Source organism: Aquarana catesbeiana, linkage group LG03, assembly GCF_042186555.1.
Source record: "Aquarana catesbeiana isolate 2022-GZ linkage group LG03, ASM4218655v1, whole genome shotgun sequence".
Taxonomy (NCBI): Eukaryota; Metazoa; Chordata; class Amphibia; order Anura; family Ranidae; genus Aquarana; species Aquarana catesbeiana.
In genome coordinates, this window is record NC_133326.1 from 325,287,597 (window position 1) to 325,359,685 (window position 72,089).

The window sequence follows — 72,089 nt, forward strand, 5'->3', positions numbered from 1 at the left end:
CAAAAAAAGTTTTAAAAATGGCCGTTTTTTCGGGAGCAGTGATTTTAATAATGCTTGTCTGGTATGGATATTAAGAGGAACCCCGGCCAAAATAAAGAAAATGGCGTGGGGTCCTCCTCAAAATCTATACCAGACCCTTCAGGTCTGGTATGGATTTTAAGGGGAACCCTGTGCCAAAATTAAAAAAAAATGGTGTGGGGTCTCCCCAAAAATCCACACCAGACCCTTATCCGAGCACGCAACCTGGCAGGCCACAGGAAAAGAGGGGGGGATGAGAGAGCGCCCCCCCCCTCCTGAACCGTACCAGGCCACATGCCCTCAACATTGGGAGGGTGCTTTGGGGTAGCCCCCCAAAACACCTTGTCCCCATGTTAATGGGGACAAGGGCCTCATCCCCACAACCCTTGCCGGTGGTTGTGGGGGTCTGCGGGCGGGGGCCTTATCGGAATCTGGAAGCCCCCTTTAACAAGGGGACCCCCAGATCCCGGCCCCCCCTGTGTGAAATGGTACCCCTACCATTTCACAAAAAAAGTGTCAAAAATGTTAAAAATGACAAGAGACCGTTTTTGACAATTCCTTTATTTAAATGCTTCTTCTTTCTTCTGTCTTCTTTCTTCTATCTTCTATCTTCCTTCAGTTTCTTCCTCCATCTTCTTCTTCTTCTGTTTTTTTTGGTTCTTCTGGTTCTTCCTCCGGTGTTCTCGTTCAGCATCTTCCTCCATGGCGCCAGCGTCTTCTTCCCTTCTTCTTCTCGGGCCGCTCCGCATCCACCATGATGGGAGGCTCCCGCTGTGTGACGCTTCTCCTCTTCTAACGATTCTTAAATAATGGAGGGCGGGGTCACCCCCTGGCGTACGGGGACTTCCCTGTGGCATTCCCCATGACGTCAGAGGGGGCAGACAGGGAAGTCACCGTGCGTCAGAGGGGGGCGGGGTCACCGGGTGGCCCGCGCCCTCCATTATTTAAGAACCGTCAGAAGAGGAGAAGCGTCACACAGCGGGAGCCTCCCATCATGGTGGATGCGGAGCGGCCCGAGAAGAAGAAGAAGGGAAGAAGACGCCAGCGCCGAGGAGGAAGATGCCGGATGAGAACACCGGAGGAAGAACCAGAAGAACCAAAAGAACCAGAAGAAGAAGATGGAGGAAGAAACCGAAGGAAGATAGAAGATAGAAGAAAGAAGATAGAAGAAAGAAGAAGCATTTAAATAAAGGAATTGTCAAAAACTGTCTCTTGTCATTTTTAACATTTTTGACAGTTTTTTTGTGAAATAGTAGGGGTACTTTTGTACCCCCTTATCATTTCACACAGGGGGGAGGGCCGGGATCTGGGGGTTCCCTTGTTAAAGGGGGCTTCCAGACTCCGATAAGCCCCCCACCCGCAGACCCCCACAACCACCGGGCAAGGGTCGTGGGGATGAGGCCCTTGTCCCCATCAACATGGGGACAAGGTGTTTTGGGGGCTACCCCAAAGCACCCTCCCAATGTTGAGGGCATGTGGCCTGGTACGGTTCAGGAGGGGGGGCGCTCTCTCATCCCCCCCTCTTTTCCTGCGGCCTGCCAGGTTGCATGCTCAGATAAGGGTCTGGTATGGATTTTTGGGGAGACCCCACGCCATTTTTTAAAAAAATTTTGGCGCGGGGTTCCCCTTAAAATCCATACCAGACCTGGAGGGTCTGGTATAGATTTTGAGGGGGACCCCACGCCATTTTTAAAAAAAAAATTTGGCCGGGGTTCCCCTTAATATTCATACCAGACCTGAAGGTCCTGGCATGGAATTTAGGGGGACCCCCACGTCATTTTTTTTTTAAATTTTGGTTCGGGGTTCCCCTGTGAGGAATTCCCATGCTGTTTTTATCAATGAACTTTTATGTGTATTGTCGGACCAGCAATTCAGTAATAGTCACGAGTAGTTTTAAATGACTTTTTTTCCTTTGAAATGTCATTTTGCTGTCAGACTGTTTTAAACACGGGAAACATGCGCCCCTTTACAGGCATACTATAGACACCCCCCAGGTATGAAATTTAAAGGAATATTACACTTTTATTGTTTCACTTTAAGCATTATTAAAATCACTGCTCCTGAAAAAACGGCTGTTTTTAAAACTTTTTTTGCATTGATCCATGTCCCCTGGGGCAGGACCCAGGTCCCCAAACACTTTTTATGACAATAACTTGCATATAAGCCTTTAAAATTAGCACTTTTGATTTCTCACATAGATTTTTAAAGGGTGTTCCGCGGCTTTCAAGTTTGACTCGAACTCGAAGCTCATCCCTAGTCACCAGTGCAGCCTGTGTCACCAGTGCAGCCTGTGTCACCAGTGCAACCTGTGTCACCAGTGCAGCCTGTGTCCCCAGTGCAGCCTGTGTCCCCAGTGCAGCCTGTGTCCCCAGTGCAGCCTGTGTCCCCAGTGCTACCTGTGTCACTAATTTAGCCTACCTGTGCTGGGGAAAGAGAGGAGAGCCGCCGCCCGGTTGATCAGAGTACCGGGGAACATAACAGCATTCATTCCAATAGCTGTGTGTTCCCCGCCACGCGCCGTAATATACAGCCCCTCCCCCTTGTCCGGGGAACTTTGATAGACAGGATCACCTGTCCCAGGATTGGGGATTACTTGAGAGGGGGTGGCTGCGGTGGTACTTGAGGGGGGTGGCCTCGGTGGTACTTGAGGGGGGTTGTAGCGGTGGTACTTGAGGGCGGTGGCTGCAGTGGTATTTGAGGGGGGGTTGTAGTGGTGGTACTTGGGGGGGTGGCTGCGGTGGTATTTAAGGGGAGTTGTAATGGTGGTACTGGAATGGGGGGGTGGCAGCAGTGGCAGTGCCATCCTCTGCCACCACCACCTCTGCCGCTTACTGATCCCATCCCCCCACCACTGATCTCATCCCTATCCCCCCATCATCACCTCTGTTGTAGTGGTGATGGGGGGGTTAGATAGGGATGAGATCTACGGTGGTGGTGGGGGGGTGGGATCAGTAAGAGGCTCCGCAGAGGTGGTGGAGGTTGGGAATCGGATCGATTGCAGTGCAAAATGGTGATTTACTGCTAATCAATCGATCGATTCCCCCTAAGAATTGATCCTTCACCAAGTTCACCGTGCCTCCTCCAGGAATGCCTTGCCTCATGTGGGTAGACCATAGGTACTTCACGTAGTCGCAGAGGGGAGAGCTCCTCCCCCGCCTTCACTGAATTGGTCTGTTGACTTTTTTTCAGTGACTGCCCCGCCTCCCTACGTTCTCTCTGTCTCTGGATAGGCCGGGGTGGGGTGGTCCACACAAACAGTCTCTCGGCGCTGCGCGCGAAAGCCTCCCTCCCCGCGGCATGGACCCAACAGTCCGACACATACTAGACAGTCAGATGGGCCCCTCACGCAGCGGGCGGGCAGGCGGTGGGCCCCCTGCAGTGGCGGAGAACTACAGGGTCCAGTCGCACTTGCGACTGTTGCAACCCTGATGATTTCGCCACTGATTCCACATTTTAAAATACATAACTTCATCATCAGATCTTTATTTGTACCACAAGGCACAGTATTAAGCATTTTTAATATTATTATGCCGTTGAAGCAGAAAAAACAGTGGAAAGAAAAATTGTATTCTTTGTTATGGTTGCATGTATTATTCCTGGCCATTATAAGTGTTACAAAACATGCTGGTAATAATTATTTTTCTGCCATTAAGCAGTGGTCATTTTTGAAGCGATTATAATGTAAGTAGATTGTATCTTCATATTTTGAGAAGTACTATACATAGTAGTAGTTACTTTAAAGTGGTTGTAAAGGCTGAAGGTTCTTTACCCTTATGCATTCTATGCATGAATGTAAAAAATCTTCTGTGTGCTGCTCCTCCTACAGCCCCCTATAATATTCACCTCGGCCCCCTCTAGATCCAGTGATGTGCAGCCTTGGATTCCCCAAGTCTCTCTCTCCTCATTGCCTAAGACAGCAGTGGGAGCCATTGGTTCCCACTGCTGTTAATCACAGACAGTGAGCCAATGAGGAGAGAGCAAATAGGGGTGGGGGCAAAACATGGCTCTATGTGTCTTATGGATGCATAGAGTGGGGCTCAGGAGGGAGCACGCACTAGTGCCCCTAGAGCAAGTGGCTTACTATTGATCAAGGGTGAGGGGCCTTTTTTTTTTTTTAAACAAACCTTAAATATCACTTCATGGTAACTTTTTGCAAACCCTGTTAAATTTCTGTTATTGTATTAAATATTTTGGTTTTGCAGTCTCCAAAGGGAGCTTAACAACTTTTGTAAGAAATCAGTAACACTGGGAGTGTATTGTTCGCAATGAACTGGACAATGCATGAATTCAGAGCGGAGGACAGCCAAGAAAAAAAGATGAGAGGAGAACAGAAAAACATCTCAGGAAGAGTATGTAGAGGTATGTAGAGAAATTAAAGCATATTTTTTCACACATTTTAATGCACATTTATGAGCATTTTTTACAGTGTTTGAGTTTCCGGCTTTTTGGTACAGAGAACAGTATCATTTGTGATACCACTTGTTGCTGTGTGGACATATCATCTTAAAAATGTACATAAACGTGCGACAAAACGTGCGTATTGTGTGTTTTTGCATCAATGCAATTCTATGGGGCTCAAAACACCCCTGAACGCACCAATCTGCCTGAATCAAGCTACAAATGTAGCTACAAATCTTTTTTGAGCTCCAGGCATTTGGCTTCAGGTATTTTTTCCTTAAGTGTTTTGCAGCTTCAAGCTTTACTCTACAAAACATTCAGGTATTACAGGAGAGAAAAACAGCTGAAATTGGCTACAACTGAAGGAGGACTGCTGAGGATGTAAATCAAGCCTGACACTGAGAAAGAAGAAATAGGGCTTACATTGTGGGAGGAGAAGAATGGCCAAAATTGTAGATGAAAAAGGATAGCTGACAATGAGTCAGGAGAAGGATGGATAAAGTATGAAGAAAGATGACTTTTACTGAGGTCAGGGAAGCATAGGGCAGGCAGGGAAAGGAGAGCTTACACTGATACAAGAGAAGGATGACTGATGCTGACACTAATGCCCTGTACACACGACCGGTTTTGCCGTCGGCATAAACTCTGAAGGTTTTTCTGACGGAGTTCCGACGGACTTCCGCTCAAGTTGTCTTGCATACACACGGTCACACCAAATTCCAACCGTCCAGAACGCGGTGACATAAAACACGTACGACAGGACTAGAAAACGGAAGTTCAATAGCCAGTATCCAATAGCTTCCGTCTCGTACTTGCTTCAGAGCATGCGTCGTTTTTGGTGCATCGGAACAGCATACAGACGAGCAATTTTTCCAATAGTAATTTGTTCTGTCAGAAAAATATATGTCTGAATTTTCAACAGAAAAAGTCAGATGGGGCATACACCCAGTCGGAATATACGATGAAAAGCTCCCATCGGACTCTTTCTGTCGGAAATTCCGCTCGTGTGTATGCGGCTTAACCAGTTGCCGACCGCCGCACGACGATGTACGTCGACAGAGCGGCACGGGCAGGCAAAAGGACTTACAGGTACGTCCTTGCCTGCCCGCGGGTGGGGGGTCCGATCGGACCCCCCCCCGGTGCCTGCGGCGGTCGGCAAATCTCCCCCGGCGATCGGTGGTGAGGGGGAGGCCATCCATTTCTTGGCCCCCCTCGCGATCGCTCCCAGCCAATGGGATAATTTCCCTGCCTCTGTAGTGTACACAGAGGCAGAGGAAATGATGTCATCTCTCCTCGGCTCGGTAATTTCCGTTCCGGCCCGAGGAGAGAAGACAGGTATGTGAGTGCACCAACACTACACACACAGTAGAACATGCCAGGCACACAAAACACCCCGATCCCCCCCCCCGATCGCCCCCTGATCCCCCCCCAATCACCCCCCCCCGTCACAAACTGACACCAAGCAGGTTTTTTTTTTTTTTTTTTCTGATTACTGTATTGGTGTCAGTTTGTGACAGTTACAGTGTTAGGGCAGTGAGTGTTAGGCCCCCTTTAGGTCTAGGATACCCCCCTAACCCCCCCTAATAAAGTTTTCACCCCTTGATCACCCCCCGTCACCAGTGTCGCTAAGCGATCATTTTTCTGATCGCTGTATTAGTGTCGCTGGTGACGCTAGTTAGGGACGTAAATATTTAGGTTCGCCGTCAGCGTTTTATAGCGACATGGACCCCCATATACTATCTAATAAATGTTTTAACCCCTTGATTGCCCCCTAGTTAACCCTTTCACCACTGATCACCGTATAACCGTTACGGGTGACGCTGGTTAGTTTGTTTATTTTTTATAGTGTCAGGGCACCCGCCGTTTATTACCGAATAAAGGTTTAGCCCCCTGATCGCCCGGCGGTGATATGCGTCGCCCCAGGCAGCGTCAGATTAGCGCCAGTACCGCTAACACCCACGCACGCAGCATACGCCTCCCTTAGTGGTATAGTATCTGATCGCATCAATATCTGATCCGTTCAGATCTATACTAGCGTCCCCAGCAGTTTAGGGTTCCCAAAAACGCAGTGTTAGCGGGATCAGCCCAGATACCTGCTAGCACCAGCGTTTTGCCCCTCCGCCCGGCCCAGCCCAGCCCACCCAAGTGCAGTATCGATCGATCACTGTCACTTACAAAACACTAAACGCATAACTGCAGCGTTCGCAGAGTCAGGCCTGATCCCTGCGATCGCTAACAGTTTTTTTGGTAGCGTTTTGGTGAACTGGCAAGCACCAGCCCCAGGCAGCGTCAGGTTAGCGCCGGTCGCGCTAACACCCACGCACGCACCGTATCCTCCCTTAGTGGTATAGTATCTGATCGGATCAATATCTGATCCATTCAGATCTATACTAGCGTCCCCAGCAGTTTAGGGTTCCCAAAAACGCAGTGTTAGCGGGATCAGCCCAGATACCTGCTAGCACCAGCGTTTTGCCCCTCCGCCCGGCCCAGCCCAGCCCACCCAAGTGCAGTATCGATCGATCACTGTCACTTACAAAACACTAAACGCATAACTGCAGCGTTTGCAGAGTCAGGCCTGATCCCTGCGATCGCTAACAGTTTTTTTGGTAGCGTTTTGGTGAACTGGCAAGCGCCAGCGGCCTAGTACACCCCGGTCGTAGTCAAACCAGCACTGCAGTAACACTTGGTGACGTGGCGAGTCCCATAAGTGCAGTTCAAGCTGGTGAGGTGGCAAGCACAAATAGTGTCCCGCTGCCACCAAAAAGACAAACACAGGCCCGTCGTGCCCATAATGCCCTTCCTGCTGCATTCGCCAATCCTAATTGGGAACCCACCACTTCTGCAGCGCCCGTACTTCCCCCATTCACATCCCCAACCAAATGCAGTCGGCTGCATGAGAGGCATTTTTATGTCCTCCCGAGTACCCCTACCCAACGAACCCCCCCAAAAAAGATGTTGTGTCTGCAGCAAACGCGGATATAGGCGTGACACCCGCTATTATTGTCCCTCCTGTCAATCCTGGTCTTTGCATTGGTGAATGTTTTGAACGCTACCATTCACTAGTTGAGTATTAGCGTAGGGTACAGCATTGCACAGACTAGGACACACTTTCACAGGGTCTCCCAAGATGCCGTCGCATTTTGAGAGACCCGAACCTGGAACCGGTTACAGTTATAAAAGTTACAGTTACAAAAAAAGTGTAAAAAAAAAAAAAAAACACAAACAAAAATATAAAATAAAAAATAATAGTTGTCGTTTTATTGTTCTCTCTCTATTCTCTCCCTCTCTATTCTCTCTATTGTTCTGCTCTTTTTTACTGTATTCTATTCTGCAATGTTTTATTGTTATTATGTTTTATCATGTTTGCTTTTCAGGTATGCAATTTTTTATACTTTACCGTTTACTGTGCTTTATTGTTAACCATTTTTTTGTCTTCAGGTACACCATTCACGACTTTGAGTGGTTATACCAGAATGATGCTTGCAGGTTTAGGTATCATCTTGGTATCATTCTTTTCAACCAGCGGTCGGCTTTCATGTAAAAGCAATCCTAGTGGCTAATTAGCCTCTAGACTGCTTTTACAAGCAGTGGGAGAGAATGCCCCCCCCCCCACCGTCTTCCGTGTTTTTCTCTGGCTCTCCTGTCTCAACAGGGAACCTGAGAATGCAGCCGGTGATTCAGCCAGCTGACCATAGAGCTGATCAGAGACCAGAGTGGCTCCAAACATCTCTATGGCCTAAGAAACCGGAAGCTACGAGCATTTTATGACTTAGATTTCGCCGGATGTAAATAGCGCCATTGGGAAATTGGGGAAGCATTTTATCACACCGATCTTGGTGTGGTCAGATGCTTTGAGGGCAGAGGAGAAATCTAGGGTCTCATAGACCCCAATTTTTTCAAAAAAGAGTACCTGTCACTACCTATTGCTATCATAGGGGATATTTACATTCCCTGAGATAACAATAAAAATGATTAAAAAAAAGAAAAAATGAAAGGAACAGTTTTAAAATAAGATAAAAAAAGCAAAAAAATAATAAAGAAAAAAAAAAAAAAAAAAAAAAAAAAAAAAAAAAAAGCACCCCTGTCCCCCCTGCTCTCGCGCTAAGGCGAACGCAAGCGTCGGTCTGGCGTCAAATGTAAACAGCAATTGCACCATGCATGTGAGGTATCACCGTGACGGTCAGATCGAGGGCAGTAATTTTAGCAGTAGACCTCCTCTGTAAATCTAAAGTGGTAACCTGTAAAGGCTTTTAAAGGCTTTTAAAAATGTATTTATTTTGTTGCCACTGCACGTTTGTGCGCAATTGTAAAGCATGTCATGTTTGGTATCCATGTACTCGGCCTAAGATCATCTTTTTTATTTCATCAAACATTTGGGCAATATAGTGTGTTTTAGTGCATTAAAATGTAAAAAAGTGTGTTTTTTCCCCAAAAAATGCGTTTGAAAAATCGCTGCGCAAATACTGTGTGAAAAAAAAAAATGAAATACCCACCATTTTAATCTGTATGGCATTTGCTTTAAAAAAATATATAATGTGTGGGGGTTCAAAGTAATTTTCTTGCAAAAAAAAATAATTTTTTCATGTAATCAAAAAGTGTCAGAAAGGGCTTTGTCTTCAAGTGGTTAGAAGAGTGGGTGATGTGTGACATAAGCTTCTAAATGTTGTGCATAAAATGCCAGGACAGTTCAAACCCCCCCAAATGACCCCATTTTGGAAAGTAGACACCCCAAGCTATTTGCTGAGAGGCATGTTGAGTCCATGGAATATTTTATATTGTGACACAAGTTGCGGGAAAGAGACAAATTTTTTTTTTTTTTTTTTGCACAAAGTTGTCACTAAATGATATATTGCTCAAACATGCCATGGGAATATGTGAAATTACACCCCAAAATACATTCTGTTGCTTCTCCTGAGTACGGGGATACCACATGTGTGAGACTTTTTGGGAGCCTAGCCACGTATGGGACCCCGAAAACCAAGCACCGCCTTCAGGCTTTCTAAGGGCGTAAATTTTTGATTTCACTCTTCACTGCCTATCACAGTCTCGGAGGCCATGGAATGCCCAGGTGGCACAAACCCCCCCCAAATGACCCCATTTTGGAAAGTAGACACCCAAAGCTATTTGCTGAGTGGTATAGTGAGTATTTTGCAGACCTCACTTTGTCACAAAGTTTTGAAAATTAAAAAAAGAAAAAAAAATTTTTTTTTTGTCTTTCTTCATTTTCAAAAACAAATGAGAGCTGCAAAATACTCACCATGCCTCTCAGCAAATAGCTTGGGGTGTCTACTTTCCAAAATGGGGTCATTTGGGGGGGGTTGTGCCACCTGGGCATTCCATGACCTCCGAAACTGTGATAGGCAGTGAAGAGTGAAATCAAAAATGTACACCCTTAGAAATCCTGAAGGCGGTGATTGGTTTTCGGGGGCCCGTACGCGGCTAGGCTCCTAAAAAGTCCCACACATGTGGTATCCCCGTACTCAAGAGAAGCAGCAGAATGTATTTTGGGGTGCAATTCCACATATGCCCATGACCTGTGTGAGCAATATATCATTTAGTGACAACTTTGTGCAAAAAAAAAAAAAAAATTGTCACTTTCCCGCAACTTGTGTCAAAATATAAAATATTCCATGGACTCAACATGCCTCTCAGCAAATAGCTTGGGGTGTCTACTTTCCAAAATGGGGTCATTTGGGGGGGGGGGTTTGTGCCATCTGGGCATTTTATGGCCTTCAAAACTGTGATAGGTAGTGAGGAGTAAAATCAAAAATGTACGCCCTTAGAAATCCTGAAGGCAGTGATTGGTTTTCGGGGCCCCGTATGCGGCTAGGCTCCCAAAAAGTCCCACACATGTGGTATCCCCATACTCAGGAGAAGCAGCTAAATGTATTTTGGGGTGCAATTCCACATATGCCCATGGCCTGTGTGAGCAATATATCATTTAGTGACAACTTTTTGTAATTTTTTTTTTTTTTTTGTCATTATTCAATCACTTGGGACAAAAAAAATGAATATTCAATGGGCTCAACATGCCTCTCAGCAATTTCCTTGGGGTGTCTACTTTCCAAAATGGGGTCATTTGGGGGGGTTTTGTACTGCCCTGCCATTTTAGCACCTCAAGAAACGACATAGGCAGTCATAAATTAAAGGCTGTGTAAATTCCAGAAAATGTACCCTAGTTTGTAGGCACTATAACTTTTGCGCAAACCAATAAATATACACTTATTGACATTTTTTTTACCAAAGACATGTGGCCAAATACATTTTGGCCTAAATGTATGACTAAAATTGAGTTTATTGGATTTTTTTTAGAACAAAAAGTAGAAAATATCATTTTTTTTCAAAATTTTCGGTCTTTTTCCGTGTATAGCGCAAAAAATAAAAACGGCAGAGGTGATCAAATACCATCAAAAGAAAGCTCTATTTGTGGGAAGAAGAGGACGCAAATTTCATTTGGGTACAGCATTGCATGACCGCGCAATTAGCAGTTAAAGCGACGCAGTGCCAAATTGGAAAAAGTGCTCTGGTCAGGAAGGGGGTAAATCCTTCCGGGGCTGAAGTGGTTAAGGTAGTATAGGGAGAAGTATGGCTGGACAAAGGGAGGAGAAGGATGGTTAAAACCTAGGATGGAAAAGAACAGCTGACACTGAGGGGGGAGAAGGAAACTGACACTGAAGAGAAGTGGGAAGTCTGAGACTGAGGGAGGAGAAGATTAACTGATAATAAGGCCAGTTGTCAGTGTGGGAGAAACGGACGGCTGATACTAATAAAGCAAAATTGTGGTTGATTCTAAAAAGAAAGGAAGGATGGTTGACACTAATGCCCCATACACACGGTCAGATTTTCCGATGGAAAATGTTCGTTGCAAGCTTGTTGTTGGAAATTCCGTGTGTAGGCTCCATCAGACATTTTCCATCGGAATTTCCATCACACAAAATTTGAGATCTGGAAGGCAACCCTGGAGGAGCTGCAGAGTTCCATAGCATAGACTGGAGTATCTGTACATAGGACGACAATAAGCCATACGCTCCATAGAGTTGGGCTTTATGGCAGAGTGGCCAGGAAGAAAGTCATTACTTTAAGCAAAAAACAAAATGGCATGTTTTGAGTTTGCAAAAAGGCATGTGGGAGACTCCCAAAAGGAAGGTGCTCTGGTCTGATGAGACTAAAATTTAACTTTTTGGCTATCAAAGAAAATGCTATGTCTAGCGCAATCCCAACATGTCACATCACCCAAAGAACACCATCCCCACAGTGAAACATGGTGGTGGCAGCATCATGCTGTGGGGATGTTTTTCAACAGTCGGGACTGGGAAACTGGTCAGAGTTGAGGGAAAGATGGATGGTGCTAAATACAGGGATATTCTTGAGCAAAACCTGTACCACTCTGTGTGTGATTTGAGGCTAGGACGGAGGTTCACCTTCCAGCAGGACAATGACCCCAAACACACTGCTAAAGCAACACTTGAGTGGTTTAAGGGGAAACATGTAAATTTGTTGGAATGGCCTAGTCAAAGCCCAGACCTCAATCCAATAAAAAATCTGTGGTCAGACTTAAAGATTGCTGTTTACAAGCGCAAACCATCCAACCTGAAGGAGCTGGAGCAATTTTACAAGGAGGAATGGGCAAAAGTCCCAGTGGTAAGATGTGGCAAGCTCATAGAGACTTATACAAAGCGACTTGGAGCTGTGATAGCCACAAAAGGTGGCTCTACAAAGTATTGACTTTAGGGGGATGAATAGTTATGCACATTGACTTTTTCTGTTATTTTGTCCTATTTGTTGTTTGCTTCACAATAAAAAAAACAAAAACAAAAAAAAAAAAACACATCTTTAAAGTTGTGGGCATGTTCTGTAAATTAAATGATGCAAATCCTCAAACAATCCATGTTAATTCCAGGTTGTGAGGCAACAAAACACACAAAATGCCAAGGGGGTGAATACTTTTGCAAGGCACTGTATATATTTACAGTGTATTCAGTGTAGACTACACAGTGTGTACAGTGCAGGCAGTCTAGTATATATATAACATAAACGAAGGGACATGTACTCCGATGCAAATATACTTTACTGAATCTTCAGGTCATCAAAATCGTCGGATCACATACATCAATGGCAGCTACTGTATACAGTTGCGAGCATCCCTGCTCTTCCTCAGGCTGTATGGCTTTGTGTGAACATTCTGCAAACAATTCTCTCTTTTATTCAAAATCTCTAACACAGGTGGATGTTGCCCCACAGGTGTGTCCCATGGTTCCAAATGAAAAGCACTAGGAAAAAAAATTAACCCATATCCGTTCACATTTGTTTCCTACCTGGGCAGGTAAATGCCTACACAAGCCAGATAGATTGAGAAAGAGATAAATACAATCTTTCAACTCATAATGTCATAATTAAAGCATCAATGAATACGTAGAACAAATTTTCATTAGTCATCCAGAAAAAAGTATCTTATGTAAAGAAATCGCATAGAAATGCAATAAACATGTACAGATTCCAATCAAAACTTCATGAGACTTTCATCCTTCTGATCAGCTCCCACTTTTCCCATGTGTCAAGATGCAACTCTATCTGAAAATAGAAAATGCAAAAAAGTCGCTAACCGGATCATCATAAAAATACTTACAAATCATAGTCCCTATTGATTCCATCTGGATAAAGGGATCGTAACCTATTGATCCACCAAACCTCTCGCTGCTTAAGTCTCAGTATTCTATCACCCCCTCTTTTATCTCGGGGAACCTCCTCAAGCACCATAAATCTTAGGTCTGAGTCCTGGTGTCCTTTCTCCAAGAAATGTCTTGATACTGGCAACCCTGGTTGTTTCAATCTAATGGTGCTGCGATGCTGTGCGATTCGATCTTTTATCTTTTGAGTGGTTTCACCAACATATAACAATTTACACGGGCAGGTCAGAATATAGATCATGTAGGAAGATTGGCATGTACAAAATCCTTTAATCTCAACCTTATCTCCATTTTCAGGATGGACAGAATGGTCACCTTTTAGTATAAGTTTACATTGAATGCAATTCAAGCAGGGAAAACACCCTTTCCTTTTCTTACCAAGAAATGTAATTTTAGATATATGTTCCCTTGGTCTATATTCTGATCTCACCAATGTGTCTCTCAACATTTTGTTCCTTCTAAAGGCTTTAAATGGTGTTTGTTGAAAGACCTCAATCTGTGGATAGGAACATTTTAAAAGGGGCCAATGCCTCTTGATGACTTTAAAAACCTGCTCACTGTAGCTGTGAAATTGCATCAGAAATGGTAATTGTCTCGTCTGTGGTCTATATCTCACTGGAGCTATACCCATCTCCTCCTGTTCTATCTTTTTTACTTTTTGTGAGATAATATAGTTGGGATATCCTCGTTCCTGAAACTTAGAGCACATTTCCTTCATTCTTTTATTCCTCACAGTTTCATTACTAACTATTCTCCTGACCCGTAACAGTTGGCTTCTTACAATGGAGCGAAAGACATGAGGGGGATGAAAGCTGTCAAACACTAATAGTTGGTGCCTATCAGTCGGCTTGATATACAGATCGGATGCCATCCGATCGTTATCAATGTAAATCCTGGTATCCAAAAATGGAAACGATTTCCCCCCAATGTTGATTTTAAATTAAATCTCATTAGAAAATACCGTTCAGCATTACATCAAAGGCAAGTAGCGATTCCATGTTGCCCCGCCATATGGCAAAAACATAATCAATATAGCGCCACCAGGTGGCGCAATGACTTTTGAATAATTCATTCTGAAAGATATGCCTGTGTTCAAAGTCATTCATAAATGTACAGGCATATGGCAGGGCAACATTCGAACCCATTGCAACTCCTTTCAGTTACACAAAGAACTGATCCTTAAACAAGAAATAGTTGTTTGATATTATTTGAAATCATTTCTCAAAAAGAGAAATTTGCATGTCTGACAAATTGTTACAACCGCTAATCAAATCCATCGCCGCATCAATGCCAAGTTGGTGCGGGATGGAAGTATACAAACTAGTGACATCGCAAGTGACTAAAATCTCATTCCCAAGACATTGGGGAATTTCCTTGATTTTACACAAAAAGTCATTAGTGTCCTTGATGTATGCTTTGGTGTTCTTCACAAGGGGTGCCAAAATTTTGTCTAAAAACTGTGCAGTTGGAACAAAAATAGAAATAGAATCACGTCCTGACACTATGGGACGACCAGGTGGAGAACAACTGTCTTTGTGTATTTTTGGTAAGGTATACAAAACGTGAATCTGGGTATGGGCAGGTCATTATATATATATATATATATATATATATACACAGTGCAGTCAGTGCAGAGTATATAATACAGTGCATTGAAGTGGATAAGAGGAACCCTATGACAGAATTAAGAAAACAAATGGCATGGGGTCCCCCCAAAATCCTTACCAGGCCCTTTGGGTCTGGTATAGATTTTAAGGGAAAATACACGCCAAAATGTAAAAAAAATTGGCGTGGGGTTCCCCCAAAATCCATACCAGATTGCCCCCCTGGCCTGCCAGGCTGCTTGCTCTAATAAGGGTCTGGCATGGAATTTGTGTTTTAAAAATTCGGGTGTGGAGTTCCCTTTAAAATCCATACCAGACCCGAAGGTATGTATAATGCTTAGCATAAATACACTAGCTTTCCTAAGGCTAAGAGATGTATGTGAAGAAACTTAACATGGAGTCATGGTGTCAAATTGCTTTCTAACAAATTTAAATAATCTGCAGTTGGTGAACCTAATGTTCTGAATGTTTGTTATCTACAACACTATCTCTTTTCAATTTTTTTTTTTTTTACAAAACACCCCCAAGATGTGCAAATTGCCAAAATAACAAATCATAGATAAACTTCTTTTTGATGGGTTATAGCACATCAAAATAGAGATGCAGAGAGAGCATGAGTGCAATGCAAACATACTGTATTATTAGGACTAAATACACAAAATATCTTATAGTGAGTAGGAGCAAAGTTCAGCTATATGCAAAGTGTATTATTTAAACAATCAGATTGTTGACTAGTTATCCTCCGGAACTGTGTTCATAAATCAAAATGAGCTCAATCTTCACCGATAGAAATTTACTGACAGATCTATGTATATAAAAAGAGCCATTTTATAGTGATATATGTATTTATTGGGATTCTGGTGTATAGATCCATGTTGGTAAATTAAAGTGGTGTTCCGGCCGAAATTATATTTTTAAATAAAAATACCCCTATAATACACAAGCTTAATGTATTCTAGTAAAGTTAGTCTGTAAACTAAGGTCTGTTTTGTTAGTTTATAGCAGTAGTTTGTTATTTTATAAACTTACAGCAGGCCGTGGCCATCTTAAGTGTGGGCATCTGAAGCCAGACTGTATTTCTTCCTGGATCTCATCCTTGCAGATCTCGCACATGCTCGGTGCAGCACAAGCAGTGTAATAGGTTTCAGGTCAGGTTTCCATAGCAACAGCAGTTTCAGAGGAAGTTGCCGCCCCTTCCCAGAAGGCATTGCAAACAGGAAATGATGCAATGGGCCGCGGCCAGGGAGGAGGAAGTGAAAAATGAATACAGCAGATATACAGTAGGAGCTGTGAAAAAAAATATATATCCAATTTGTTTACAGTGCACAGTTTAGTGAGGGATGCTGAAGAGTTGTAAAAGTGGGTGGAACTCCACTTTAAGGTGGACACATATTAGAATAACACACTAGCAGCCAATGATAAATCATCTATATTCCTTTCCTGTTGTAGAGATGGAAGGAGGCCGAAAGAACATTTATGGTTGCATTTCTGATGTCTAAACTGCAGGTTAAGGAATGACTTAATGGCAGGGAAAATATTACGCAGGTCTGTAGAGAAATTTAGGCTGAAGTTAATGCATTTGGTTTCCAAATATAGATTAAAAAAAACACATATCTTTCTTGGGAACCATTCCATCGTGTGCCTGTCATTAAGTAAGTTCATTTTTCAAAAGTGCACTTTTTAAAAGTAACTTTAGGCATCTACGATCAATTTGTGAACTGCTTAAGTTATTTAGAATATAGTGGCAATATGCTAATGGCAGAAAGTATTCTCGTACATCTTATCTTTAAAGAGAATCTCCGGACAAGCAGCTTAATACACAGTTGAAATATATAATAAGGGTTTTTATTCTACACAGGTAGTCTTGTCATCCAGAAAATCCTACCAGCCAGAAAAGCCAGGTCCTGTACCTACACTACAGTAGCAGTAAATCTTAAATCAGATCCTGCCAAAGTCTGGTGGCTGAACAATTTAAGCTAATGTTCCCTTGTTTAGACTGAAAGCACTGTGCCCTGCACCACAGCCTTATTGAATTCTTATGTTGTTTTCCCTCTCCTGATCTGAGTCCAGCTGAGTCCAGCTGAGTCCAGCTGCGAAGGCGATTACAGGAAACTGATATATAGAAAAATTCAGGTACTTACAATACTTTTATGAAAATGATAGCTTTGTACTAGGTTTTGATTAAAAACCCAAATTAGATTGCTTCTGCGTAGAATGTAGCTTCTTGTCACTTGGCTGGACAACTTCCTGGTCCTTCTTCAAAGTGAATGAATAAGGATGAAGTTGGTAGAAAAAGAGGGAGATTTTGTAACCAAGTAACACTAACACACTAACCAGTAATTACATACAAGGCCATAGAAAAGGTGATTAAATGGGAAGCTACTGGGTTTAGGTAGCATCATAGCCATGTTCAAATGAAAGTCCTTCAGAAGGTAAAATGTGTTTCCAGAATTATTTTAAATGTAAAAATGTCATACTTGCCTGGAGAATACCTTATTACACAGTGCTTTCTTTAGATTTTATGCACACTGTATTCTATTGACTCTTTTTTTCTCCTACAGGAGTTTAGCAGCAGCAACAATGTAGTAAAAAGCCACGTTTTTGCATGCCTGTTCATGCGTGTTTATGCATGGTCCGGCACCTGGCATTAATACATTCTATTGGCTGGAATTCTGGCCATTAGAATGCATTAACATGGGAATGCAGGAAAGTGTCGAAACATGCCTAGCGTTAATGCATTTTTTATGCTCAAAAGCTCCTCTCCTGAATGCACAAGTGATTTTTTTATCTGCCTCTAAACGCCCCTGCCTCTAAACTCCTCTTAACCCCTATGTGTGCATGTACACATAGGGGTGTTTATAAGTAGAAGAAAAAGCTCAAATGACCGTAAAATCAGCATTTTGGGCTCAAGTATGCATGAGGCATTATAGTTTTTCAAATAGCAGATTCACTGTGTAGCAGTCTAAGCAACCATGCTCTGCTTACACTTACATGTCTATTATTGCAGGCCCAGAGCATACCTGATATTCCAGGGAATAGGAAATCAGTGTTATTATCACTATCAACAAATCCACCACTGGCATAACAGCTAGATACGACAATAACTCCATTGCTAGGTTGTAGTGTTTGTGACCTTTATTCACATCCATTAGACTTTGTTAACCCCTGTCCTCTTCCACTTCTTCCACTGGTGTGTCTCCACCCAGTAGCAAGAGTGCAGTGAATTAGACCCTAAATTTGATCTTTTCTGTTGCTTTGTTGAATTTATAACTGTGCTCTTTTTTATCATGAAGAGTGTGGCAAAATGAATGCAACAGTTTTAATGCCATTCCAAAATGGAGAAATTGTTGGGAGTACCTTAGTCTATATATCCAAACAGCTAAGACTTTAAAGCAAGTTTATTCAAAAGTCATGTTATTATTGGATATAGTTTTATGGAGATTGAGTTAAAAGTAATCCCTTCTTCAGGTCTCCCATCTTCATGTCTCATAAACACTGATACTGACACATTGTGTAGACTCTACTATATTACCTTAGTTGACACCAGGTTATTTAGTGAGTAGCTTTTTGCTACTGTCTAAGAGATGGAACTCTGTGGTGTACCATTGTTAGTGATTGAGTTCTTTACAACAGACAGTGTCCCTCCTATTGTAATTCAAGCATGCAAACCTGGGGGGGCGGGTCAGCCTTGAGATCTAGAGGAAAAAAATAGGTGAAGGGCATAATGACAAATGGGTGGGATTTCAATTTGAGTGCATATTGCACAGAGTGCAGGAGTGTCAGAAGTACATAATGGACAGAGTACAGACGTCAGAAGTGCATATCACACAGAGTATAGGCGTCAGTAGTGCAAAATGCAAAGAGTGCAGAGGTCAGGAGTGCATATAGCACAGAGCATAGGGTCAGGAGTGAGTAACGTACAGAGCGCAAGGGATAGAAGTAAGTAACACATTGAGTGCAGGGACCAGAAGTGCCTAAGGCACAAAGAGGGGGGGGGGCAAGAGTGCATAATGCATAGAGAGCAGGGGTCATGATTGCATGATGTGTACAAGGATCAGGATTGAGTAATGTACAGAGCTCAAGGGACAGGAGTAAGTAACACACAGAGTGCAGGGGACAAGCGCGCACAACTCACAGAGTGCGGGGGTTAGATGTGCATACAGAGTGCAGGGGTCAAGAGTAAGTAATGCACAGAGCACCGGGGAAAGAATGCCTAAGACACAAAGAGCAGTTGTCAGGAGTGTGGAATGTACAAAGTGCAGGGATTAGGAGTCTGTAACAGAGAGTGCAGCTGTCAAGAGAGCATGATGCACAAGTCAGTACAGAACTTCCTCCCTCCCACAGCACAGCTGTCCCCCCAGTACAGCCCCCCTCCCCCAATACAGCTTCCACCTCCAGTGCAGTATCTTCCCCCTCCATCACAGCTCCTCCTAGTACAGTTCTCCTTGCACCGTACACCTCCCCCCTTCTGAAAAGGGAAATGTCTTCTCAAAACAGCTGCCCTGCCCACCCCTCCCCACTGCTGATCATTTACAAAAGCTTTTTTTTCCGTGAAAGGGTTCACATAACACAAAGCACTGTGATTGGACAGGAGGAAGGGAGGGGCAGGCACAGCAGCTGCATGCAACTCTGTATTTACAGGAGCTGAGGCCAGAAGGTGCAGCATCGGGTTATTTCCAGAAGTATACAAAAACTCTCTTCTGGTAGCTACAAAAAACCTGTCTATTGTACATAAATAAAAGAAATAAGTCCACAAGGTGGCATGCACCTCTTTGAATTTCACTCACAGTAAGCCAACACATTTTACAATGTTGCTGAATTCTTGGAGCTCAGCTCTAAATATATCTAAAAAAAACTGGGAGCCTTTTCTAGATATGTGTATAAAAAGATACAAGCATACATAGATCTAAAAATGCACAATTTTTGTATTCAATACAAAAATATGGCTAAAAAAAACACCCCATAAAAGTAATAGGAAAAGCAAGGCTTGTGTAGTCATACATTCCCGAGGGTGCTGGCACTTCTGCCATTATAATTTCAACTAGAGTGTAATTTCCACAGTAGTGGACAACTTACAGTATGTGAAACTACTGTTAAATATACCAGTACAATACACCTCAAAAACCCTTGCCTTATCTGGGAGACTTTTTCTAATTCTGTGTATGCAAAGATACAAGTATATATGGGTACAAGAATTCACACATTTCTGTTCAATACTAAAATGAATTAAAAAAAAAAAAAAAAGCACCTTATAAAAGTAATAAGTAAAAGCAAGGCTTGTATATTCATACATGCCAGGGAACACTGGAACTTCTGCCTTTATAATTTCCACCCATGTATAATTTCCACATCAGTACAGTATACCAATGGCACTTTAACAAAGATTATCTCTTCTCGGCTTTTTCACAGGTAACCATTTACTCCCTAGTCCTGGTCTGTGTGCAGCACATTTCAAAGAAGACATGTTTTGGTTTCATCAATGTCTATGGTAGATAACCAGTACTTCCTAAAACTGTAAAATATATGTCCATATTATGGATTCATCTTCCTGTTTGTCTTGCTTTGTCAGAGAGTTGATGTTGACTTTATGGATCAGGCCTGTCTTTAGTGTGAGAGTGTCTTCTTTCATCCATGTGTAATTTTATTTGATCTTAATTGATTCATTGTCAAAAGCTCCCCCATCCCATATCCTTATATATTAAGATTATCTCATGTGGGGCAGAACTTGGACCAAACAATGGGTGTTCAAGCATTTGGATGAATGCCTGAACTTTTGCAGAGGGAGTTGAAAATCATATATAGAAGTGTTATTTCTACCACTTCTATTAAGGAGAGCTTCCTTATGTCACTGGTTGCTAAGGAAGCAAAGGATACTTGCATCCATTGTGTTTTTAGGAAACGCTGACGTCACTGGGAATCCCCAGCTATGCAACCAAAGGGGCACTGGCTATTTTTGGTCAATGATGTTGCCACTGTCCCTGCATTTTCATTTATATAGCTGATGACTCCTACAGTATTAGGATCAGTGGTGTGTGGTGAGTTGGCAGGCATCTTAATTAACGATCGATTTACAATGAGGGACATTTTTGGGGAATTTTAGTTTTTAATACTGACTTCCCATATTTTTGGTTGTTTCTATTTTTAGGTGACTTATTTATTTATATAATTACTTCATGTATTTATTTTTTGTGAATAAGTAGGGGTACTAAGTACCCCATCCATATTAATAATATAGTTATGACTACTATTAAAGAGGGCTTCCAGATTCCAATAAGCTCCCTGCCTGCAGATCCCCACAATCATCTACCCTTGTACTCATATTCAGGCTGCATGCTTAGATTAAAGAGGTTGTAAACCCTAAAAAAAAAAAAAAAAAAAAAAAACTGTAAGACAAAGGCATAATGAGCTAGTACTAGAACAAAGCTGTTGTGGTGGCACACCGTTGAGATGGCTGACATATTACCCCGGAGATTCTTCCGGGTTCGCGGGCTCCGGCGCTGTGATTGTCCGGAGCCACAATGACGTCACTCCCATGCATGTACGCGGGTGCCGCCGGTCACAGGGCCCTGAAGAAACGGAACAATTGACTGTTCCTTCAGTGCGCATGCATCGATGACGTCGGCGGCAGCGTATATAGTAAATCCCCAATACGGTGCAAGTTTAGGCGATATTTACAGTACCTACAGTAAGTCTTATTGTAGGCTTACCTGTAGGTACATATAAACAGGAAGACTTTACTTCCTCTTTAAGGGTCTGTTATTGATTTCCTCATTAACCTCAGGCATTTTATTTTTGTTCTTTCGAATGAGGTACCTCGTTAATCATCCACACCGGACTCAAAGGGTCTAGTTTGCACTTTGGTGGGGACTCTATGCTGTCCTACAGCACAAGTGACATTTACAAAGAAAAAAAAAAAGAACAGTTTGAATTTCCAGCAAATAAAACTTTATTGACAAAATGAAGAAAACAAACAAAGAAAAAAAAAACAGCACGAAGACCTCTCCAAAGATCCTTTGGGGTCTGTGTGCCAATTTTTTCTTTTAACCTTTTTAAGATCCCCCACAGTACTTTTAATGTGTGGAGATGGCACAGGCAGGCTCAGCAATGCATATATACATTGCTTGTGTCCCACCAAACACAGCAGATTGCGGTTCCCGGTAAATGTAGCAGAATACATTTTGGAATAAATGTATGAAAATTTTTGATTGTATTGCATATGTTTTATAACAGAAAGTAGAAAATATTGGGGGTTATTTACTAAAGGTAAATTTAATTTGCACTACAAGTGCACTTGGAAGTGCAGTTGCTGTAGAGCTGAGGGGGACATGCAAGGAAAATAAAAAAGCATTTTTGCTTGCACATGATTGGATGATAAAATCTGCAGAGCTTCCCCTCATTTCAGAGCTTCCCCTCAGATCTACAGTGATCTACATCGATTGCACTTTCAAGTGCACTTGTAGTGAAGTGGATTTGCCTTTAGTAAATAGCCCCCATTGCTTTTTTGCAAAATGTTTGGTCTTTTTTTATTCATATCACAAAAGATAAACCCAGTGGTGATCAAATACCTTCAAAAGAAAGCTCTATTTATGTGAAAAAAGTATATAAATTTAATTTGTGTACAATGTTGCATGACCATGCAATTACCAGTTAAAGTAGCATAGTGTTGAATAACAAAAAATGCTCTGGTCATGAAGGTCATAAAGTGGATAAAACCTTCTGGAGGTCAAGTGGTTAAAAAAAGAAGCCAGGATGGACATGCCATTTGCTGCAATTGCAGCATTTCTTTTGTAAATGTTAGCGCTTTAAAAAATCATTCCTCCCAGGTGAGTGAAATTTAAAAAAATGAGAAAAGTTTGAATGTGTTCCCCAGGGCAGTGCCCCAGCAACTCCTATGCTTTGAAACCCTATTGCATGTTAACCCAGAAAATGGGCATTTTTAATTTGACAGATTCAACTCCTAATAATTTCAATATGGTTTGGGTTCAGTATCTGAACCTCTTTGAAATTTTCCAAACTCTGCACTATCTATGAACAACATTGCTCAACTCTTGACAGGCTGAAATTAAACCTGCATTTTCCTAATCCAGCCTTTTTCTTTCTGTGTCTGATCTATCTACCCTGTAATATGCTCTCTCTACATTTCCTTTTCACAATAGTGTTCATTCTCCTTAAAATATCACTTTTTTACATCTCTTCACCACAGCAAAGCTTATTTCTAAGCTTATTTCCTGCCTATATCTAAATTTATCAACTCCTGCTTGTTCTGAACCCACATGCTGACATAACCTCCAGGACACTGGGGCATGTGTGGGCATACAAATCTTGCCCCATCTTTTTCCTTCACTCTCCTTCTTCTGGGTATATTTACCCTAATCCTGGCCCTCCACTACCTAAATGTTATCCCCAGATCTGACACCTTCTTTTACTGGCAGTAGCCGGAATCAATACACTATAATTTATACCCCCTACTTCCAAGAACAAGTCCCCTAATCTCAGGGGAGTCCAACCAGGCAGGCCCTTGCACTACATCAGTTTATTTCTGCAACAGATGTACATTAAAGGTGTATTTGTAAATTTCATCACTTTCAACCCCCTCTCATCCAGTTCTTGTCTCTCTCTACTTTGTCCCACACTGCTCCCATTGACTAACTCATTTGCTGCCTGGGACATTGACAACAATTTCACAAACAAGATAGATAATTTGTAATGATATCTCCACTGACCAGACATATCTCCCACTTAAAACACCATGTCTACCACCAAATTTAGTTCTCTCCTCTTTCCACCTCATTACTACAGAAGAGGTTGCTAAGCTTTACTTTGACACTCTAACCACCTGCCTACCAAAACCTCATCCCCTCCTAACTGCTCTGGTCACCCTTTTTCTCTCTCTGTGCTCTCTAACCCACATCTTCAACCTCTTTGTCTCTACTGGCATCTTTGTTTCCCCTCTAAAACATGCACTGGTCACCCCCATACTTGAAAAGATTTGTTTTGCTACTACTTACCTCCAAGCCTCTAGAACACCTGGTTTACAACTGTCTATACTACTAACTCGCCAATAGCAATCTTCTTAAAGCCTTACAGTCTAGCTGCCACCTACAACACCCAAAAGAAATTGCCCTTCTCAAACTCATTAACAACTTACTTCACATACTGTCCTTTTTTGTTGTTGTTTTTTTTTGATGGTGTCAGCAGCAGCAACAGCAGTAGGAATCTGTTATGCCCTGTACACACGGTCAGACTTTCCGGCGGAATGTGTGCGATCGGAGCTTGTTGTCGGAAATTCCAACCGTGTGTGGGCTCCATCGGACTTTTTCCAACAGAATTTCCGACACACAAAGTTTGAGAGCAGGCAAAAAAATTCACAGACAACAAAATCCATTTGCGTAAATTCCGACCACGTGTGGACAATTCCGATGCACAAAGTGCCAAGCATGCTCAGAATAAATTAAGAGACGAAAGCTATTGGCTACTGCCCCGTTTATAGTTCCGACGTACGTGTTTTAAGTCACCACGTTCAGAACGATCAGATTTTCCAACAACTTTGTGCGACCGTGTGTATGCAAAACAAGTTTGAGCCAACATCCGTCGGAAAAAATCAATGGATTTTGTTGTCAGAATGTCCGATCATGTGTACAGGGCATTAGTGTTACCACAACAGCTGCCCTTTGTTTTTCAGCAGAGCACCCCAGATCATTAAGGTTCTGTTTAATCCACCAGTGCACCCAAGTATCACTTTTCCCATATACAGCTCTTTCAATAACGGCAAATAAAACATGAGAATAAGCCCCACCTTGCCAGCATCATGCCTAGCAGGCCTATGAGGGGAGGCAGAAGTTTTTTATGTAGCTATAAGGGGACAAGCAGCCTCTATTCCACAGACCAAAGCGGTGGCCATGGATGTGCTGCATCATCTACAGGCAGGGCATGTTTGCACCATGGGGGTGCTATATAATCTGAGCATGTAGAGAAGGTGGTGGATTGGCTAACCAAACCCTTGTTGTCTTCCTCCTCAGTCACCTAGGTGCAGACTAGCTCACAGTCCACCACAGCTGCCAAAGCACCCTATTCTGCCTTCTCATCCACAGCTACTCCTGCTGTTGCCCTGCTAACTGTTATGAGGAGTCTGTTAAATTATTTGAGCACAGGGTGAGCCATTTGCTGCAGGAAGATACATAGAAATGAATGGGCTCTGAGGTTGAGGTGGAGAGTAACGGGAGCCTAGAGGGAGGAGACCAATTTGCAGTGGTGTTCCCACAGCTGCAGCATACTGCCAAGTTGGATGGGCTGCAACCTTGCTCTGATTCTGAAAACCCCACCAGCTGTAGCAATGAGCAGGCAATTTCACTGATCCAGCTACTAGTGTGAAAAAACAACCCCATACCCAGCACCTAAATGCTAGCTTTGTGAATTCATTTTTGAAACTTGCTTACTGCAGTGCAGGTTGCGGGCCTCTATTTCTTCAACCATAAGGCTATACATGCCCCTCACCTTTTTATGAAAGGCAATCGTTCCATGTTGCTTGACCACCTGATCAGCAGTAACTTCCAGGGGTCTATGCAACAGCTCAGGCAAAAAGATGCCACACAGTACTTTATATGGTATGTCTAGGGGACAGGAGCCACAGTAGGGGCAGAGATTCTTTCAGCTCTGCAGAGGCAGGCCCAGAGGTGGTTAATCCTGTGGCAACTTGTGCCAAAAATGGTGGTGTGCAACAGAAGTGCCAACCTGCTGTCCACCCTCCTGCAAGGAAAGTTGACACACGTACCTTGCCCTGCACACATCCTCAGTCTGGTAGTGCAACATTTCCCGGATAAGTACCCTGGGTTACAAGATCTTCTGAGGCAGACCAGAAGAGTTTTTAACCATTTCAGACAGTCCTATCCTACCATTGATTGACTGGGTGAAATTCAGCAGGAATTCTATCTGACCGCAAACTGCCTGTTCTGTGACATGACCACCAGGTGGAGCTTGACTTTAGCCATGTTGCAGCAGCTGCACATGTAGCAGGGGAAATAGAAAAATTGGTTGGAGATCAATACTCACTATTAGTAAACACAACACTGGGTGTTCAATATACCTGTGTGATGTCCCAAAATTTGCAGACTCACCAATAATAATAAGTGCAGTTTCTGTGCCTAAAATACTATAGAGAGAAAAAAAAATTTCAGGGGAAGACTCCCACTGAGAAGAGACACAGGCGGACCATGCTGGTTAATAAGGGATCCATTTTATTAGAAAAATATATTTAATACAAAAAGTGTCAAGACCAGGTACCCACCACCAACACCAAGATCATATTAAAATTAGACAACATTGGCTGTTTAAGAGCAGCTACATCACGCTTCAATCATGCATGCACACACCTGTAACAAGGCTATTGTTAATGGGATTAAATAATATTTGTGGATCAGACTAATGGTTTCAGTGACATGCACCGTACATGACACAGTCCGTCCGGTCACTGTATTTAGATTGAAACCCTTTTAACAAAAGACCCCTGTTTGAAGGGTAGTTGATTGAGTCAAGTTGCTAATCCCACAGAGACAGCCTTAATTAGAGTTGTAACAAGACATAACTGTCAGTGTGGAGAGATGATTATAGTCCACAGTTAGTATCCAGTCCAAAGACACAGAAATACAGTTTTCCAGAATGGGATTGCATGTATTCACAGGCTCTAACTGTTGGAAAAACAATAGCTCAATGACGTTGTTTATGAAGTTGGCTAATACTGGCTGAGAAGCAACAAAAAGCAAAATGCAAAGTAAAAGGAGGTAGTTAAAGGACCTATGGTCCGCTCACCCGACTATTCATGGAGCAATATAATCACAGTCCTGTACTATCTTTCTCCGGTCCGTGGGGCTGTATGTGCCGTCCTGTATGCTTGTTGAGCGGGGTCCGTGGGGCTCCAGTGAGCAGTTTGCTGTCAGCACTATATAAGTGTCAAGTCCTCTGGGCTACCATCCGCTTGTATCAGCCAAAGTAGTCACCGCTGGCTTCAGGCAATCAACTGCACATGCACAGGCGTGATGAAATAAGTCATCCATAACGCATAGAGCGTCTCTGTCGTGATGCCAAATCCGACATGTTTCACCAGGGACACCAGGGTTTTTTCAAGGATAGGAGAGGCATGAGTTGTGTTTCTGTTTATACTGCATTTAATACCTCCCACTTTCAATTTGAGGTTGCTATACAAGGAATCGCCACGAGATGTCATCTCCCATAAAAAACTTTACACTCTCTTTCTCTTACACCAGGGATGTCCAAACTTGGACACCACTGTCTTACACTATTCAGAGGCACTCAGTTATGGCCATACATTTGCAGACACGGATCGATACGTTTTTTGCAAAGTTAGAATTAAAAATAAAACAGGTTGACTTAATAAATATCTCAAATAGTAAAGATATAGAATCAGACCTACATAACGACAGACAAGGCAGAGAGGACAGAAAAGGCGGATGAATAAAGATTATGCGACTAATTGATTACTATGCAACTTTTTCAGCAAACAGTCGCATATTTTTACTATGGATTGATTAGGGCTGAAAGACTGTGTATGTCTCTCTATATCTTTTATTACTATACTTTACTTTATACACAGCGGCAAAAGATATTCACATTGTGTGACATGCGTCCAATGCGGCTCAAAACAATGCAGATAGACTACTCATTCCGGATACGGCCTAGACTTGCATCAGGTAGATTTACTTTAACCACTTGCCGACCGCCTCACGTCTATATACGTGAGCAGAGCGGCACGGGCAGGCAAAATCACGTACCAGGTACGTGATTGCCTTCCCGCGGGCGGGGGGTCCGATCGGACCCCCCCGGTGCCATCGGCGGTCGGCATTTGGTTGGGAGCGATGAGAGACGAGGGGGAGACCATCCGATCGTGGCCCCCCCCTCGCGATCGCTCCCAGCCAATGAGAAACATCCCCTGCCTCTGTATAGTACACAGAGGCAGAGGATGTGATGTCATCTCTCCTCGGCTCGGCAGTTTCCGTTCCAGCGCCGAGGAGAGACGACATGTAAGTGCACCAACACTCACACACAACACAGTAGAACATGCCAGGCACACTAAACACCCCCGATCCCCCCCGATCGCCCCCCGATCCCCCCCCAATCACCCCTCCCCCCCAGTCACAAACTGACACCAAGCAGGTTTTTTTTTTTTTTTTTTTTTTTTTTCCTGATTACTGCATAGTGTCAGTTTGTGACAGTTACTGTGGTAGGACAGTGAGTGTTAGTCCCCTGTAGGTCTAGGGTACCCCCCTAACCCCCCCTAATAAATTTTTAACCCCTTGATCACCCCCTATCGCCAGTGTCGCTAAGCGATCATTTTTCTGATCGCTGTATTAGTGTCACTGGTGACGCTAGTTAGGAACGTAAATATTTAGGTTCGCTGTCAGCGTTTTATAGCGACAGGGACCCCATATACTATCTAATAAATGTTTTAACCCCTTGATTGCCCCCTAGTTAACCCTTTCACCACTGATCACCGTATAACTGTTACGGGTGACGCTGGTTAGTTCCTTAATTTTTTATAGTGTCAGGGCACCCGCCGTTTATTACCGAATAAAGGTTTAGCCCCCTGATCGCCCGGCGGTGATATGCGTCGCCCCAGGCAGCGTCAGATTAGCGCCAGTACCGCGAACACCCACGCACGCACCGTACACGCACCGTACACCTCCCTTAGTGGTATAGTATCTGAACGCATCAATATTTGATCCGATCAGATCTATACTAGCGTCCCCAGCAGTTTAGGGTTCCCAAAAACGCAGTGTTAGCGGGATCAGTACAGATACCTGCTAGCACCTGCGTTTTTCCCCTCCACCCGGCCCAGCCCAGCCCACCCAAGTGCAGTATCGATCGATCACTGTCACTTACAAAACACTAAACGCATAACTGCAGCATTCGCAGAGTCAGGCCTGATCCCTGCGATCGCTAACAGTTTTCTTGGTAGCATTTTGGTGAACTGGCAAGCACCAGTCCCAGGCAGCGTCAGATTAGCGCCAGTACCGCTAACACCCACGCACGCAGCATACGCCTCCCTTAGTGGTATAGTATCTGATCGGATCAATATCTGATCCGATCAGATCTATACTAGCGTCCCCAGCAGTTTAGGGTTCCCAAAAACGCAGTGTTAGCGGGATCAGCCCAGATACCTGCTAGCACCTGCGTTTTGCCCCTCCGCCCGGCCCAGCCCAGCCCACCCAAGTGCAGTATCGATCGATCACTGTCACTTTTTTTTGTAGCGTTTTGGTGAACTGGCAAGCACCAGCGGCCTAGTACACCCCGGTCGTAGTCAAACCAGCACTGCAGTAACACTTGGTGACGTGGCGAGTCCCATAAGTGCAGTTCAAGCTGGTGAGGTGGCAAGCACAAGTAGTGTCCCGCTGCCACCAAAAAGACAAACATAGGCCTGTCGTGCCCATAATGCCCTTCCTGCTGCATTCGCCAATCCTAATTGGGAACCCACCGCTTCTGCAGCGCCCGTACTTCCCCCATTCACATCCCCAACCAAATGCAGTCGGCTGCATGAGAGGCATTTATATGTCCTCCCGAGTACCCCTACCCAACGAACCCCCCCAAAAAAGATGTTGTGTCTGCAGCAAGCGCGGATATAGACGTGACACCCGCTATTATTGTCCCTCCTGTCCTGACAATCCTGGTCTTTGCATTGGTGAATGTTTTGAATGCTACCATTCACTAGTTGAGTATTAGCGTAGGGTACAGCATTGCACAGACTAGGCACACTATCACAGGGTCTCCCAAGATGCCATCGCATTTTGAGAGACCCGAACCTGGAACCGGTTACAGTTATAAAAGTTACAGTTACAAAAAAAAGTGTAAAAAAAAAAAAAAAAAAACACAAACAAAAATAAAAAAAAATAGTTGTCGTTTCATTGTTCTCTCTCTCTCTATTCTCTCTCTATTGTTCTGCTCTTTTTTACTGTATTATATTCTGCAATGTTTTATTGTTATTATGTTTTATCATGTTTGCTTTTCAGGTATGCAATTTTTTATACTTTACCGTTTACTGTGCTTTATTGTTAACCATTTTTTTGTCTTCAGGTACGCCATTCACGACTTTGAGTGGTTATACCAGAATGATGCCTGCAGGTTTAGGTATCATCTTGGTATCATTCTTTTTAGCCAGCGGTCGGCTTTCATGTAAAAGCAATCCTAGCGGCTAATTAGCCTCTAGACTGCTTTTACAAGCAGTGGGAGGGAATGCCCCCCCCCACACCGTCTTCCGTGTTTTTCTCTGGCTCTCCTGTCTCAACAGGGAACCTGAGAATGCAGCCGGTGATTCAGCCAGCTGACCATAGAGCTGATCAGAGACCAGAGTGGCTCCAAACATCTCTATGGCCTAAGAAACCGGAAGCTACGAGCATTTTATAACTTAGATTTTGCCGGATGTAAACAGCGCCATTGGGAAATTGGGGAAGCATTTTATCACACCGATCTTGGTGTGGTCAGATGCTTTGAGGGCAGAGGAGAGATCTAGGGTCTAATAGACCCCAATTTTTTCAAAAAAGAGTACCTGTCACTACCTATTGCTATCATAGGGGATATTTACATTCCCTGAGATAACAATAAAAATGATTTAAAAAAAAAAAATGAAAGGAAAAGTTTAAAAATAAGATAAAAAAGCAAAAAAATAATAAAGGAAAAAAAAAAAAAAAAAAAAAGCACCCCTGTCCCCCCTGCTCTCGCGCTAAGGCGAACACAAGCGTCGGTCTGGCGTCAAATGTAAACAGCAATTGCACTATGCATGTGAGGTATTACCGCGAAGGTCAGATCGAGTGCAGTAATTTTTGCAGTAGACCTCCTCTGTAAATCTAAAGTGGTAACCTGTAAAGGCTTTTAAAGGTTTTTAAAAATGTATTAAGTTTGTTGCCACTGCACGTTTGTGCGCAATTTTAAAGCATGTCATGTTTGGTATCCATGTACTCGGCCTAAGATCATCTTTTTTATTTCATCAAACATTTGGGCAATATAGTGTGTTTTAGTGCATTAAAATTTAAAAAAGTGTGTTTTTTCCACAAAAAATGCGTTTGAAAAATCGCTGCGCAATTACTGTGTGAAAAAAAAAAATGAAACACCCACCATTTTAATCTGTAGGGCATTTGCTTTAAAATAATATATAATGTTTGGGGGTTCAAAGTAATTTTCTTGCAAAAAAAAATAATTTTTTCATGTAATCAAAAAGTGTCAGAAAGGGCTTTGTCTTCAAGTGGTTAGAAGAGTGGGTAATGTGTGACATAAGCTTCTAAATGTTGTGCGTAAAATTCCAGGACAGTTCAAACCCCCCCAAATGACCCCATTTTGGAAAGTAGACACCCCAAGCTATTTGCTGAGAGTCATGTCGAGTCCATGGAATATTTTATATTGTGACACAAGTTGCGGGAAAGAGACAAATTTTTTTTTTTTTTTTGCACAAAGTTGTCACTAAATGTTATATTGCTCAAACATGCCATGGGGATTTGTGAAATTACACCCCAAAATAAATTCTGTTGCTTCTCCTGAGTACGGGGATACCACATGTGTGGGACTTTTTGGGAGCCTAGCCGCGCACGGGACCCCGAAAACCAAGCACCGCCTTCAGGCTTTCTAAGGCCGTAAATTTTTGATTTCACTCTTCACTGCCTATCACAGTTTCGGAGGCCATGGAATGCCCAGGTGGCACAAAACCCCCCCAAATGACCCAATTTTGGAAAGTAGACACCCCAAGCTATTTGCTGAGAGGTATAGTGAGTATTTTGCAGACCTCACTTTTTGTCACAAAGTTTTGAAAATTGAAAAAAGAAAAAAAAAAAAAATTTTTCTGGTCTTTCTTCATTTTCAAAAACAAATGAGAGCTGCAAAATACTCACCATGCCTCTCAGCAAATAGCTTGGGGTGTCTACTTTCCAAAATGGGGTCATTTGGGGGGGGGTTTGTGCCATCTTGGCATTTTATGGCCTTCAAAACTGTGATAGGTAGTGAGGAGTGAAATCAAAAATGTATGCCTTTAGAAATCCTGAAGGCGGTGATTGGTTTTCGGGGCCCCGTACGCGGCTAGGCTCCCAAAAAGTGCCACACATGTGGTATCCCCGTACTCAGGAGAAGCAGCTGAATGTATTTTGGGGTGCAATTCCACATATGCCCATGGCCTGTGTGAGCAATATATCATTTAGTGACAACTTTTTGTAATTTTTTTTTTTTTTTGTCATTATTCAATCACTTGGGACAAAAAAAAATAAATATTCAATGGGCTCAACATGCCTCTCAGCAATTTCCTTGGGGTGTCTACTTTCCAAAATGGGGTCATTTGGGGGGGGTTTGTACTGCCCTGCCATTTTAGCACCTCAAGAAATGACATAGGCAGTCATAAACTAAAAGCTGTGTAAATTCCAGAAAATGTACCCTAGTTTGTAGACGCTATAACTTTTGCGCAAACCAATAAATATACGCTTATTGACATTTTTTTTACCAAAGACATGTGGCCGAATACATTTTGGCCTAAATGTATGACTAAAATTTAGTTTATTGGATTTTTTTTATAACAAAAATTAGAAAATATCATTTTTTTTCAAAATTTTCAGTCTTTTTCCGTTTATAGCGCAAAAAATAAAAACGGCAGAGGTGATCAAATACCATCAAAAGAAAGCTCTATTTGTGGGAAGAAAAGGATGAAAATTTCGTTTGGGTGCAGCATTGCATGACCGCGCAATTAGCAGTTAAAGCGACGCAGTGCCAAATTGTAAAAAGTGCTCTGGTCAGGAAGGGGGTAAATCCTTCCGGGGCTGAAGTGGTTAAGATAGTCAAAAATTATTATGAAAGTTATGCGATTATTGCTTTCAGGATAACGCAAATTTAGCTAAACCTGTAAAAACGCATGTTTCATTATAAATTGGTTTGCGCCTAAAGGGGATGCATATATGGATCTTAGTTAGTCGAATAACAGCTGCCTGATGTAAATAACTTTATACACAGCAGCTGCATTCCATAAAACAAAAGATATTCACATAATTCAGCATGCATCCAATGTGGCTGAAAACAACGCAGATAAACTCATTCCAGATAGGGCCTAAACTTGCAGTATATATATATATTTACTTTAAAGTAGTCAACAGACATGGAAATTATGCGATTCTTGATTCCAAGATCACATAAATTTAGCTTATACCTTAAAAAAACGCATGTTTCAATAAAAATTAGATTAGGCCCAGAGAGGATGCATGTATGTATCTTAAGTTGTTGAATAACAGCTGCCTGAAGTATATAAAGAGACCACATACCTCAGATGTATATCATATATTGTTAGGCCCTAATCAATCCAAAAATGGCTGGAGGCTACATTCTGTGTTTAGGCCTTGAGGCATGAGTTTTTAATCTGAAGATCCACATCTTCTCCTTTTGGAACAGGATTGTGTCAAAATCGCCCCTGCCTAGCCTTGTTACGGATGTGTGCATGCATGAATGAAGTGTGATGCAGCTGCTCTTAAACAGACAATGTTGTCTAATTTTAATATGATCTTGGTGTTGGTGGTGGGTACCTGGTCTTGGCTCTTTTTGTATTAAATATACTTTTCTAATAAAATGTATCCCTTATTAAGCAGCATGGTCCACCTGTGTCTCTTCTCAGTGGGAGTCTTCCCCTGAAATTTTTTTTTCTCACATGTAGCAGGGGCCATCAACAGGTACCTGTGTGAGTTTGGCACAAGGACAGGCTCAAGAGAGGTGACAATGTTTGCAACAGTGACACTATGATAAATATTTTCCTACTGGAGCACACACTGCGTGGCATTATGGAGATGGCATTTAAGGCAGAGCAGTGGGAGGAAGAGGATGACTTCCTTGCATCTCAGGGCCTGCTCTTTGCGGATGCTATCCCTGAGAGCCACAGCAGGCCCAGGAAGAGGAGATGAAGGACTATGGTTTCTGCAAGGGCATTAAGGTTGTAAATGATATGTGGGAGTCTATCAGGGGTGGATTTCATGCCCCCCTAACCCTCGGATTAATATGTGGCTGGGAAAAGTAGCTCAGGACAATGTTGTCATCAGCGACCAAAAGTACTTAGATTCCTCTTCCTCCAGTAATTTGTGGTGCATGAGCTCCCACATGCTTCAGAGCCTGCAAAAGGACCCCAAAATGTGTGGCATCAAGGAGAGGGACTAGTACTGGTTGGCACCCCTTCTTGATCCACGTTACAAAACTAAACTCACAGAGTTCATCTTACCCTTGCAGTGGGAGCAGAGGATGAAACATGTGGAGTAACCTGTGCCACTCATTTCCAGACACTGGCAGTATTATGTCTCATGGACAATGTGTCTCTGAGCCTCCTGTTGATGAAACAGGAAGTGACGGTGGAGGTGGCTTCCTGAGCAATGCCTTTTAAAAATGTTTCAGTCATCAGCACCCAGAGCTATCTGCTGCCAGCATCCATTGGCACCTGCTTCATCACATGGTGGCCGATTATCTGGGAGCAGGAGCTGATGTAGCAACTCTACAACTGGGTCACTAGGATGGACCACCAACCAGAGCTTGCCCAGTATGCAATTGAGCTGTTGGGCTGCCCTACAGCCAGTGTGTTCTCTAAACATTTCAGTTCTGCAGGGTGCTTTGTGACAGAAAAAAAGAGTGCATCTGTCCATGGACACTGTTAACTGGCTGACATTTGTGAAAATTAACCTATCAGCAGCAGCAACCAAGCCCCTGCTACAGATACCACTGATTAAATATTGGGAATCTTGCCACCCTCCAATTTTCTTTTTTGCTTTATCCAATGCTGTCACATTTCACTGCCACAGGCCACAAAAAAATATCTCACATATATCTGCAACCATTGCCGTGTCCAGTCTTCTTGAGCACAATTAGCAACCTTTAGCACATCTCTCAGCCTACCACTGTTATGCCACGTACACACGGTCGGGAAATGTTGGATGTGAGCTTGTTATCGAAAATTCCGACCGTGTGTAGGCTCCATCGGACATTTTTTGTCGGAATTTCCGATAACAAAAATTTGAGAGCTGGTTCTCAAATTTTCTGACAACAAAATCCGTTGTTGGAAATTCCGAGCGTGTGTACACAATTCCGACACACAAAATGTCATGCATGCTCTGAATCAAGTACGAGACGGAATCGCTCAGTCTGGTAAAACTAACGTTCGTAATGGAGATAGCACATTCGTCACATTTTTAAATCTTTTAATGCAGCGCATTCTCTTCTTCTTTATAATGTTAGAATAATGAAGTTGTTTTGCTGCTGATCTTCACACAGAGTTCTGACAGACAGATTTCTTTATTATTTCTTTTGATCTCATGAATAATATTTATCTTTTTATGAAGATCTCCATTTATTTTATTTTTTTTTTTTTTTTTATGAAGATCTCCATTTTTAATTCTTATTTATAGTGATCTACTTTTTTTTTTTTTTAACAAGATCTCCTTTTTTTTCTACTGATCTCTATAATATTTGTTGTCGTTTTGTGTGTCAAGTTACCACAACACCATTATTAACTTGTATTTTTTAACCTCAAGGAGGTTGTTTGTTGTTGGTGTCCCTTGTTAATTTGACATTGTATTTTTGAAATGTACCTGCCTACTCACAAACAAACCGTCCTTTTTGAAGTAAAACACATAGGCAAGTATTTGTGAAAAAAAGGCTATTTATTATGGGTCATAACAAAATAAAGAGGAAGGCAACGCTGGATAAACTGGTGAAATTGGTGAAGCCTTTGTACCCCAGGGCACACATAAACTATTTTACAGCCAAAATTGGTAGCATTAGGAGTCCATATAATAGGGAGCACAATCTGGTCCAGGACTCTGAGAGATCATGAACAGCAGCAGGTGACGATGGGGGACGATGGTCGAACTCACAAACCTGGCTTTGGCTTGTGAGTTTGCCCCTCAACCCCTAAATTAGGGCTTGTAAGATAACTTCCTCACAGAAGAGGCATTAGCCCTCATCCATTTCCTGTATTTTGCAGGCTGCCATGCAGGCATAATCCTCTTGAATATTGGGGGGGCCGCAGTAGCCTCCCGAAATAGCCCAAGTGCTGCCTCCTCCAGGTTACTTCTCTTCCTGGGCCTTTTTTTGGAAGACAGAGGAGAGGGACCTGGGATTCGGGCAGGCTACTGGGCCCGGCCACCTCCTGGCTGCCACTTTCTCCCGCTACCTCCTGGCTGCCATTTTCCACGGCCTCCTCCTGGCTGAGACTTTCCTGTTTATGAAAAAGGGAGTTTTAGTTTTTGGTTCATCAATCACACACAATTTTCAGCTCATGACTGTTGCAAATTGAATGTTAACAAATAGAAAAGACTATCATTCTGACCCCAGCATTTTTCATTCTTGTCCCAATCATTTGTGGCCACTACTGTCTATTGATATGTAAAACACTTTGTTAAATCAGAAATTAGTGATCAATAATAACATCTAGTTAACATCATTATTTTTTGGACAAGAAATATGTTGAACAATGCTATACCTGGCTCAAGCTGGGCTCCGCCACATCTTCCCAGCTGGAAGGCCCAGGTTGGATGTCGGAAGCCTCAGCTGGGGTGGAAGGAAGCGTTGAAGGAAGACTGGAGAGTGATGGCCTGGGTTCCCTCTGGTCTGCCAGAAAATGTCTGTCATAGTACCACAGCCTGGGTGCATAAATGTCATCTGCTGCTGCTCCTGATCTCATGGAATCCTGGACCTTGTTGCGCTCCCTATTATAAGTGCTCCTCATGCCACCAATTGTGGCCTTCAAATAGTTGATGTTTGCTGTGGGGATCTGCGGCTTCATGAATTCCAACAATTAATCCAGCGCTGCCTGCCTCTTTTTTTTATTGGTATAAAAGGGGTGGTTTACCTGCCACAAACAGGGCAGCTCCCTGTACATATCAATGAATATGGGGATAAAATCCTGATCATTCAATAGATCCATTTTCTCTGCAAGACACAACACAAGACAAACCCTAATGTCAGGCTAAACTCTCATAATCTTGTCCCAATATAGGCCTCAATCTATAAGCAGTATAGGCCCAAGTTAAAATTGTACCTTCGTTATCACAATCGGCACTTCCGCTATGCCTTCCTTTGCTCACAGATAGTAGGTAAGACACACGCGTGTTACGCTTTGTAGAGATGGTGGACATCTTGAAGAGGGCCAACTATGACGGGAAGCATGGACCTTACCCAAACCCAAATGTGAGAAAGGCCAAGATCATGACTAAAGTTGTAAGAAGTCTGCCGAAGAATTTTCGGGTACAGCGATCGAAGGATCAACTGAGGAAACAATGGTCAGACCTCAGATTGAGGGAGCAGGATCAGTACAGAAGAATCAAGAGAGTGCTGCAAAAAAGTAAGTATTTTGTCGTGTGTTCCTATTATTATGTTCGTGCTGCTCCATGTGCTTTCTTTACTGTTGTACAGTTTAAAATGGCAAGTTTCAGGTTCTTAGGCACAGTAACCATTCGTAGTAAACATCGTTCGTTCGCACACTAATATGATGATTTTTGGCAGATGCAGGTTAACTACATTTGGTCATGCCTATTTATATTAAAAGAAGTTTAGTACATTGTTGTCTAGATGGGTTTGTAACTAGAATGAAATGCAAACTTGATTCAGTGTAAGGAGAGGACACTCAGCAGCTGTTTCCACATCTGGACACAGGAACACTAGTGTGGGACACCAGAACAAACTTTTTAGGGTCTCCCACACAGGTGCTCCAGTGGATACTAGGGGTCTCTACATGTGTGATACTTTAACAAAAAAGGTAATTATTCCAGCTTTATAAAGTGAAAAAATCATGTCTTCAGCTTTGAACTCTGCCAAAACAGACAATTTGTACGACACTTCCAAGCAATGTTTCAAACTTTTCTCCAAAATTTTGAAAGCCAAATTTTGAAGATGCACACAGTGTGACAACAAGTGCTATCTGCCATCACAGGATATCAATGCATGCGTTTTGTGGGTGCAACCCCTTCCTCGCAACTCAAGTAGATGAGAGGAAGGGGTTGCAACCCCGAAACACCTCCATTGATCCACCATGATGGGAGCTTGCACATGTTGACATTAGGCATGGGATCAGGAGGGAAATCTCCATTTTGACTTTCAATCTGTGTGCATCTTCAAAATTTGCCTTTCACGGGGGCGACATCACCCCATCTGATGAAGGCAATATGAACACAGTTTGGACATACTATAATGTCTGATATTGCCTTCAATTTCTCAAAGTTGAACTTTGTAAGTTCCTGAGTTGTGTATTGTTGTATGGTTTAAAAAACGTGCCTGTTTACCACAAAAACAGGATATTTCTACTATGAAAAAAAAAAATATGATTTTATAAAAATATTTTGGTTTGTTCAAAAACCCTTTTCTAAACTCACATGTGAATGTGCGTAGAGTAAAAATGTTTCTACTCAACAATGTGTGGCTTCTTCTTTCAATGCTCAATAGCAGTTTTTTGCTTAAGTTGTTGTTTACAGTGACAATGGGGGTTATTTACTAAAGGGAAATCCACTTTGCACTACAAGTGCACTTTCAGTGCAGTTTCAGTGCACTTTCAAGTGCACTTTTGCAGTGCACTTGTAGTGCAAAGTGGATTTTACTTTAGTAAATAACACCCACTGTGCTTGATAATTTGCATCAATCAGGCCATTTTCGTAACTCCAGAAAATAAATTCATGGTGTGGAAAATGATGAATATCTTAAGCATTAATGCATTACATACATTAACAACAAAAACAAGGTGTGTGTGTAGCAGACCCACAACATAAAAGTTAGCAGAAGAAGAGATTGTCACCTCACGTATCAAAGAAATTAAGTTTGCACTATTGAAGAAAACGGGCAAAAAAACCCCACATTGGATAACCTAGGAGAAACACAAGCAGTAAATCAAAGGAAATATTATTTCATTTTAAAATACAAATTTATTAAAAAAAGGTTTCTCAAACATTTTCTGGCATATCAATGGCCCCCCTACCTGCAAAGTACATACATATATTTTTGACGGACCTCCCGGGCGCTTTGGGGGGCCAAGCCAGGACAGCCAGCTTCAAGTCCCATCAGGGTTTGGTCTTGAAATCCAGCCTCAGGCCAAACTCAGGGCACATAAGTCATAGAATTTCTTCTTAAAAAGTTGTGGAGAATGCAGCATGCAAGCATTATATGGTTAGGTTTATATTTTGTCATGTTGATTGGCGTAAGGAATAGGCAGAATCAGCTGGCCATTATCCCAAGAGCATTCTCCACCACTCTTCTGGCTCTGGCCAGCCGGTAGTTAAAAACCCTCTGGTCCAGGGAGAGAGTCCTCATGGGGAACGGCCGCATCAGGTGATCACCCAGCCCAAACACTTCATCAGTGACAAACAAAATGGAAACAAAAAGACCCAGCTATCCACACAGTGGACACCTTCTTCGCAGCCATGTCTCAGCTCTACGAGGATTCTCAGCTCTCAGCCACCACTGAAGCCGCCCTGCACTGCTTACAGTAGGGACAGCAGCCGGTAGAGGACTACACCATAGACTTCCGTCGATGGTCTGCAGATACAGGCTGGAATGAGGTCGCTTTAAAGTATCAATTCTGTTTAGGACTTTCTGAATCCCTCAAGGATGAATTGGCCAGAAGTGGTATTCCTGCTACTCTAGAGGGTTTCATCCAAAGTACCATCCAGTTGGACAGACGTCTACGGGAGCGCCAAGCCGAACGGTCACAGACTCTCTGTATATCTACTCCAGAGACTGGGGCTATGCCCGCTAGTAGGATGAAAGCTGCTTTGACCCCTGAGGAGAAACAACTTTGGCGACAAGACAACTTATGTCTTTATTGTGGAGAGAATGGACACTTCCTGTGCCACTGTCCTATTAGGCCCTGCAAGCCACTCAAGTACTCCCCAGTATACTTCCAGGTCTCTGGAACTTCCACTTCCCACCTTGTTCTCTCCATTATGTTGCAGTTAGCGGGAGACAGCGTTCAGCTGCAAGCCATAGTTGATTCCGGGGCATGCAGCTGCTTTCTGGACCTGAACCTGGCAAGAAGACTTGGCCTATCTCTGCTCCCCAAGAAACATAGGCTGGAAGTTCTCCTGGCCGATGGTACCCTGCCTAGTTCTGGTCCTGTTACCCAAGAGACTGCTCCTCTTTTTGTCACTACTCCTGATGGCCATCAGGAGTTCAAACGATTTGATGTTCTGAGCTCACCTATGTTTCCGGTCATCTTAGGTACTCCTTGGCTCCAAACACACAACCCTCAGATCTATTGGGCTAAGAGAGAACTTGCGTTCACCTCTCCTTACTGCTTGCAGCATTGCCTGGCTTCTAGCCACAGGGACACTACCAGTTGCTTGTCAGTTCAACCTGTATTGGTCAGTTATCCAAATGTTCCATCAATCTATCACAAATTCTCGGATGTCTTCGATAAGAAGAAGGCTGATGTTCTACCTCCACATAGGCCATATGACTGTCCAATTGAATTACTCCCTGGTGCCGAAATTCCTTTTGGACGTATTTTTCCTCTCTCTGAGATGGAACTAGGAACCCTGCGTCGATATATCTTCCTCTCCTGTTGGTGCCGGGATCTTTTTTGTTGAAAAAAGGACAAGACCCTAAGGCCTTGTGTGCCTTATGGGGCCTCTCACCCCATAATGATATTTACGGACCACTGGAACCTAGAGTACCTCCGCACTGCTAAGCGGTTAAGACCACGACAGGCCCGGTGGGCTCTGTTCTTTGCCAGATTTAACTTTCACATAACCTTCCGCCCTAGATCTAAGAATGGGAAGGCAGATGCTCTGTCCCGAATGTTCTCTGACACTCCCGAAGAGGTGGCTCCCAGCACCATCCTGTCACCACAGAACTTTCTTATGATCCAACCTGACCTAAGCTCCTCACACAGACAGGCTTCCTCTCACTGCTCAGAACCAGAAGCCTCTTCTCTAAGAAACCTGGATGGGTTTCTTCGTTACCAGGATAAAATCTTTGTCCTGCAGCAAACCAGAATCCAGGTCCTAAAGGCTTTGCATGACCATCAACTTGCTGGCCATTTCGGGGTGCGAAAAACTATGGAGCTGGTCCAACGATCTTTCTGGTGGCCGTCTCTAAAGTCGGACTGTAAGAAGTACGTTGATTCCTGTACCATCTGCCAGCAGAATAAGGGGTCCAAAGTCAAATCTTGGGGTCTGTTATGTCCACTACCTGTGCCAGAACAGCCATGGAGAGAAATTTCAATGGACTTTATTGTAGAGTTACCTCCCTCAGAAGAATGCATGACTATTCTGGTAGTCGTGGATCGTCTGTCCAAAATGTCTCACTTTCTGCCCCTGAAGAGTACACCATCTGCCACAGATAAGGCAAGGACTTTCATAAAGGAAATAGTCAGACTACCTGGCTTACCTAACAGTATTGTTTCCGATAGAGGGGTACAATTTACCTCCAGATTCTAGAAAGAGCTCTGCAAAATGCTGTCAATTAAAATACATCTATCTTCTGCTTATCATCCCTAGAGCAACGGTCAAACCGAAATAACAAACCAAACCTTAGAACAATATCTACGCTGCTTCTGCTCTTTTTCCCAGGACGATTGGATCTCCTTACTCCCATGTGCGGAGTTCGCATATAACAATTCAATTCATGCAACCACCAATCAATCCCCCTTTTGGGCCAACTACGGGTTCCATCCCACATTTCTGCCCAATGTCATTCCAGAGGCCTCAGTTCCAGCGGTTCAGGACAGAATTAACGCTATCCAGGCTAACTATCAGACCCTCCAAATGACCATGCAAAGGGCCCAGGAGGACTACAAGAAGCAGTATAACAAAAGGAGGAAGAATCTTGTGTTTAAGGTGGGAGATAGCATATGGCTCTCTTCAGCAAATCTGAAACGTTCTTTTTCCTCTCGGAAGTTGGGTCCTAGGTTTATCGGGCCATTTACAATCAAACGAGAAATCAACCCAGTGGCATTTGAACTAGTATTACCAGGTTCCTATAAAATACATCCAGTATTTCATGTGTCTTTGCTTAAAACTGTTGTCTCTAGTCCCTTTCCAGGAAGAGAAGAAGTTCCTCCTACTCCAGTCTCAGTGGGAGATGAAACTGAATACGAAGTGGAAGCCATTCTGAACTGTCGATGGAGAGGTAGGAGAATTCAATTTCTTATTGAATGGAAAGGTTATGCTATGGAAGAAAATTCTTGGGAACCAGCCAATAATATCCATGTTCCCAGACTGTTGCAGTTGTTCCGAGCCCGGTTGGGCATCCGGAGGCTGCCCCTTGGGGGGGGCACTGTCAGGGAAGTAGTCTTAGGACTGGAGATCCTGCCAGTAACCATCATGCTCGTGCCAGGTGCATCCCTAGGCGCATGCGCGCGCAGATGCGCGACAACGGTTACACACAGATGCAATACGGCAGGTGCCCGCGGGCGCGCACGCGCACACAGTGACAGTGTTTGGTGCCCTCTGGCCTATTTAAACCTGCTGCAGTTGTGTGCAAGTTGCTGGATTATCATCAGCTCCCTGTGTTCCCGGTACCTACTACCTGTATCTGACTACCCGATTCCTGTTTACTACTCGGCTTGCCTGACTCACCCTGATCTCCGCCTGCATCTTTGGGCACCGTATTCCCTGTCTCACTCCCAGGGTTACGCTGCACTTAGTTGCAAGGGGCACCCTCTCAGCAATCCGGCCTCGCACCTAGAACTTGACAATACCTTTGGTTGTCTGTTTTCCAAAAGGGAGCAATTTTGTGGGTGTTTCTATAGGGATAAGTGGCAAAAATTAAAAGGGAAATCCGCGCAAGGGAATTAAGTGAAAGGCAAAATGTTGGACTGCTGCCCTCACACATGCAATCTCCACCGAAGTGGAGTAAGCGAATGGATAAATGTGAAAATGGGGGTGAGAGTGGCGCCGTCCTAAAATGCTATTATTAAAAGCAAACCTACCAAATAATTAACTGTAAACATGAAAAAGGTGTATAAGTGTCATGTGCTATAATTCGTAGAAGAAAAGGAAAAAAAAGTAGTATGTAAATAAATTAAACAGGGTAAAATCTATAACACGTGACATGCAACTTGTGATAATGATATTATAAACCATAAAAATGATATTATGTGATCACACATAAGTAATATAATAGGCGATGATTAAACAGTCTATGCAAATAGTGTTGTTTGTGGTCACTTTATAATAAATATGCTGGATAAACCAGCCGTGATGTGTGCTCAGTGCACCGTAAGTGAAAACCAACAGTCTCTATGAATTTTTCTGGTGTGTCCCTTTAAACCAAGACAGGTGTATTCCACTTGTGGCTGCTACTATGTTGTGGTTACCGAGTGCTTGTGTCTCGCGCTGTGATCGTGCAGACACTCACCAGCTTTATGACCCCTTCAGGGGTAACTTGCGGTCACAGTGTGAGGCAGTACTTGGCAGGATCAGGATCGGGATATCATTTGAACATGAAGGAGAGAGGAGAATTCCATAGTGTAAAACCATTAACAATTTTATTTAGATCAAGTGACAAGTGGTACTCACATTATAGTGGTTTCAAATAAGCAGTAAATAGTCCAAAGAGCGTCAGATACGAGGAGATGGTGCAAGGCGTCGGAATAGGCCACTACTTTTCTTTTTCCTTCTTCTGTAAACCATTAAACAACAATCTTAGGCTAGTTTAACCCGTGCAAAGCAAAACCAACACTGAATCTTGGCAATAAAGGGTTAACCCTTTATATAACCCTTTTATATATATATATATATATATATGTATATATTCTGCATTTAGCGTAGCCTAGATAGTCAGTGTAGAATCTATATTCAGTCAGTGCAGGCAGTGTATTAGATAGATAGATAGATAGATAGATAGATAGATAGATAGATAGATAGATAGATAGATAGATAGATAGATAGATAGATAGATAGATAGACACATACAGTCTAGTATATATATTTATATATATATAAATACTCTGCATTCAGTGTAGTCTATATATTCAGTGTAGATTCTATATTCAGTCAATGAAGGTGGCATAGTTTGTTGAAGTGGTTAAGGGGAACCCTGCGCCAAGATTTAAAAAAAAAATGGCGTGGGGGCCCCCCAAAATCCATACCAAACTCTTATCTGAGCATACAACCTGGCAGGCCGCAGGAAAACAGGGGGTGAGAGAGCAAGAGAGCCCCCTTTCCTGAACTGTACCAGGCCACATGCTATCAACATGGGGAGGCTGCTTAGGGGTCCCCCCAAAGCACCTTGTCCCCATGATGGTGGGGACAAGGGCCTTATCCCCACAACCCTTGCCCGATGGTTGTGGGGGTCTTTGGGCGATGGGCTTATCAGAATCTGGAAGCCCCCAGATCCCGCCCCGCTATATGAATGGGTAGGGGTACATTGTACCCCTACCCAGTCACCAAAAAATGTCAAAAAAGTAAAAACGACAGGAGACAGTCTTTGACAATTCCTTTATTAAAAGAAAAGTGTCCCGCGATGTCCATCCTTCTTCAATCACGGCACTGACGGACCTGAAAAATAGACAAAAAAAAAGCTCCACCTTGATGGGAGGCGTCCCACCGACTGCTGCCTTGGCGCGGTGACAGCTGTCATATATCCAAGGGTGGGCCACCTAGTGATGTAACCGGGTAACCCCGCCCCATTCTGACTTCATGTGACATCAAAGGGGGGCGGGGTCACCCATTTACGTCACCGGGTGGCCCCACCCTTGTTTAAATAACAGCTGTCACTGCAAAAAGACAGCAGTCGGCGAGATGCCTCCCATCGAGGCAGCTTTTTCTTTTTTTTTTTTTCTCTGGACCATCGGACGCTGTGATTGACAATAGATCTGCATCATGGGGCACTTTTTTCTTTTTTTTAATAAAGGAATTGTCAAAAATTGTCTCCTGTCATTTTTACTTTTTTGACACTTTTTTTGTGAATGGGTAAGGGTACAATGTACCCAAAACCCATTCACAATCGGGGGGGGGGCGAGATCAGATTCCAATAAGCCCCCTGCCTGCAGACCCCCACAACCAATGGCCATGGTTGTGGGGATGAGGCCCTTGTTCCCATCTCCATGTTAAAGGCATTTGGCCTGGTACAGTTCAGAAGGGGGGGGTGCTCTCTAGTCGCCCCCTTTTTCCTGTGGTCTGCCAGATTGCATGCTCAGATAAGGATCTGGTATAGATTTTGGGGGGACCCCCACGCCATTTTTTTTTTATTTGGTGCGGGGTTCTCCTTAAAATCCATACCAGACCTGAAGGGCCTGGTATAAATTTTGAAGGGGACCCCCACACCATTTAAAAAAAAAATAGGGCATGGAGTTTCCCTTAATATCTATACCAGACCTAGTATGGGCCTGGTATGGACTGGGGGGGACCCACGCTGTTTTTTCAATGATTTTTTATGTATATTGCCAGGATTCGGCAATACATTACAGCCGCAAGCAATTTTGGATGACATTTTTTCCTTTTGGAAATGTCATTTTGCTGCAGTACTGTTATAAACATGGGAAAGATGCGTACTTTACAGGCAGACATAGGGGACCCCCAGGCACAATATTTAAAGGAATATTTCATTTTTATTGTACCAATATAATGCTGCGCTATACAAATGTAATCATATGGTAACCGTACTAAATCATAATATTACTGGCCGCAGTTAAATAGTGGTGGTGAGATATTCTATTCCTATATAAAAAAAATTAGTGAATATATTAATGCAATCTTATGCGATTATAAGTTGCGATCATGAACAATAAAAATTGCTATTGCTATGAGTGCACCACTCTGTATCAAGCCAAACAAATATAAAGGCGCTGTGCTGATGTGTCCTCTCCCGCTCTGAGATCACTCCACTGTCTCACAATCCGTCCTGTCCCCTCCCCAACATGTGTCGATGTATCTTCCTCAGGGGGAATTCTCCAGTTTTTAAACATGTTTCACTTTATTTCTATATTGATTATTGTATATTGATGCACTTTATATAGATTTATGTAAATTACAGAGTGTCACTACATTTGCAATTATTGCACAGAGTTGCAAATTTCTCTATTCTCTATTGTTGTCATTGGGAAGATCGCATAGGATTGCAATTTTTATTGTTCATGATTGCAACTAATAATCGCATAAGATTGAATTATTATATACACTAGTTTTTTTCTTTTATATAGGAATAGAATATCTCACCACCACTATTTAACCGCAGCCAGTAATATTATGATTTAGTACAGTTACCGTATGATTACATTTGGATAGCGCAGCATTATGTTGGTACAAAACATTTTGGCATGAGCATATGGGACGTGATCAATGCTAGCAGCTGTCCTTTAATCATCTCTAATTATCATTTGGATTTTCACATGGTAGCTCACAAGATTCTGTTTGTTTTTTAGATCTCATTTTTATTGTTTTACTATAAGCATTATTAAAATTACTGCTCCTGAAAAAAACATCTGCTTTAATAACTTCTTTTTGCATTGATACACGTCCCCTGGGGCAGTACCCGTGTCCCCATACACTTTTTATGGCAAAAACTTCCATACAAGCCTTTAAAATTAACACTTTAGATTTTGCACATTCGTGTCCCATAGACTTTAACGGTGTTCGCATGTTCGCACAAATATTTTGTCTGTTCGCATGTTCTGGTGCAAACCGAACCGGGGGGTGTTCGGCTCATCCCCATGTTTCTACTGTCCTGGCACTCCATGCCTACAAATATGTGATAGGTGGTTAGGAAATGACATGCCTAATTTATGCTCCTTGAAAGACTGAAAGTGCTCCTTGGATTTTTGGACCTTCTATGTATCTAGGCTGCCAAAAAGGTTCACATTTGTGGTATTGTAATGCTCATGCATGTTGTTTGAAGGAACTTCATTCTTTTTTTGTAGCCCTTTGATTCGTTCTAAAATTACCTCTCCTCTTTTTTTTTCTTTGGTACATATCCCCCAGGTACGTGCTCAGCCCCTATGCCCTTTCTTTGTCAATCTCTTGACTTTAACTTAGAAAATGGCCATTACTGAAAATGAGAATTCTGCTCATTGATTTCAAATGAGTTCAGATTCTGGATCTGACCTTCGGTAATGTTTGTCAAACATTCACTAAACCAAACCTGGGTATGTTCAGGTCATCACTATTCATTATCTTGATCATTAGCTGCAATTTTATTATCTTACATTTCAGTCCTATGTCTGACTGGCTGAAATGTTCACAGACCAAAAGACCAAAACAGTGTTGCTGCTTTCACACCATACTATCATGTTGTTGAATTCTCTTGATATTTATCCATTTTCCAGGAATTGACACATTTTCTCTACGTCCTGGTATGGTATAAACCCAAATTCTTTTTGGCAGTATTTACTTTGAACGATCCCGAAAACTTATAGACAAAAAAAGTACAAATTCTCCTCTCACACCGAAGCGATTTGTCGCTCTGACTCCATCAACATCTGTCAGCTTTAAATCATCCTTTCTTTGTGCGCCTAACTCTCATCCACTTATCCATTTTACATTACAGGACTTACACACTTGAATGTTTGATTTGAATTGCATTTTGAAAATTGCGGCATCATATCAGAGGTTATTTTCAGGCTCTCGTGCAGATTGCACAAGCTTTCTTATTTTAACCCCAACAAACCTTTCCTTTTAAAGCCCTATTTTTTGTGTTGTAAAGAAATGTTAATGTAAAATCATTTGACGTTGATGTCTTTTACTCCGACTGCCATAATTACAATTATCTAAATGTTTTTCTTCATATATATATATAATTGATCCTTGATTGCCTAAATGTAAAATAAGTGAGACACACTTTCGTCATTTACATCAGAGATGTCAGAAATGGGTGCATATGTCACAGCAGCAGGAAAAACAACCAGAGCTGAATCTAGTTATATGAAATAATGCAGACAACGTTGTTACATTGAAGAAGTGGAGTGATCAGAGCGACAGATTTACAATCACAAGCCACCAGTGATCAGTGTCACAAATGACCCTTGTGGTTTATGACAGGGACACTACTCTGTATTTCTTTCCTGTAGCATTGGCTGACTTTATTATGCATCCAATTGTGAAGCCTACTTTGTACATGATTGTACAAGGAAGTATAATCTAACTGCCATTGAAGACAGAATAGTTACTCTTTAGGTAAATAAATATTGTCATGCATGTGTATTGAACTGCTCAAAAATGGCACTGCACTAAAAATGATATGAAAATAGTACAAATATGGAATTCAAATAGGAACTCACTGCAGGATGCTGGCAGTAAGCCAATTCATACTACTTACTTAAAGTACAGAAACAAAAATAATAAAACACACTATAATATATTATAAAATGGTTGCATGTATTTTTTCAGATTCTCAATCATTTCAAAATGAGCATTGATTTTATTGCAAAGGCTTTAGCACACAAATTTTTGGCACAAATAATTTTACCACGTTATACACTTATCACACCTGACAAATTATTTTAAAAAACCCGTAAAATTAATCTATCACACTTAAGAAAGCAATAATCATTTTCTGACTCTTAAAGTATTCCTGTACTGGGAGAAATATAAAGTTATTGCTGATCATCCTATGTCTCACTGACATGGACTAAGTGTGCAGCCATCAAAGTCACAGTAAACATTGAACTTCTGATCTGCATAGTGGCATTGATTCAGTGATTTAAAAATTTCTGAAACCAGTCAACCAGTATAACAATCATGCAACTAGCATTTTCAGGAGAAAAGGTGAGCAACAGCCTACATATTTCTATGAGCAAAGATTTTTTTTGTTTTTTTAGCTATAACCCCTAAGCCTAACTGACCATAAGAACCCTTTTCACACTAAGGCATCTGTAAAGTGCCTAAAAAATGCCTCCCCTGCCACCCCAATGTGAAAGCCCGAGTGCTTTCACACTGGGGCGCTGCGCTGGCAGGACGTTAAAAAAAAGTTCTGCAAGCAGCATCTTTGAGGCGGTGGAGAAGTGGTGTATACACTGCTCCTCCACCACCCCTGCCCATTGAAATGAATGGGCACCGCCGATGAAGTGCCTGCAAAGCGTTTCGCTAGCAGCGCTACACGGGCACATTTAACCCTTTCCTTGGCTGCTAGCGGGGTTAAAAGTGCCCCGCTAGCGGCCGAATAGCACCGCTAATGCTGCCCGCAGCTCATTGTGAAAGGGGTCTTAATCTAATCCCTAACACTAAGGGCATTTTCACACTGTGGCAGTGGGGGGCGTCAGCGGTAAAGCGTGGCTATTTTTAGCGGCGTTTTACTGTTGATTTAGCAGCGCTTTTCAGCCGGTAGCAGGGCACTTTTAACCCCGGCTAGCAGCACCCGTGTATCGCCGATAGCGAATCGCTTTGCAGGCTCTTCGGCAACGGTGCTCATCGATTTCAATGGACAGGGGCGCTTTGGGAGTAGTGTATGCACCACTCCTAAAGCTCCCCAAAGATGCTGCTTGCAGGACTTTTTTAATGTCCCGCAAGCGCACTGCTCCAGTGTGAAAGCACTCGGGCTTTCACACTGGAGCGACAGCAGAATCACTTTACAGGAACTTAAAAACGCCTGTAAAGTGCCTCAGTGTGAAAGTAGCCTAACTGTAAATTCAGTTTTTTATGTATGATATCTTCACTATGGTAAATACTATCATGGAGATACTGAGGTTACAATTCCTAACACAACAAAAACGTTACCTAATACAACATTTGTCTCAGACTTACAGTATAGTTTTGTGCAGTTTGCAGTCAATTGATGTTAAATTGCTGAGCCAAAAGTTGTGTTCCATAGGCTAATAAAATGCAAGGCTCATAAATAAAGTAGCTGAGAAAGTATGGGAACATTTTTAGTAATTATATCTATACCACATCTAGTATTATTTCATAATGTTTGTCAATAAACCAAATATTTCTTCCTATAGTTCTAAAAATCTAACTAAATCTAACTTTACTGTATCTTTATGAACATTTCACATTATAGGGTCTAAAAACCTGTAATAATATTTGTGGTTTTAATATCAATTAGGTACATATTGGCTGCAATGTTACTTAAGTACAGTTTCAGAGAATTCCACCTAAAGCGTGGTTAAACTACGGCAGCACGATGACATTACCTGTATGGAGTTTGTATGTTCTTCCTGTGTTTGTGTGGGTTTCCTCCAGTTTGCTCCCATACTCCGAAGACATATTGGTACCTTAACCACTTGACCTCTGGAAGATTTACCCCCTTCATGACCAGGCCACTTTTTGCAATACAACATGAACAAATGTATGTCATTTTTTTGCCACAAATAGAGCTTTCTGGTGCACAGCTGCTGCCCTGTAGCAGTAAAACTGCTACAGGGTGGTGAGCAAGTGGTTAATTATCTTATCTAAATCGGCCCCAGAACGTGTATGTATACATGTTAGTTAATAAACCTTAGATTGTAAGATTCTTGATGGCAGGGACTGACGTAAACATTAACGTAAACAGTCCTTATTCTTTATGTAAATCAACCCTATTAATGTCATATCAGTACAACTTTTTTTTAGGAAAAGAGTGGAGGCTGTTATTTTAGCAATACGAATGTTGATACAGAAGATGTACCTATGGTCACTTTAAATATCCAATGTAATAAAAAAGAGATTTTGCTAGCACATGATTGGGAATACAATGTGCACACTATTTACCAACATTCACTTCACGCCAAGTAAAAAGCCTCATTCCTTTTGTAAATCAACCCCATTACCTTTTATGGTAATGATTGCTTTAATTGAATATCTGCCACAGTTGTATCAAAAATGTATCTTCCATTTATAACATATTACAATAGACCTGTAAATGAGGAATTAAGCATTGTAGCTTCATTTTACTTATAAGGAACCAATTGAAAAATATACATTTTTAAGTGCATCGTGGCAAATGAAGTAGCTTTATTTATTAATTTCCTGTTCCACGAGCATAACTGTAATTGTATGTAGCCAGGTGCTGGACTACAGAAATAAATAAAAGAGAGAAAGCGTCCCATCTAAGTGTATCTGTTTATTGAAAGAGTAAAGACAAATATAAAGGATTGCACTCACAGTGTAAAAGTAAACAGGCACATCATCATCAGTCCCAGCTGGCTTGCTAATGTCATCTGGGGGAATTCCAGTGGAGGCTGGGGGGAGAGTCCAAAGATCTCACTGAGGGTAGAGGTGTCTATGATTTCTGCTTGTGCAAAGATGGCGTGCTTGGTGGATGAGACTTGGCAGGACTTAGTTCCACCACCAGAGGTCACCCCAATGTAAACAGACTTACTATATGACATTGAACAATTATCTGAATAAGCTCGTCTAAAAATGCTTATGAATAAACCCAACAGGATAAAGAGAAAAACAAGAAATATAGTGTGCCTAAACACTTTAGAGAAGTGCATGCCCAATCCAATGAGGGTTTACAAGTGTGGATCATCGAAAAGATTCCTAGTACCTTCCAAAAAACAGAACGGTACAAAAAACTACGTGAACAGGAAACGTTCTGAATTTTCTCCTTAAACACTCTAATACCTATATGACTCAAAGAGGAGATAGAAACCCACACTATTTTATGACATTCCATAGTACCACAGGCATTCCCGTTGATAAAGATAATCTATGTCTTTAATCTTTTGATAAACAGATACACATGGATGGCAGCGCCTTCTCCCTTTTATTTAATTCCATAGTGCACAGAGGAAACCAATACCCGCATTAAGAAGAGCTGCAGCCATCTGTTATTAACGCATTCTCTGGTTGCGCTGGGAGTTCTTTTGTTTATTCACTGGACTACAGAAACATGGAGAAGGAGACATTGCCCTCTTTGCTTTCACTTTTACTGTTATACTGGGCTTTGTGTTGCACTATCCCTTCCAGCCAGCAAGGGTAGAACTATAGTGAGAAAAGCCTATAGACTTCTATGCTGGATGCTGAGGATCATGGGAATTGAAATCCAGGGCAGCAATCATTGAATGGGACTCATGGATCATTTTAAACTACAGTTCCCAGAGTACCCTAAGGCAGAGGGGAAATGGTAATATAGTGTACCTGTGTGTTCACATATCAACAAGAAACCATTCCAACAGGGACCAAAGCCTGACGCCCAAGTACTGCAACACCAGGGGATGTGCAGTTGGGATCACAGCAATCACATCAATATCACCTATACTGCATGCTGATTTTTCAAGACTGTTGGTAAGTGCTGCAACACTTCTCAAAGAGCCCCAATTATATCCAGCAGAAGAACATCATAAAGGACTTCCCCTTACCTAACCATTTTACTAGCTCCTACTAATTATTATACCTCCACCTAGTGAGCCTAGGCCTAGCATAGTAAACAGTAAGGCATTTTGGCAGTATAGTCTCCTGAACACAGTTAAAGTGGAGTAAACCCTTACAGGCCACTTTTACCTACAGGTAAGCCTAGATTAAGGCTTACCTGTAGGTGCTTGAAATATCTCCTAAACCTACATGGTTTAGGAGATATTTACTATTTCCCCAAGTGATGCTTTCTTCTGCGCATGTGCTGATGTATTCAGCACATGCGCACTCTTGAAAGGGCACATTGTGCCATTTCAAGCTGGGGTCGTGCCGTGAGTGACGTCACGCAACTCCGGCCAGTCACAGAGCCGGAGTTCGCGGCCCCGGAAGGAAGAGGGGTGAAGAATGGACGCTCGCTGCCAGTGAGGAAATCGGAGACACCGCAGGCTCCTGTGTCAGGTAAGTGCGTAGCCCATTATGCTTTACCTTTGCAGGGAAACAAAGAGGAAGTAAAACCCACCAGGGTTTACTTCCTCTTTAATTATGCTACCTTACTGTTCGGTGCCACTCTTCCATGACTTTTTTATTTACACTGATCTGGCGCAAAGCGTCATCTTATGCCTAGAGCTTACTATCGACTTCCATTAATGTCAAATTGTATCATTACTATTGCCAAACCATTTTATGTTTTCTTTCATCATTATCCATATTGTGTGATTATATATTAATACTTGCTTTTGCTAATTTGCTTAGTGCCTGTTACTTTAAATAGTACTGCTATCGGGTATCAGATATTGCCTTCAGTGAATTTCTGTCATATCACATGGTTTGTGTACTCAATCTAGTGCATCAGAGGGGCTGAAGCTCTTGAGGAGGTCTAGGCAAGGAACTGAGGACCCGTTCTAACAAGTGGCTCCTACAGGGGTAGCTCTCCATATATGTTTACAATGCTGCTATTGTTCCCTTTGAGCTATAGAGGTCTCAAAGTTCTTAAGATCCTAAAAATGAATATACGCCAGTAAGAACCTTTTGCTATGGGTGAAGGCTAGCTTGACTGTAATATTTAAAGATGTTTTTTTAATCAGTGTCATAGAAACATTGGTCAGAAAGGTCACTGCCTGCCACCCAAAAGAGCCAATTGCAGCTGCTCATATTGCTCTGATATATCAGTGTCCCTCTTTCCAATCAACATGATAGTACATATGCAGAACATAGCTGGACTGAAATTTGGATTATAAGGATATAGGATATAAGCAGAGCTCATGTTATTACCTGGGGGTTAGAACTGAACTAAACATTTGAGAGGGCAACAAGGATCTGAGCATACATGTAAGAATATAACCAGCTCATGTTGTTACCTGGGGTTAGACCCTGCACCAGGGTGGCAGAGTATTATTTTTGTTTCACATGCTCTCTTTTCTTGTTAAAGCATTAAGGTTTTAATCTAGTTTTGCAAAAAATATTGTGGCTACTTACAGCAAGCCAGTAAGGGGCTAAAAAAATTCAAGCGCTGCATATGGCCTCATCTGGTCCTGAAAGGCTGCTGCCCAGAGAAAATGGTTAAACGTGAGCGGAGCCTTAAAAGAGTGAAGCTGTTTCATACATATTTATAAATATGTCATAAAGTAGGACAGTTTCTTAAATGTGCTGCCCAGTGAAAGGTTAAAGGGTTGTATCTGCTGACTCTTTTGTAAGTGAATGGAATTTAAATGCACAGTCCCAAAGCTAAACAAGTGAAATCTTATTTTCCCCTTTTCTGGAAACATGACAAATGCCTGCAGGCTGAGTAATTGCTTAGATTTCTTATGGACCAGCAGCAGTGTGTGTATTTGAATCAGAGTCTTAGACAACTCCTCCTATCTGCTTGCACACTGGACTCTCTAAAGTCACATAGCTGTCTTTGTGTCAGATTTTTTCAGCACGCTGGACAGTTCCAGACACTGTTATTAAGCTCTGACCACTCCCTTGCACCTGTACCATCTGTACTATTAGCTCTCTGCTAGCTCAACATAAAGAATATATATGGGTATTTCAAGGCTCTCATCATTCTATGCACGTACCTGATTGCCTTGGTTTATAAGCACAAAAAAATGCCTTTTTACAGTTTCAGAAAGGTAAATTTAGGCTGACAAAAAGCAAAGTCAAATAAGGGCATTTACAATGTGCAAAATGCAGCGGACTGCAGCCACTCATTCTCACATTAACGCATTCATTTTGTTAGTGAACAATCAATCTATCAATGAAACAAAATCTGCTGCAATGTGTTGAGACTATGCATTTGATGGGGTTTACACAGAAGATAAGCTAGGGAATGAATGATAACTGTCCACATGATTAAAAAAAAAAAAAAAAAAAAACTTTAAAGATGTCTATGTCCAACATGCAAGCATTTTCTTTTTTACAACTCTGTTCAATAAAGACCACAGTCAAAACCTAAAAGTGTTTAAACCAGAATTTAGTGGTTTACATCAAAAATATTATATATTACTGGTCTGGACATCCTAAAAATGATCCAAAACGTATATATGTGTTGAATTTGCTCCAAAAAAATGGTGACTGACCCTTTCATTTGAAAATGGAGTAGAGTGGTTATGGGGATGGGATGTAGTATTAATAGATAAAGTATTCAAAGTGGTAGTAAATGCTGTTATACCACTTATACCTATAGGTAAGCCTATAATAAGGCTTACCCGTAGGTACCATGAATATGTCCTAAATTTGTGCTGTTTAGAAGATTTTTAGAGTGCATGCAGCCAGTGAAGCCACCGGTGCATGCATTCTGAAAGTCTAGCATACAGTGCAGGACCTTCAGAGCCTGTGCCATAAACGGCGGCTCCCGTGCGCATGCACAGTAGTGACATCATCGTGCCCCCGGCCAATCATGTAGGCTGCAAACCCAGAAAGGAAGACCGGGGGATGGAGGGCTTTGTTTTGAGGTAAGTCTCTCTACTACGGTTAACTACTGCTTTAAAGCAACATCAAAGCTTTATTTTTTTATTCTTTTACTAAAATTGCAAACATGCTATACCTACCTGCTCTGTGCAATGGTTTTGCACAGAGCAGCTCCAATGCTCTTCTTCTGGGGTCCCCCCGCCGGCACTCCATGCTCCTCCCCTGACCAGTGCCCCCTTGTGAAGTAGCTTTCCATGGGGGTTCACCTGCTCGCTGCCAAGCCACGCTGTCTGCATCTATTGACACAGAGCAGGCGACTCAGCACCGCCCCCACTCGCTTGGCACAGAATTTGAGTGACAGCCATCGGTTCCCGCTGCTATCAATCTGCTCAATGAGGAGGGAAACAGTGGTGAGAGCTACTGCTCTCGTGCACATCGCTGGATTGGATCAGGCTCAGGTAAGAAAAAGAAGGGGGGCTGGGGGGATCCTACCGCACATAATGCTTATTATCATGTGCTTATTCTTGCAAACTGAGAATCCTTCACTCCAAGGAGTCAAAGGAAAGCCAGGAATGATACTTGTAGCGCTTTCACTATAGGAGGGATAAGGACTCATTCACCTCAACAACATTGTGCTGCACTCCCAAATAAGTCCTAATGCAAGAAAATTTGCTTAAACGGGTTGCATTCAGCAGGCAGTACTGCCCGCACAACATGATGGAGGAGATCATTTTTGCTGTGCATAGTGGCCACGGCATGTGTAAACCTGCTTAGCCTTGCAGTGTTTTCTTGATAGCAGTGAGAGCTGTCTGATTGCGTACACCTGTTGCCTGTTAATAGTTCACAAATCATTTTGCTTATCTCTGTTCTTTGGTTCTTCTAGTTAGTGTAGATAGCTGGCAAGGGGGGCAAGTCATTTTATTAAAAATTTTTTTTTTTTTTTCTATAAATGTTTTATTTATGAAATTATGTATAACAAAGTGTCGTACAAGTAGATTGAGCGGAGATTGTATAGTAACAATGACAATCGGTAAAACTCTTAGCTCTTTACAACACAGCGCATTGTGACGTCCTGCGGTGTGGTGACATACCGTGAGGTGAAGTACAGACATTTTATAAAATGACACCAAAGAGAAACCAATTCAATCTTTTTATACAGTGTTTTGCAGTGTATGTAAAAATGTTTCTTGTTTAATGTTCAAATTATTGCACCTTTACATATTGCTGATGTTCTTGTCTCACATTAATATGTTTAAATTATGCAATCGCTCATGAGACTTAAATATGCGAATCATCAATTTGCAGTAACCCTTATAAATGTAATATTGTGAGATTACTCCAAGGACATCCACAATGTAATAAAAGCACTCACATGAACTATAGTCTGCTTCTGATATATTGATTAATGACAGTGCCCCTATATGACATTCACGTACAAAGTGCACTCACTATGTGACATGCAAGCCAAAAGAGTAATCCCTACCATTAGGAAACCTTCCTAGTGTGTCAGTACACACATGATTCTCTGACACGGAAGATTTGTGTTTTGTGCCATTTTATTCAGAGTAATGAAATTTCCACTTGGCTGGGTGAGGAGACACAGGACAAAGCATCTCTCCCCCTTATCACCAGAAAGCCGAGAACCGTGTGACCCTCTTGGGACCTTCACTCCCCACACATCACTGTGGATGGGTGAAAAATGAGAGGAAGAGAAGAAAATGCAATTATCCAGCTGCGGAGGGAGTCGCCGTGCCCAAGACACCTATTAACAGGTTATCTAAAGGTGGCCTGGTCCCCAAGCTCTCTATTGTTCTCACAACAAGCCTATCATACAGATCAAACAGTCAGTTAAAAGTTTATTTTTGGAGAAGCTGGGCCAGCATTTGCTGATCGATAAAAACTAGGAAGGCGCATCGGAAACAGTCACATGCATGGCCTGGTACATTTCGGTTGCACACAGGGGTGCATTCAGGCTGCAACCATATAACTTTTTAGTGTTTCCTGGGGCTTGTTAAATATTGTTTCTTTTTAATCTCTTTTATTTGGCCAACCTGTTCTAAAGTGCAGAAATTCTGCTGGCATAATTGCCTTTGAAACTGTTTACCTCAGCACAGGCCGATCTCTTTTCCTTTCCTCTCTCAGCTCACCTTTTTTCTGCTTTCAATGCATAATTCTTTTTTGGGTGTATCTTAATTTTGTCCTTTGTGATTTTTGTTGTTATTTACCTTATTGTGCTGTTTTTATTGCTGCAAGCTCACAGGCTCGTAATCTAATCTATATTTTAAGAATATCCATCTCCAATTCCTCTTCTCTCTGCAAGGTTATGAGTGTTTTATGCATGTGTGTTTCTGAATTCCGTCTATTAACCATTGCTTTCTCTTTTCCTCTGTCACAAACCTTATCAGAAAAGAGTCGTGTATGATAATGTAATTTTCACATACTTTATCTCAGGGAGTTGCATACAGAGGTTTCATCCAGCCAAGTGGTTGGCCGCAGCAAGATCAATTGCCTGTAACACAATCAAGCATCAAGCAGTCAGCTAGTGCATTTTTCTGCTTGGTCTTCTGTTGTTTCTTCTCCAGCTGCTGTTGCTGATTTCAATACATTTGTTGCTGCTGATTTTACAGATTATGCTTCCTTCCTCTGCCTACCTTCTCTTGGTTTTCTAATAAAGAAGATTACCTTCCTGCCACTGAACCAGGGATGTGCAGGTGTTCACATGAATAAAGGGGCACCCCTTTAACCATCCATATAAATTAGGGAAGGCCTTATGCCTAAATTGTATACATAGCTCCCAACTGTCCCTGATTTCAAGGGACTGTCCCTGATTTGGAGCAATGTCCCTCTGTCCCTCATTCCTCCTCATTTGTCCCTCATTTTGGTCTGATCTATATAGATGTATATAAAATGCACTTTTTATTTCTCAAAAAGTGTTTTCCAGAGCCAAACCTCTCATCCAATTTCTAAATTGCTGCATTTGTAAATTCCAAAAACCAATATAAAGGAATAGTAATGGTAAAAAAGCACTTGTGGGTTTAACCAATCTAGTTTTTTTGTGTGCAATTCTCCTTTAAGGGGGCGTGGCAGGGGATGTGTCCTATTCCTGTATACTTTTGCTGATAGATGTCCCTCATTCCCATCTCAAAAAGTTGGGAGGTATGTGTATATGCTACACTGAAGTACACCATGAACCTCAAAGCACACTACACCATGCAACTCAATACATACTTTACCATGCAAAAGATAAAGTGCAGCGCTAGGTTTAAACACAAGAATCCCCCGTGTATGAAAACATATGTAAAAATAAATAGAACACTGTATTATTAAAGGGCAATATGACCATAAACATAAAAGACATGAATTCAAATAAAGCGCAACTATACAGTACACATATGATGAATTGTGTTATACGCAACCAAAATATTAATTTTAGTGCAATCCTATGCGACAAATGCAAAATGAAAACAAAGTTGCATAAAAACAATATACAAAAAATGAATGTATGTGCATGAAACTATATATAAAGTAGATATGACACAGTATTATAAATGTGCAATGTGAACCAAAAATAGCATACATTCAAACAAAGTGCAACTAAACAGTGCAAATGAGACGGATTGGTTTAAATGCATCAAAAAATATTAATTCTAATGCAATCCTATGCGATATTACAGAATGAAATCAAAGTCGCATAAAAACGCACAAAAGTGCAAAACGATATAAATGAAAAAAATTGTTCATATATTGCTTGAATCCAATATGTGACTTCACAGTGCAGCATATAATGTAGATTGAGTGCTCATCCAATATGTGACTTCACAGTACAGCATATAAAGTAGATTTAGTGCTCATCACCGTGTTTCCCATCACCTCATTAAGATAAAAGGCTTACCAGAAAGCCTGCGACCTCTCTTATTCAGGGGGGTCAAACTGCGCTTTTAGTAAAATCAAAGATTCACCGATGGAAGACTTTAGTGTTCCTCTCCAGAAGGATCCACAGACATCCAATCAAATCCCAGTGATGTGAACAGCAAGATAATATAAAAAAGAAAAAAAGGGCTCCAATAGCGTAGAATGTCTTCTCAAGACTTTTATTAAAAGAAAGGAGTTGAAGTACAAAAACCCCAAGGCAAATATATAAAAATTGCAATAACAGTCCTTGCAAAGAAAAATGAACATAAAAGTCCGTTTAAAATCCAATTGCGCATGCGCAGAAAGTGTGTGCGTAGCGTCCCGACGATTGTTTTGTCAAATGTGACGTCATCAGGGTACGCGCACACGTCTGCACCTGCGCATTAAGAACCTCACTGGCAAAACGGGGAAGCGCTGCCATAGGTATTGCGAATTGGTACATGAGAGCTCATTGGGTGTATTAACACCCCAGGTGGAAAAAAATTTTAATTAAAAAAGTATAACTACTGGTGTGTGAAAATGCACACCCTAATCAGTTACCAAAAGGCAAAATGGCACATAATGCCATCTTGTGGAGAAACAAGGTAAGCCAAGTAAAATTTGTGCCTAAACAAAAAATATATATATATATGTAATAGCCAGCTGCCCCGTGTTGCCACAGGTTTACAAACAACAAAATGTGTACTAATTAAAAACAAGCGATACAATAATTGATGTTTAATAGACCCGAGGGACATAAATTACAGCCCTTAGCGAAAAAACTCTTTATATTAATTATTTGTTAATTTACTAAAAAAAAAAAAAAAAAAATTATTTATTTTTTAACCGGTTCAATACAGGGCATTTTCACCCCTTTCCTTCCCAGACCAATTTTTAGTTTTCAGCGCTGTCGCACTTTAAACTACAATTGCGCGGTCGTGCGGCGATGTACCCAAACAAAATTGATGTCCTTTTTTCCCCACAAATAGAGCTTTCTTTTGGTGGTATTTGATCACCTCTGCGGTTTTTATTTTTTGCGCTATAAACAAAAGAAGAGCGACAATTTTGAAAAAAACACAATATTTTTTACTTTTTGCTATAATAAATATCCCAATTAAAAAAAAAAAAAAAATTTTCCTCAGTTTAGGTCGATACGTATTCTTCTACATATTTTTGGTAAAAAAAAATCGCAATAAGCGTATATTGATTGGTTTGCGCAAAAGTTATAGCGTCTACAAAATACGGGATAGATTTATGGCATTTTTAAAAAAAAAATATTTATTTATTTTTTTTACTAGTAATAGCGGTGATCTGCGATTTCTTTTTCATGACTGTGACATTATGGTGGACACATCGGACACTTTTGGCACATTTTTGGGACCATTCACATTTATACAGTGATCAATGCTATAAAATTGCATTGATTACTGTATAAATGTGACAGGCAGGGAAGGGGTTAACCACTAGGGGGAGACGAGGGGTTAAATGTGTTTCCTAGGGGAGTGATTCTAACTGTAGCGGGAAGGGACTCACAAGGGGAGGAGACCAATCAGTGTTCCTCTGTACTGGGAACACAGATCGGTCTCCTCTCACCTGACAGGACGTGGATCTGTGTGTTTATACACACAGATCCACGGTCCTGCTCGGTTAACGGGCAATCGCAGGTGCCCGGCGGACAGCATGGCCGCCGGGCACGCGCACCAGGTCCCGAGCAATGCGGCGGGCGCGCGGGCGCCCCCGGCGGCGGGAACGCGCGCGCCCCCTAGACTGCCGGGAAGCCCAGGACGTCATATGACGGCCACCCAAGATGGGAGATCCCATCTGTGGTCGTCATATTACTATACGCAGGTATTGAAGTGGTTAAAGGAGTATAAAATTGGGAGATTTATACAAACAGTGGAGGGGACATCAACTGTTATTAATAAAACAGTTGATGTCCCACTCCACGTTCGAGCCATTCAGCACATGGGACCCCAGTTTGTATATCCAATTTGTTTCAGATCTGGATGTGGTACATCTTCCATTGCTACCCCACCAGTGCAGTATATATTTCTCAAGTGCAATGAAAGCAGTACCCTTAGGGTCTCAGTTGTGCTTTGAAACATTATGCTTATCAAAACCTTTTAGAATATTATCTATATGTTCTCCCAACCTAACAAGTAGCATCCGAATGGTGCGCCCCACGTATTTAAGCCCACATGGACACCTCAATAAAATTTGTTGTACATGTAATAAAAGATCTAATGGGGTATGTGACTCCCATGCCAACTGAGGTGAATTCTATCATTTTTCTACCACTGTGGGCATTAATTTTGCACACTTGGTATTTTCCACATAGGTAGTACCCCTTTAGATCTCCAAAGAAAGTTGGTCTAACTGGTGGATTTGGAATGTTAGGTGCTATAGAGTGCCTCAAGTTGGAAGCACCTCTGAAGATAACTCGGGGTTGGTCAGACAGTAGATGGCCTAAGATACGATCGTTCTTAATGACTGGACAATGTCTCTTAATATTTTTTTTAATTGCCCAGTGCTGGCTGGAATATGTAGTAAAGAATAGGGATGAGCCCGATGTTCGAGTCAAACGTAAGTTTGCCTGTTTGCCGAACAGCGAACAATATGCGGTGTTCTTGGCAAATTCGAAAGCCGCCGGAACACCGTTAAAGTCTATGGGACACTAACATGAAAACTCAAAAGTGCTAATTTTAAAGGCTTATATGCAAGTTATTGTCATAAAAAGTGTTTGGGGACCTGGGTCTTGCCCCAGGGGACATGCATCAATGCAAATTTTTTTTTAAAAATGGACGTTTTTTTGGGAGCAGTAATTTTTTAATGCCTAAAGTGAAACAATAAAAAAAAAAAATATTCCTTTAAATATCATGCCTGGGGGGTGTCTATAGTATGCCTGCAAAGTGGCACATTTTTCCCGTGTTTAGAACAGTACCACAGCAAAATGACATTCCTAAAGGAAAAATTGTCATTCAAAACTGATTATAGCTGTAATGAATTGTCGGGTCTCGGCAATATAGATAAAACTCATTGAAAAAAAGAGCATGGGTTCCCCTCCAGTCCATTACCAGGCTCTTTGGGTCTGGTATGAATATTAAGGGGAATCCCGAACCAAAATTTAAAAAAAAAAATTACGTGGGGGTCCCCCTAAAATCCATACCAGGCTCTTTTAAAAAATAAAAAAATAAAAATGTCCAGCAATGTCCATTTATCTTCTATCACGCCGCCCGATGGACCGAAAAAGAAAAAAAAAAAACGCGACTGTTCCGCCTCCATGGGAGGCTCCCACCGGCTGACGCGTCTTCTTATAGTTATAGTTCTTACATAACTGAGGGCGGGGTCACCCGTTTACCCCTCTAACGCCATGGGGAAGCCACGGGAAGCCTCCATGGCATCAGAGGATATACCTGTAGTCACAAAAGTAGGGAGTGAGGGCCATGGGCAGCTAGACAATTTGAATAATCTATAGCAGCCCGACAATCAGGCGATAACATTTGTGAAAGCAGAAGGTGCACCTACAGCCCTCCCATAGGGCAATGCTTTGGGTGCATTTATCAGCACTTAATGAATACACTCAGACTAACTGTGCAGTTAAGAGGAAGAGATTGGAGCATGTCTTGATTGGCCCAGGCTCTTTTGAGGTTGGCTCATTCCACAATCAAGTTGCTCAATGTAGCACTTGTTAGCTTTAGGGTATGACTCTGTTTTACTTTAGACTGACCTAGCTCCCAACACTGGTTTTCCTCACCCTAATTTCTGCTTGCCTACCAGTACCTTCTTTGGGGAATTTATAGAGAAATGGAAAGGGGGGTTTTAATGGTCCCACAGGTATAAACAAAAAATATAATTATTTTATTAATATCAAAATATTAAAAAGAATGAACAAGGTTAACTCTCAAAAATGCAGATATACATAAAAAAAACTTTTTATCAAGACATAATATTGAACAATAATGTGCTTATAAAGCTATATGTAGCTGTATAACTGCCTATTGGGCTCTACATGTTTCACTATAGTACTTCTTCAGGAGAGCATATTAGTAAGGCATATATTGACTACAAAAGATACAAAAAAGAAATATAAGATGCATAACATATACGACAATTGAACACAAAATAATAATGTACATGTGAATATCATAAAGTGAACATAAATATACAAAAATGCAACAAGAATAACCCACAGGGGGGCATAATAAAATCCCCCATTCAATGGTCTATGGCTGTATGGATCTCACAGAGAAAAATGTGTGTGATGGCAATAAAACTTACCCATCATATGTATGATAAATAGATTTATTAAACTCCAGTTTTTCAAATGAGAACTGCAGATAGGGAGCAATCAAAATCAAGCAATGGGAATCACAGGGTGAGCACCAAAAAATTATCAAAATGATTCCTAAATAAATATATATGACAAAATAAGGGTTTATCCCTTCTACATACAGTGGGAATGGAAAGTATTTAGACCCCCTTAAATTTTTCACTCTTGTTATATTGCAGCCATTTGCTAAAATCATTTAGGTTAATTTTTTTTCCTCATTAATGTACACACAGCACCCCATATTGATAGAAAAACACAGAATTGTTGACATTTTTGCAGATTTATTAAAAAAAAAAAAACTGAAATATCACATGGTCCTAAGTATTCAGACCCTTTGCTGTGACACTCATATTTAACTCAGGTGCTGTCCATTTCTTCTGATCAACCTTGAGATGGTTCTACATCTTCATTTGAATTCAGCTGTGTTTGATTATACTGATTGGACTTGATTAGGAGAGCCACACACCTGTCTATATAAGACCTTACAGCTCACAGTGCATGGCAGAGCAAATGAGAATCACGAGGTCAAAGGAACTGCCTGAAGAGCTCAGAGATTTAATTGTGGCAGGACACAGATCTGGCCAAGGTTACAAAAAAAATCTGCTGCACTTAAGGTTCCTAAGACCACAGTGGCCTCCATAATCCTCAACCATCACTGCAGCCCTTCACCAGTCGGGGCTTTATGGCAGAGTGGCCCGACGGAAGCCTCTCCTCAGTGCAAGACACATGCAAGCCCGCATGGAGTTTGCTGAAAAACACCTGAAAGACTTCAAGATGGTGAGAAATAAGATTCTTTGGTCTGATGAAACCAAGATAGAACTTTTTGGCCTTAATTCTAAGCGGTATGTGTGGAGAATACTAGGCACTGCTCATCACCTGTCCAATACAGTCCCAACAGTGAAGCATGGTGGTGGCAGCATCATGCTGTGGGGGTGTTTTTCAGCTGCAGGGACAGGACCACTCGAGGGAAAGATGAATGCGGCCAAGTACAGGGATATCCTGGACGAAAACCTTCTCCAGAGTGCTCAGGACCTCAGGCTGGGCCGAAGATTTACCTTCCAACAAGAAAATGACCCTGAGCAAAAATAAAATAATGAAGGAGTGGCTTCACAACAACTCCGTGACTGTTCTTGAATGCCCCAGCCAGAGCTTTGACTTAAACCCAATTGAGCATCTCTAGAGAGACCTAAAAATGGCTGTCCACCAGCGTTTATCATCCACATCCAACCTGAAAGAACTGGAGAGGATCTGCAAGGAGGAATGGCAGAGGATCCCCAAATCCAGGTGTGAAAAACTTGTTGCATCTTTCCCAAAAAGACTCATGGCTGTATTAGATCAAAAGGGTGCTTCTACTAAATACTGAGCAAAGGGTCTGAATACTTAGGACCCTGTGATATTTCAGTTTTTCTTTTTTAATAAATCTGCAAAAATGTCTGAATACTTTTCATCCCCACTGTAGATGCAAAAAATAGCTCAATTAATGTGAAAAAAATAAAACAATATATATATATACAGTATCTCACAAAAGTGAGTACACCACTCACATTTTTATAAATATTTTCTTCTATCTTTTCATGTAACACTGAAGAAATTACACTTTGCTACAATGTAAAGTAGTGAGTGTACAGCTTGTATAACAGTGTAAATTAGCTGTCCCCTCAAAATAACTCAACACACAGCCATTAATGTCTAAACCGCTGACAACAAAAGTCAGTACACCCCTAAGTGAAAATGTCCAAATTGGGCCTAATTAGCCATTTTCTCTCCCCGGGGTCATGTGACTCGTTAGTGTTACAAGGTCTCAGGTGTGAATGGGGAGCAGGTGTGTTAAATTTGGTGTTATCGCTCTCACTCTCTCATACTGGTCACTGGAAGTTCATCATGGCATGTCATGGCAAAGAACTCTCTGAGGATCTGAAAAAAAGAATTGTTGCTCTACATAAAGATGGCCTAGGCTATAAGAAGATTGCCAAGACCCTGAAACTGAGCTGCAGCATGGTGGCCAAGACCATACAGCAGTTTAACAGGACAGGTTCCACTCAGAACAGGCCTCGCCATGGTCGACCAAAGAAGTTAAGTGCACGTGCTCAACATCATATCCAGAGGTTGTCTGGGAAATAGACGTATGAGTGCTGCCAGCATTGCTGCAGACATTGAAGGGGTGGGGGGGGGGTCATCCTGTCAGTGCTCAGACCAAACGCCGAACACTGCATCAAATTGATCTGCATGGCTGTCATCGCAGAAGGAAGCCTCTTCTAAAGACGATGCACAAGAAAGCCGGCAAACAGTTTGCTGAAGACAAGCAGACTAAGGACATGGATTACTGGAACCATGTCCTGTGGTCTGATGAGACCAAGATAAACTTATTTGGTTCAGATGGTGTCAAGCATGTGTGGCAGCAACCAGGTGAAGAGTACAAAGACAAGTGTGTCTTACCTACAGTCAAGCATGGTGGTGGGAGTGTCATGGTCCGGGGGTGCATGAGTGGTGCCGGCACTGGGGAGCTACAGTTCATTGAGGGAACCATGAATGCCAACATGTACTGTGACATACTGAAGCAGAGCATGATCCCCTCCCTTCGGAGACTGGGCCACAGGGCAGTATTCCAACATGATAACGACCCCAAACACACCTCCAAGAGGACCACTGCCTTGCTAAAGAAGCTGAGGGTAAAGGTGATGGACTGGTATAAGGAAAAAAAGCCAGATGGCCAAACGCTACGCTTGAACTTAATTAACTACTGAAAAAATATATTAAATAAATCAGGAAATCAATAAAATACAAGAAGCCCGCACCAGGAGTCTACAATACAAAACCCAAAAACATAAAATATAAATTAGTGCAGCGCTAAAATCTTTAAGCAAAAAATATGATGGTGAAGTGAAAACAAGCTAAACCAAAAAACTAAAGCAGACAAATGTAAAATGTGCTATTAGTGTAAAAATAAAATCACCAACTGAAAAAATACATCAAATATACATAATTGATATGTGCATGAACAAAATGAAAGTGATGATCCAGGATGTGAATCGGTACCACTCCACAATAACAATATTCAGAGTGGTATATATTGTGAGTCTGTTATTCTTAAGTGAAATAAAATAACATGCGTGATAAATACTAAGATAAGTCCCAATACACTTGCAAGAGGGAAGCAAGGATGGCCAGTGAATAATCAACACTGTGATGAGAAGAAGAGTCCCTTGTCCAATGAAGCGGAACACCCAAAGTGAATAAGTTGTCTCCTTACCAGCTAAAAAGACCAATATGTTGGTTTCACCAAGCCCAGGGAATTGGGTCTCCCAAAAACCTTAAGGATACTTGAGGGTTGTTACATCTGTATCATCAAAGAGGATATAAGGGGCCGAGGGCTGCTCCGTCTGTGGTAGGTGGTATCACTGAAAACATGAAGCAGAGAGGGCTCCCATAGTGCAGTATGTAAATAAATTTATTGAACTCAAAAAGATTTGCACTTACAAGAAGGCGGCTGAATGAAAGCAATCACAAACAGGCATATCGATAACATCCGAACGGCGGTGTCTCCCGGGGCTTCCTTCACACGCTAACCGCTATCAAACCATCTCCTCCAAAGAGGAAAGCGTGATGACGTCAGAGATGCAGGCTCCTCCCTACGCATTTAATCACTACCAGACGTCGTCTGGGGATTGCAGCCAATCCCCAGACGACATCCGGTAGTAACGAAATGCGTAGGGAGGAGCCTGCATCTCTGACGTCATTGCAGCCAATCCCCAGACAACGTCCGGTAGTGACAAAACACGTAGGGAAGAGCCCTAAAATGTGTTAAATAAATAGATTACCAACTGCAGTGAATATCAACCCTTAAAATAATAACGGCTGGTATATAAATTAATCAATCAATTATGTGCTATAAAGATATTGCAATAGCATGATGAAATATATTAAAGTGAACAACAATTAATACAATAAAGTGAAGGTGAAAATAAAGTCCATAAACATTGGTGTTCAAATGTAAATTCTGGATCAATGTTCCACCGCTGGTGCTGCCCACCAACTTGTGATAAAGTAATGGAGGCTTACCGAACAGCATGTGACCACCCTTAAACAAAACAGGCTCAGTAGAAACATATGGACCACAGGGGATATCCCGCAGGGAGCTCTGTAGAAGTTCCTCCAACCTCCTTCCTGAATGGCTAATCAGCAACACCAAGGAGCAATATGAAGGGTGCGGTCCCAGGGATACTTCTTATATGGCAATCAATGTTTGCTTCCGATGGATTCCAGCAGGGGTAAACCATAGATGTCAAAAAGAAAAATAGACTCTAATAGTGTAGATAAACTAAGGCTGGTTTATTTAAAATGAATAATACAAACAGTATAAAATCCTAGCAGGGGTAACAAAAAATGACTCCACTGCCGTTTTAAAATGAAATTGCGCATGCGCGATGCTTACGTTGTGCTTACGTATTACGACATGCTTGGCCAGTCCATCACCTTTATCCTCAGCTTCTTTAGCAAGGCAGTGGTCATCTCGGAGGTGTGTTTGGGGTCGTTATCATGTTGAAATACTGCCCTGCGGCCCAGTCTCTGAAGGGAGGGGATCATGCTCTGCTCCAGTACGTCACAGTACATGTTGGCATTCATGGTTCCCTCATTGAACTGTAGCTCCCCAGTGCTGGCAGCACTCATGCAGCCCCAGACCATGACACTCCCATCACCATGCTTGACTGTAGGCAAGACACACTTGTCTTTGTACTCCTCATCTGGTTGCTACCACACACACTTGACACCATTTGAACCAAATAAGTTTATCTTGGTCTCATCAGATCAAAGGACATGGTTCCAGTAATCCATGTCCTTAGTCTGCTTGTTTTCAGCAAATCATCTTTAGAAGAGGCTTCCTTCTGGGACCCATGCAGACCAATTTAATGCAGTGTGTGGCGTATGGTCTGAGCACTGACAGGTTGACCCCCCATTCCTTCAACCTCTACAGCAATGCTGTCTTCACTCATATGTCTATTTTCCAAAGACAACCTCTGGATATGAATTCTTTGGTCGACCATGGCGAGGCCTGTTCTTTGTGCAACCTGTCCTGTTAAACCACTGTATGGTCTTGGCCACCATGCTGCAGCTCAGTTTCAGGGAATTGGCAATCTCCTTATAGCCTAGGCCATCTTTATGTAGAGCAACAATTCTTTTTTTTTTCAGATCCTCAGAGAGTGCTTTGCCATGAGGTGCTATGTTGAACTTCCAGTGACCAGTATGAGAGAGTGAGAGTGATAACACCAAAGTTAACATACCTGCTCCCCCTTCACACCTGAGACCTTGTAACACTAATGAATCACATGACACAGGGAAGGGAAAATGGCTAATTGGGCCCAATTTGGACATTTTCACTTAGGGGTGTACTCACTTTTGTTGCCTGCGATTTAGGCATTAATGGATGTGTGTTGAATTATTTTGAGGGGACAGAAAATTTACACTGTTATACAAGCTGTACACTCAAAACTTTACATTGTAGCAAAGTGTCATTTCCTCAGTGTTGTCACATGAAAAGATAAATAAATGATGAATAAAATTATATATATATATATATATATATATATATATATATATATATATATATATATATATATATATATTTATTTATATATATATATATATTAACCTGGGGACAGGTAGCAGGTACAAAGCTCCCTGGGATAAGCAGTCTTTCAGGCACAGATACCAAATCCAGTGAGGTAGTGACAAACAGTGAGGTGTTTATTTGTGATGTATACAAGTCTATATACAGCTGCTGACCAGTGTTCCAGCAAACAAATAGATTTAGGCATTAATGGATGTGTGTTGAATTATTTTGAGGGGACAGAAAATTTACACTGTTATACAAGCTGTACACTCAAAACTTTACATTGTAGCAAAGTGTCATTTCCTCAGTGTTGTCACATGAAAAGATAAATAAATGATGAATAAAATTTTATATATATATATATATATATATATATATAATTTATTTATTTATATATATATATATATATATATTAACCTGGGGACAGGTAGCAGGTACAAAGCTCCCTGGGATAAGCAGTCTTTCAGGCACAGATACCAAATCCAGTGAGGTAGTGACAAACAGTGAGGTGTTTATTTGTGATGTATACAAGTCTATATGCAGCTGCTGACCAGTGTTCCAGCAAACAAATAGGCCAAACAAAAACCTAGCCGTGTCTCAGCACTAACTATAAAATATTTACAGGTCCTAACTACCAGGCGGAGCAAGCCTACAGCTTGTCACCTTCCATGTAGACAGCTTAATAGCTTTTACCAACATTTTGCTCTCCTAGACAGAAGTTGTCTGAGGTTCCCAGGCCAAGAGCACTGGCTGTCGTCTCAAGTGAGTTTAAATTGGCCTGGGGGAGAGGACCAAAATCCGAACTGGACCATGGATCAGAGGTCCCTGAATGTGTATGAGAGTAGCCTTGGAGATGTAAAAACCCCGAACAGGACTTTTCCCAGCTCTCTCTGGGATGGTCTGCTACTATACACACATATATTTATACTATATATATTCTATATATCTATATATATATATATATATATAGATATATATATATATATATATATATCTATATATATATATATATATATATCTATATATATATACACAGTGGGGACGGAAAGTATTCAGACCCCCTTAAATTTTTCACTCTTTGTTATATTGCAGCCATTATTATTGTATACACAGCACCCCATATTGACAGAAAAACACAGAATTGTTGACATTTTTGCAGATTTATTAAAAAAGAAAAACTGAAATATCACATGGTCCTAAGTATTCAGACCCTTTGCTCAGTATTTAGTAGAAGCACCCTTTTGATTTAATACAGCCATGAGTCTTTTTGGGAAAGATGCAACAAGTTTTTCACACCTGGATTTGGAGATCCTCTGCCATTCCTCCTCACAGATCCTCTCCAGTTCTGTCAGGTTGGATGGTAAACGTTGGTGGACAGCGATTTTTAGGTCTCTCCAGAGATGCTCAATTGGGTTTAAGCCAGGGCTCTGGCTGGGCCATCAAGAACACAAAGTTGTTGTGAAGCCACTCCTTCGTTATTTTAGCTGTGTGCCTAAGGTCATTGTCTTGTTGAAAGGGAGACCTCATGATTCTCATTTGCTCTGACATGCACTGTGAGCTGTAAGGTCTTATATAGACAGGTGTGTGGCTTTCCTAATCAAGTCCAATCAGTATAATCAAACACAGCTGGACTCAAATGAAGTGGTAGAACCATCTCAAGGATGATCAGAAGAAATGGACAGCACCTGAGTTAAATATATGAGTGCCACAGCAAAGGGTCTGAATACTTAGGACCATGTGATATTTCAGTTTTTCTTTTTTAATAAATCTGCAGAAATGTCAACAATTCTGTGTTTTTCTGTCAATATGGGGTGCTGTGTGTACACTAATGAGGAAAAAAATTAACTTAAATGATTTTAGCAAATGGCTGCAATATAACAAAGAGTGAAAAATTTAAGGGGGTCTGAATACTTTCCGTCCCCACTGTATATATATATCTATAGATATATAGATATCTATAGATATCTATATATCTATAGATATATCTATATAGTATAGATATATCTATATATATATATATATATATGAGCAGGGGAGAAAAAGGGAGGGGGGATGAGGGGACTGGGAAAAGGAGGAGGGAGGGTGGGGAAAGAAAGAGAAAAGGAGGGGGAAAGGGAGAGGGGGAAAAGGAAAAAGGGGGGCGGGGAAGGGAGGGGAAGAGGGGGGGAGGGAGGGGGAAAAGGAATGGGAAAAAAGGGTTACCTTAAATCAAACTCTGTAAAGATGCCCAAACGAAAAATTGTAGCATCATATCACAGGTATGTAGGGCAGAATTTTAACTTCCAAATTTGGAGGGGACGTAAACTTCCAGACAATGTAGCCCAGAGTACATTCAGGCTCACAGAAAGATGAACAGCCCAATCTATAAAGCAAAGCAAAGGAAATAGTAAGGGAGAAATTCCCATCTCCAATCGGAAAGGCTGAATAAATAAAGAGAATCAAGGAGTAAATCTCCAAACAAATGGGGACTTGGAAGTCACTTACCAGGCAACCCACTAGGAAAATCCAGACATCATCCCCCTGCTCTCAACAGGAGCTGGGGTTGAGCCACCAACAGCCCTGTTTAAATGGGCTCACCCTATTCAGCCAGCGTATGATGTCACCAGCGGGTCGCAGACACAAATGGTACCACTGCGCATGTGCAAACGTCACAATGCTGTGATGTCAGACGCAAGCACGCCGAGTGTCAGGCCACCATCTTGGAAAATCTGTCATAGAACAGGGCTGATGACCGCATCTGCATGCCAGAAGGATTGGTTTCCTTCTTTGGGTTTTGACACATTGGGGGAATTATCTACTGTCTTTCATTTTTTTCCCACACAGCTTAGAAAATAAAATGTAAAAGCTGATTGGCTTCACTCCAGTTGAGGCTATGCCTGCCTTCTCGCTTGAAACCATCTTTGCACAGCTGATTTTGACCTATACTTGTACAAGTTCTCTAAGCATTAACCACTGAGTAACTTCAGTTATTCCTGATTTTAATGCAAACTGCCTGACAAACCACTATCTTCCCATCTGACACTTTAGAACACCTAAAGTAGATTCTGTAAAGGATTCTGTGCTACCTCAAAACATAACATTTTTATAAGGCAATAGCATATTTACAATACAGTATTTGTTTCAGTTACTTATACATTTTCTTGTTGTTGTTTCCTCACTTCCACTTCATTTATGAAACTGTTCACTTCTAATATCTACAAAGAAAGTTTCAGGCTTTCTAAGCTTCTAAGCGTAGATATACCCTGTTCTTTAATAAATGAGAGCTGCAGGCACAAAACTCAGTAATAAATATGCAAAGGGAAAAGCTGTTTACCTGTGTCTGCTTTGTGTTTTAGCATGCATGGTTTGAACAAAAAAAGTTAAAGTTCCATACATTTTTTGCAGCAAGAAATGGAGCCTGTCTGCATGCCTCCCGACTTTTTGAAACAAGAACAATAGACATTGTTTAGCACAAAGAATTTT